Below are 72,089 nucleotides of genomic sequence, written 5' to 3'. Positions count from 1 at the left end.
AAATTGAGCTTCGGTGGATCGAAGACAAAGAAAGCGGATTTATTGGCAGAAGAAGAAGAGGAATGCATAGAGCCTACAACTGAATGTAGGGGGCTTTGAATGTTGGGACTATGACAGGAAAAGCTCAGGAGTTGATTGACATCACGATGATTAGGAGAAAGATTGATATTGTGCATTCAAGAGAGCAGGCAGAAAGGGACCAAAGCTAGAGGTTTAGGGTCAGGGTTTAAATTGTTTTACCATGGAGTATCACATTGAAATTGAGGGTGTTATGTGTAATATGATTGGCAGCTCAACCCCGCAGGTAGAATGTGACTGAGAGTCGAAAGAGAAATTCTGGAAGGAACCAGATGAAGTAGTTATGAGCATCCCAGATGCAGAGAGAGTTGTCACTGGTGGCAGTTGTACAGGAACATAGAGTGATCTACAAGAGCGTAGGTAAAGGCACACAGGTGGATTACAATTTGTGCAGAGAATGTAATCTGAAGGAGGTTACTGACTGTAAGGTAGTGGTAGGGAAGAGTGTAGCTCGACAGCATAGGATGGTGGTGTGTAGGATGACTCTGGCAGGGGGGAGGAAGATTAGGAAGACAAAGGTAGAGCAGATAATTATGTGGTGGAACCTGAGAAAGGAAGAATGTTGTGCGGCCTTTTGGAAAGAGGTGAGAGAGTCTCTCAGTGGACAGGAAGAGGTCCCGGAAAACTGGACTATTACAGCCAGGATGACCAGAGAAACAGGCAGGAGAGTACTTGCAGTGTCTTCTGGTACGAAAGGCGAGAAGGAGACTTAGTGGTGAAACCCCAAAACATAGGAAGTCATACAAGGAGAGTTACGGAAGAAGTCAGACACTGAGAGGACTGAGGACAGGGAAAAGGAATATATTGAGATGGGATGTCGGGCAAAGATAGAGGTAGCGAAGGTTGAAAAAGAGGCACATGACGACATGTACACCACGTTTGACAGGCAAACGGAAGGATAGAGACAGGAAGGATGTGCAGCAGGTACGGATGGTTAAGGCTAGAGATCGAAATGTATTGACAGGTGCCAGTAGTGTGCTAAATAAATGGAAAGAATACTTTGAGAAGTTGATAATTGAAGAAAATTAGAGATAAGGAAGAGCAGAAGGGTCTTGTGTGCTGGACCAGGAAGTGGGAATGATTATCAAAAGTTAGAAAGGCAGTAAAGGGATGAACATGTCACGTCCCATCGGAACGAGAGGTAGGACCCAAATGCAGGAACTCGGAAGACGCAAGGTAGTTCAAGAAGAGACACGTTTATTAGATGCAGAGGTCGGGGATCGAGCAGGCAGTCCGGTGCAGCAGCGGTAGTTGGGACGTCGGGCGAAGAGAGCAGGTGAGCGGACAGGCAGGAGTCGGTACACGGGGAAACAATCAACGCAGGCAGAAGTATCAAGGAGTCAGGCTTACAAGGTTGGTCGGAGAACGGACGAAGGTCGGTACACACAGGTTCAATCAGGAATACGAGAGTGCTGGAACGGGACATAAAGCTCAACGAACTGGCGGCTGACCAGTTGTCACTGGGTCCTAAATATACGGGGGATGATCAGCCCGCATGAGGCACAGGTGTGTGCCTCCCAATTAGCGCACCCGCACAGCTTGTGCTGGAGCGGCAGGATCATGACAGAACATGGAAAGGCACTTAGTCCTGATGACATACTTGTGGTGGTATGGAAGCATTTTGGAGAGGTGACTGTAGAGTTTATGACCAACTTTTTCAAAAGAATACCAGCAGGTGACAAAATGCCTAAAGAATAGAGGAAAAGTGTGGTAGTTCTCATTTTTAAAAACAAATGCCATTTGCAGAGCTGTGGGAACTATAGAGGAATGAGCCACACAAGGAATTTATGGGAAAGAGTAGTAGAGGGTTGACTCAGGACAGAAGTAAGTATTTACAAGCAACAGTATGGTTTCATCTCTTGAAAGAGTATCACAGATGAATTATTTGCCTGGAGGATGCTATTTGAAAAGTACAGAGAAGGTCAGAAGAAGCTACATTGTGCCTATGACAGAGTATCAAGAGAGAAACTTCAGTATTGCATCTTTAAGTCTGGTGTGGCAGAGAAGTATGTTAAAATAGTACAGGACATGTATGAGGGCAGCAGAACATTGGTCTGGTGTGCTAGAGGTGTGAGAATTTAAGGTGTTCCATGCATCAGGGATCGCCTCTGAGCCACTTCATGTTTGCAGTGGTAATGGATAGGCAAACAGATGAGATTAGACCAGAATCCCCTTGGACCATGATGTTCGCAGATGACGTTGTGGTCTGCCGTGAAAGCAGGGAGCAGGTGGATGAAGAATTGGAAGGCTGGAGGCTTGCACTGGAAGGGAGAGGAATGAAGATCAGCCAAAGTAAGACAGAATAAATGTGCATGAATGAGGTGGGTGGGAGAAGAGATTGTGAGGATGAATGACTTCAAATTCTTGGGGTCAACAATTTAGAGTAACAGTGAGTTTGGTAAGGATGTGAAGAAACAGATCCAAGCAGGTTGGAGCAGGTGGACGAAGGTGTCGTATGTGTTGCAGTATGTGACAGAAGAGTCTCTACTAGGATTAAGGGCAACATTTATAAAACAGCGGTGAGGCCAACCATGATGTAAGGATTACAGATGGTGGCACTGAAGAAACAACAGCATGTAGAGGTGGAGGTGTTGGAAATGAAGATGTTGATATTCTTTCTAGGAGTGAGCAGGTCGGATAGGATTAGAAATTAGCTCATTAGAGGGACAGCCAAAGGGACGCAAAAAGAAAAAAAGTTCATTCAATCATTCATTTTCTGAGACGCTTATCCTCACGAGTATCACAGGGTGCTGGAGCCTAATGCAGCTATTTTCGGGGAGGAGGCAAGGTACACTCTGAACTGGTAGACAGCCAATTGCAGGGAAAATCCAGGCAGGCACGGGGAGAACATGCAAACTACACACAGGCAAGGCTGGGATTTGAATCCCGGTCCTCAGAAATTTGAGGCCAACACTCTAGCCAGTTGAAGAACATGCAACAACTGGGACCAGGATTTGAACCCTGGTCCTTAGAGCTGTGAGGTAAATATGCTCACCTGTAGTCCACTGTGCTGCCAATACATAAGTTATATTTATATAGCTTGAATTTGCTTTTTTGCTGGTCTAACAAAATGTGTTTTTTTTTTTTTTGGTAATGAGATAACAAATACATCAATGAAATCATTGATTGAAGTCACTCAACCCCTACAAGCCACACCATCATCAACATGACAACACTTGCTTTGTCAGTCCACTTTGCAACACTTATTTTGTCTTTTCACATAAAATGAGCAATGGACATGGACAATCAGATTTGATCTTCTGGAGACAAGATTAATTAGCTAAATTCGGACAGACATCAGTGGTTAAAAAAATGTCTTTGCTGTCACCTGGGATGGAGGGGAAGGGAGTAACACATGGACGTGTGGTGCTGAAGCACTGAAAGCATTTTTTTTTCTGCAATGCTAGCATTTTGACTCCACAACATGATGGCGATTTGGGGAGGAGAGGAAGGAAGGTAGGCGACAGACTTATCCTTCAGTCTTATCAGGACAGCAAGGGTTGTCAGGTCATGTGTACAACCTTCCTGGTGCCCCACTAATGATGTCCCCCTCCTCTTCCTCTGGACTACAAGGTCAAGTCTCCCACCCGCCTCGCTTTATCATTTTTCAGCAGAGGCCTGCAGCCGTGACAGCGTGTGGCAAGACGGTGACGTCTCAGCGTGGCTTTAAAAAGTCATTTTTAGTGGTGGCTTTGACACAACACACTAGAAAGTTATCTCAGTTAAAAAAGTCAAATATCAATGACTAAGAGCTGAGATTTTTTTAAGCGATTTGCTGCTCAGAAAAGAGTTCTCCTTCAACCACTAAGGTAATTACATGTGAAAGAGCCTTGCTTAAGGGCACCTCAGCAGTAATTGCTAAACACACCTTGACCAGAGGATGCTGTTAATAGTTTGAAATGGAAAAGCCGATAAGTGTAATTGTTACTGGTGCTGTAGATTTTGATCTTCTGCAGACGCTGTCGCTGACTCAAGGCTGGCAGAAATCAGATAAAGCCCTTTTACGTCAATATGGGATGCACTGTTTGACGCTGACAAATGTCTGTATGCTAAAGCGGAAATAAAGAATATTCCATTGCTCCAGGATGCCTCCTACAGGTGTATATTGCATGTTACTTTTACCACCATGGTCAATACAAATGCAGAGTCGTCATGATGATATTGTTGTGTGATAAAGACACAGTTAGACATGAGGAAACGAAACAATAAACACATGTGTTAAACAAGAACATGTTTGCTGGGATGGGCTCCAACACTCCACTCCTGCGACCCTTGGAAGGATAAGCGACTTGGAAAATTGATGGATGGATGTTTGTATCATAAACCATTCTGACTGTATTCGGGGCTAGATTAATGCAAGGGCTCAAAATGGTCATTGACCCATCAAACTATTATTTGATTTAGATATAGATTGCCCAAAAAAGAATGTAAAATTGTGCAACTCTGCACAGTAAGATTAGCATTGTCATTATAGTTACACAACACAAGAGCTGTCCTGGCAGGTCCACCAACATTATTAGGCGCTAGGTGAGCTACGACGGCAATAACACAAATTAAAGAGTTTATTCGTACCACAAGCTAGGCTAGTGTAGAATCCAAAACATTTTGAAGCCAAAAACAATGTCTTGTTAAAATACAGTATAAAAGCATTGTCTTTACATTCAACTAAATCTTTCCTCTGCCTAAACAGACTTTTCCCCACAAAGATGCCATGTTGACATAAGTATGTTTACAATACATAAAAATAAAATACTGTGATTCTTCTAACAGGGTATGGGAGTGCTGTGATCATATTGAAATCCTTTTCTTTCTTTTTCCCCCCACCAGATGTTTCTATAATTTCCTTAGAGGCCCAAACAAATGGCGGGTGAGGAGTTGTGAGTGACATCTGCTAGGCTTTAGAAGTGCGGGGCTAAAAATAAAGTGACTTTGTAGGCCCCCTCGTCCACATTTACAGAAATCAGATGGAGGACAAATGGTAAAATTCCTGCTTGGTGGGACGTCATGAAACACCAGCCGCACATTTTACATAATAGGACGCACTCTAAGGGGCACCGAGCATGCAACAGACAGGAAGCTGAAAGCCTTAATACCCGGCTGGATTAAATAGCATCCTTCTTATCTTTGGCAGGAAAGTATGACCTCATGATAAAGGAAGCTCCTTTGTATTCATTACTGCACTTTGGAGAAATTTACTGAAAATATCAGCAATGTGTAAAATAAATGTGTTGATTGTTTGCATACAAATAGTTAGGTCAGATGCCTACCTATGACTAATAAACCATTGAAATGCTTTGCTTAAATCCCTTTAAGCATTATATTAACTAAACAAGTTCCAAAATTTCAATGTATCTTAAATGTTATTCCTTCACTTGTGTTTTTTTTAAGTTAAAAAAAAGACGGGGAGCTCTGAAGGTTAGCAGCTTCTTTCATAAAGTTAATTGAGAAGTCATATAAATGAACAGATAAAAAAAGAATGAAAACAATATTTCCTTGAAGTTAACCTAGTTTTAAAGTGTTTTCTTGCATCAAAATGCAGTATGCATGTGGCGATAATCAACATGTTCCATAAACATTCCAATACTTTTGTACTACAGTATTTCTGAAAATGTGTCTCCGAGTAGCTGCTCTTATTCGCAAATCCTTATCTCATTACGAGCCCAATTCCCACAATAACCTGTCCCACGGCGATTTTCTCCATCCATAACTTGGCAGCAAGCATGAGCAAAGAAACAATATTAGGTCATAGCAAAAGGAAGCACAGCTGCAGTGTTAGCACCGGTTAGCATAAGACAGACATGATAATAACAGCGTTAGCTTCTGTTAGTGGACAATAATCCACATTTTGGTAGACTTGTGGACGTGGGGTTGGGTGGTATTGTGTTTGGCAATTGACAAAGTGTAATTCGGAATCTTGGTAATGAAATGCTGCCTCCATGAGCGACTACTCAATCAAATCTTCATGGGCGCTGAGTTCATTGGGGTAATCTCGTTCAATTAGGCTTCAGGATCTTGCTCTGGAAGGAGTCTCAGGGTCTCCAGAAGTCTCCATGAACACCACAAAAAGTGGCTGGATTTGAAGAGTTTGTTTTCAAAACGAGACGTAGGCATTTTTTTCAGATTTACGAAACTCGCGCCAAAATTATCCAGCTCCGAATGGATAATTTTGGCGCGAGTTTCGTAAATCTGAAAAAAAATGCCTATGTCTCATTTTGAAAACAAACTCTTCATTTGTTGCTAGCTGCTCTTCAGAAAAAATAGCCACTAGAGGGGTCAGAAATAACGCTAAAGACAGAGACAAATGAGTTGGCAACAGTATAGGGTCTTCTTCTTCTTTGCATATCTTGTCATGTTAACAAAAAGTAGTATTCTGCATTTGACTGAGACGGAACCGCCCGCCTCCCAAATCATTATTTTGACAGAAGAATGTCAAACACGGTTTAAGACACCTAAACATTGTTTCAATTGTGAAGGAAAGCTTAATATGTCTCATTTCGAGGACAGGTGACACCAGCTTCTCTCTTATTTACATATTTTTGAATTGTATGATGGGAGTGACGATATCGATAGGAGGTAGTCTCTTTGGGCTTTGACTGAGAAAGATTTGCTCCTTTCGCTCCAGTTTGATGACTAATCGACTGCAAAATTATCTGAAAGTAGACACCTTTGAGGCATCGCCTGCTCTTCAGCAGCTCATACCTCAGCGCCACCGGTATAATAAAGCCATTAGTTAAGTTACAAAAGCCTGAGCAGACGTGAACTGTGTGTGTGGATCAGCATATCAGGTGATTCCAAAAGCACATTCAGATGGAATAAATGCAACCCAAATTGCTCCTGACATCAACAAAGGAACAGGAATATGATTTCAATAATGAAAACAATTCAACTGTTGAGGTCAGCCAAGTTCAGCCAATCAGAGATGAATCAAACTGGCAGAAGGTTTTCCTGGGTACGAAAAACATCTTGCCTTGGAAAAATAGAAGCAGAGCAAAGACCTCCACCAAGATTCACCTCTTTAAAAAAAAAACGTATGCTGTAAAACATCATTGTTTTTATCTATTCATCTTCATCTCTACGCTGCAATTTTGTTACCACGTTTGCAAAAAACACAAGAAGAAAAAAGAATTATGACTAAAACGTAATGATGGTATTATTATGCTCTCTTACTATTCCGTGTGCCATGCCGCAGCTTTCTATTTGAATAATGATTTATAATCATATTAGTTCTCTTCGGAGCCCTGCTCTGGAAAAGTAAAAAGCTATTATCCAGTTGTCAGGTTCTCGGGGAAGCCGAGGGAGATGGAGCGCTGATGCTGACACATACACATAGTGGAGACGCAGGCACAGGCAGCGCATGCATCCATATACGTACACACGCACACGGGTGTTTCTGCAGAAAACATTTTGTCACTTCAAGCAGGCATGCCATGCACAAATTATTGTTTGTTGAGCACACCAACAATTACTCTATCAACTTTTCATGTTACTATATGCTCAAGTACAAAGTGGGCACAATATTGGAAGGAAGCCAAAGATGTGCTCCAAAGGCCAGTAAGTGGCTTGGCAAACCAACCAGTAACATTTTTTAACACAAGAACGCTCACACTATACAGTAACATCTTTAAGGCGCAATGTTAGCACTGTTGATAAAATAAGATATCGTGCCTCAGTGATCAGTCACCTGCTCTATCTAATCCTGTAAACACACATCTAGACAGAGTGATGAGGGCGTTATCAGGGGTGTGTGTGTAGTGGGAAATGTGTTAACAAGATGAATTATGTCAAGAGTTGCCCAAAACTCTTCCATACTAAATGCGGCTGCACACCGGACATCGTGACAGAATGCTACGCGCAGATTGCTCAGTTCAGCAATTAACCGTCTGCAACGGGTTCAGCTGATTTTTGACTTCTGGAATTGCTGGTGAATGGCGTCGAGTGCGTTTTGTACTTCTGCAGTGCAATGCAACAGCAGAGATGTTTATAGTCAAATGAAACGCTAGCTTAAGTCAGATGGTCAATGAACGGGTCAACCTCTACAATATCTCTCAATGTATCCTAGGGAAATTAGTCAGAGATGTGAAATTAATGTGATGCACATTTAAGTAGCCACTCATGTTCCTGCTGTTGAAATGTCCCGCTTGTAGATGCACGAGGTTGCCATCTATAAAAATGTCGAGTATTTTCTGGTATAGCGGAACATGAATGTGGATCACTAGCTGAGTGAGATGGGTTAGGGTGAGGGGTCCTTCAATTTTATTTCAGGACACACAGATAAACACTCAACAACAAAACATACAGCACCTGTATTCCACATTGTATTGCTAATATGGAAAAGCTCATTTGCAGGTTTGATCTTTAACAATCCATTTTTGTGAGATCTAGAGCATTATTGTGCGTTCCTTATGTACGTAAATGCAAAAATTATTAATTTTGCGTCAGTGTGATGCATTGTGATTTTCCACACAAATTTGCACGCACACACATTTACACACGCACTTGCACAATTGTATCTGTTGGGATTTATATATGCAGGCTTTGGGAGCTTGTGTGAGGATATCGTGTCAGCTGAATTTGATCTTCCACATCAAAAACATTATTATGCCTGCAAGGAATTTTGTCAAGTGTTTTGTGTGTATGTTTATTAAAAATGGAACTATTTTTTTTTTTTTTTTAAAGGAAAGGCTGGTATACCCCAGAAAGCTGTTGAACAGCCCGTGGTGGCCTCCGACCTCACCCCACACCTTTTGTCGCCTCATTTCATCGGCGCACCCTTTCAACCCTTCTTTCTCTCTAGGCCCCCGGTGGCTGCGGACACAAAGCGGAGCAGCCAGAAGTAATTACGCCATGCAAATGCCATTCAGGCCTTTCAATACGGCCGGTGTCTCATCTCTTCAATTGGCCTGCCGTTTATCACCGGGTGCACACGCACATGTGTGGTGGCAACTTAGGGGATGGGGTCAAGTGGGGAGGTATCACCACTCATTCATTTTGACTTTTCTGTTTCTTCCATTCTTTCTTTTCCATGAAAAAGACTTTTTTCTATTCCTATTTACATTTTTTTCAAATTCAAAGCCCATTTTTTTAGAGTTTAAGAGAACACAACTATTCAAATAAATATTTATTATACTGTACTTACCCAGCAAAGATTCCCTGAGAGAAATTCTCTGAGAGAACACATATAAGAGGAGAAACTGTACAACTCTGTCGTGCCTCAGATTTGCAAAAATATAGAATTGCCCTCTTTCTGACATCTCAATTTCCAACTACAATACATTGGAACAGATAAACACTCCAGTGGTTGAACAACTGAGAATTTTTTGGAGAAGAAAATTGTTCCGCAATTGTGTTTTAGAGCCCAACAACACTTTATGTGATAAAATAAGAATGGAATGTGCATATAAAACGACTTGTGTGAAGTCCAACCTATAATCCTCCTTCTACACTTCTCTGTATGCTGTTGTAACTCATAAAAGCTACGGAAAATATACAATTTATTGTTTTTATTTTTTACTATTGCGAGCAGTTAATTTCTTTTTACATTGGTTTGACAGCAAGAATGGGAAAATATAACTTAAAGCAGCACTTTTAGAGTACATAGTAATAATTTCATGATAGCTAGAGTATGGACTCTGTTTTTTCTTCCTTTTCACATTCCTCCATATTCATAATCTGAACAAATGGAATGTCACTGGCATGTGCGAATGAATACAACTTCCAAAAACCTAAAAAAACTCGAAGATGTACTGTTTGAAAACGTGATACTAGGACAACTTGGGTTATTAATTTGATTGTGGTTAGTGTAAATTTGATAATTGGACTATTTACTTCAACTTGTTTTCTATGACATTGAGCTGATAACGCAGCAGTTGCGCACACACAAACACACACACACAAACACACAGATCTGAGCGTTTGCCAGTGTTTGGATGTGTGTGGTTTACATTGAGACAGGTAACATCGACCAGCTGGTTCGAACAGGTGTAGAGAATGCGTGTTCTCTCCGGACTGATCTATGCGCTTGGCTGCCGATCAGACACTGAGAGTGGGTCTCCCATCTCCTTCATGCACTAGCCCGCCTCCTTTTCTTCTTCGGCCGCCATGTTGCCCTCCTCTACGGACCGCCTCCTCTATCTCCGCATGACGTGTGTGCATGCACAGATAGTGCTATTCCATCATGAGTGGTCCACTCCTTTGTCTTGAATGTGTTGTATGCAAACACACACACACACACACACACAGTAGTGTACACAGACAGGCATGAGCAGACAAACAGTGTTAAGTGCCAGAGGCTGATAGAAGCCTAACTACGCATGAAGGAAACCTCAGTGCAGACGGAAAGAGACAAGACAGGAGCTTTGAGGTGATCCACACGCAAAACTGTCAGACAAATAGAAAGCTGTGTTTCTTGTGCAATGCTATTTTGTAACATTTCTTCACAACAGTGAGCTGGGCTGACAATAGAGATTTCCATCCTAAGTGTGGGAGGACAATGCAAAATGCCTCTTCTATGCTGTGAATGACAAAAAAAGAGAAAATGAGATGCACAGTGCTCAGTGTATTTCGTAATTTTGATTGACATATTTAATGTCTATGAGAAAAAAAAGATTATTTTCATTGATGGTGTCCTGTGAGAAAAAAAACACTGGTGTGAAGAAATATTTAACCTCCTCATAATAACTGAGAATTTTTTTACAGAAGGATGACGGAGGTCTAGCTATCTCTTTCCATGAGAATTCCGACCTGTGAGCCTCCACATCTCCCGACAGTCCCACATGTTCGATCAGGGAAGATGGGATATGACCTCATCTGTGACCCTGTGACCGGAGGGAGGGCTTCAAACATAAAGTGGCAATCATCGAGATTGCACTTGAACGAACCAAAGGATTACCACTTTGACCTCTTGCGAAATAAATAGCAATCAGAATTTGTTATTGTCCGTGAATGCGTGTCTCATAAATGAGTGAACGCATTCTTTGTTTATTCTGTGAAGCCACAGAACCTGGTGAACATTCATTCACACCCTTTGAAAGCATGTACATATCAAAACATGTTAGTGTCGAATTTATTCCTCCTCTATCACAACTGTGTACCAATATCAAGAGGAGACTCCGACTCAAGGAGCACAGAGCAAATTGAGGAAATTTAGAAATGCAAAGTATTGGGTCACTACTACCTTTGTTGCTGTAGTGACGCTTTTCACAGCTGTCAACACGGGTTGTAAAATGTTAACTAATGGGAAAAAGCAAGACAACACTAATAAATGCAAAACGATTTTTGTAGAAATGGTGTATAAATTGAGAAAATATTTGGGATGATTATCTAGACAAGGGTGATGTACCATTTGGGGTCATTATGGCACTGTCCAATCTCCAGGATCATATTGGGACTCGCCATCTATTTGTCATTCATCGTGAATCAGCCTGCTAACGAACAAACGGACGGACAAATAAACCCAAATGCAAAACCCATTGGTTGTTTTCACTTTTAATAATAATCCAGCCTTGTTGGAAATTTGTGCTCTATTCAGTGCCATTTAAGTTATAAACTAGGATGGTACTGTAAAAAAAAAAATGTAGTGCTTGCCAAAGACTTTAACACAATGCTGTAGTTGTCTTCTGGCTACTCTCACCAGGGGTCATCAAAGAAGGTCACTCATATGATTTTTTTTTTTTGGCACAGTTTAGAGGTTGAATGCCTTTCCTGATGCATCCCTACCCTTATACCAGGAGTGGAACCGATACAAAGGAACTTCATTGGGCGGATTTCGAGACACTCGCCAAGAATCAAACCAGTGCCGGCTGAATGAAAGGATGATGATGGATGCAAAAAATAGAATTTGATTCACTTTTTTTCTGCAAAGATATATCACAGAAGTCACCCAAATTCTCACAGAGTTAGGACTGCCACCATGCATGATGTCATATAGGATTTCAATATGTTATGCAAAACATCAACTGACCGAGTGCCTGCGCTCAGTTACAAAATTAATGCCAATCTGTGAGTTTCTTTGTTTTCTTCTGTAGAGGTTTGTGGCTTTTTGTGTCAGTGGAGGAACGAGAACTCACAATACACTCCAAGTACATTATACACATTGTAAGTTGTTAATCATAAGGTAGAGATCTTACAGTATTGTGGTTTTTGTTTCAGTATTGGCAGTGGCAAATTTTATCTAATTAGATTTTTTGTGACTATTGTGAATGATCGAAAGTAGGATTTGAATAGATTAAGGGTTTTATTCTTCTTTACTATTGCTTAGACGTACCGTAATGTTTAGAGTGTAATGTGTCCTGAAGTATAATGCGTACCCCCAAAGTTTACCCCAAAAATCACGAAAACCCTTCAATGTACAATGTGCACCACCAATTTGTTGCTATCCATATGCTAAAAATATTTGGAATTATCTGTATTTCTATTTTGCTAGGTTTGTACTTTTATTGTTTGTACTTGTATTGGTTTTCAAAAAATCTGTACAACAATTATTAATAATAATAATCTTTGTGCATGTACTGATGCAGCGGTAATGTATATCTTGGGACAGGCCACGATGGCATAACATTTTATTAACACTGTTAAGACATATTACAAACTTAAATCAATGAACTATTGAACACTGTTTAGCTGAAAAATTTTTTTGCATTAAATATTTGTGCATAGTGCAGTCTATTTATTACAATACACATCCTTGGCCAAGACTTTAAAAGAAGCATCTGACTCATCTCCAATAGCAAAAATATCCATCGTAGCTACCTTTGGTGCAACACTGTCAAACTCATCATTGATGACTTGGTCTAGTTCTGGTGCTTCCTGCATTCATGAACAGTGATCCTATCTCATTCTCTATGCCATCCATGGTGTTTGTGAGGAAACATTTGAATCCCAAGAGTCTTGGTTCCCTTTATTTGTCATTATTGTCAGCGCTTTGAGGGGAAGGTCCACCGTGCTAACAGCGGAGCCTCTTGCCCCCGTTAGAATGCAATCTATACCAGCTCTTCATAGCATCAGGACGCGATTAAAACGAAAGATCAAACTACGTAGAAATGAGCGTAATGGGAACTATAACAAAAACAAGCATTTCAATTGTGTGCACTATCCCTTTTTTTCGAAGTGCTTGTACAATCGTACTTCGTAGTTTCAGCTCACATTGTTTTTGCTTCCGGTCTGCCCGTGTCATCAGTTTGAGTGGTGTAACATTTCTTTTAAAAGTGGCTGCACAACTCTTCCTTGTAGTCAATATTTTTGTCTTCGTTTAAGTTAAAACAAACTCACAGGCAGTCGTTTCTGATGTTTGGCATAATAGCAAAAAATATGCTATGCTAACGATCGTTAAATGCAAAGCTTCCCCCCTTACGAGGTCAGAGTTCTGGTTGATGGCGCTCATTACTCTAATAAATACAAATGTGCAACATGAGACATCAAATATGATATCGAAATTTATATGTATACCTTTTTTTTTACCACTCTATGTAACTGTATACGACTACACAATGTGATTGTATTTTTTATTTTCATCCATACCTAAATATAATGCACACTATTAACTTTTTGAAAACATTTTTTTAAAAAATTGCGGATTATTTTCAAGAAATTATGGTATATATATATATATATATATATATATATATATATATATATATATGTGGGGTTTTTTTTTTCATTCCGGTTGACTCATCCTAAATCGGTCAAAAGTACCAGCACCCTTAACTCTACTCATCAGCTAAATATATATAAGGTTCTTTCACTGAAATCCTGGATCTACAATTGCAAAGTACTCCCAGGAAATAAGGAGCAATAAATGTCCCCCGCGATATAATAGATGAGCAGGAAGGCTTGTAGACACTTCAAATGTAATACCTGGCCACTGCTTTGTCAATAATAGTGGTGGAAGTGCTAATAGAGCATTATGGGAGCCAAGGGACCGGGGCTGACAGGTGATTTATGTCGCTCCAGACGACTTCGGCCCTTGAACAAAACCCTGATAAAGGAAGAACTAGATTGGAACAAGCAGAATGATGAATAGACTACACGATTCAGAAGCCCGTCTCATTAGAGAGGAAAAGAGAAAGACCGAGCGCTGGCCATTTAGCTAATGTAGCGAGTCATTGTGTGTGTGTCTGTGTGTGTGTTTGAGTTTATGTGCATGCGTGTGTGCGTGCACCTCTTTGTATGTGCAACCATCTGCATGTGTGCGCGTGTGCACAGGGGAAAATGTGCAGTGGCAGCTTGCTCCCGCAACAGCGCTTGCAGGTTGGAAATTAATGACACACTGAATATATGGCGAGGAAGCTTGACCTCGCATAATGGCGACATATAGGATTAACCTTGGCTGTCACTTGGGGCCTTTGTTAGCCCGCATGCTGCTACAAGAAAACACGTGGCTGTGGCGACATCAGGCTTAGAGAAAAAAAAAAAGCTGATTTATTTTCTCACTGCTTGGGGGGGTTAAGCTCTACATTTAGGATTAAAGGATTCAAAGTTTGCGTTTCATAAATAGTTAATGGCTGGGTAGTCACGCAGAGGAGAAAGGTGGATTAAAAAGGAAATTTTACAAAGGAGATGTCCTGGATCCTTAAACATGAGAGGGAACGATATCCATGGGTACAGGACAAAAATCCTATGACACAATCTGAAATAAATCTTTGTTGTTGTTATTATTATTATTTTTTTAGATTCAACTCTATGACCTATTAATTAGATGATTTATTCTGGCTGCACATTGGAAAAAAATATTTAAAATATTTCTATTTACTCTATACTAATAGTTCACAATACATATTTTTTTACTTTAAACATTAACATGGGGGATTTTTGTGCAATGCTAATGCAAGATAATGTAGATATCCATGTATATCCATTGTCCAAGCCACTTATCCTAACAAGGGTCGCACCAGAGCCGGGTTCAATCCCAGCTCATATTGGGGGGAAGGCAGAATACACCTTAAAGTGGTCACCAGTCAGTCGCACGGCACGTTGACACCATCACTGAGCAGGAATCAATCCTGCACCAGTCAGCTGTGTGTACCACTACTCCGTCAATGACCAAAGATAAAGTTCTATACAGATATTTTTTTAATCACATTGTTTAATCAAGATTAAATATAGAAACATTAGATCTACCAAAGTGTTTAAAAAGCACATCTATGAAAAATCAACATCTACAATAATTCTACCTTTGAGCTTCCCCTCTGCTTTACGGTGTTAATATATTTGTTTGAATATCTTTAGCTAACCTGATTTTTTTTTAATATCATGCCTCTGTGGTTGAATGTCATAGCGGTTAATGGTGTATGGTAGTTATCCAGAAAAGGTTGCAGGTTGTAAGTCTGAGAGTCATATCTGAAATTAGTTGACTGTATTTGTGAGGAAAGGTTCCTTTGTAAGTGGTGTATGGTAAGTTAAGCTAAGAGTTGCCGTTACCATGTGGAACAAGCGACAAGCTAAGAATGGAGCCATACAGAAAATCTGTTTTTGGTGCAGTGAGCACGTTTCATGTCTTTCTCTGTATGCACTCCGCTACTGACCGGTGACCACTCCAGGGCATCAACCGGGATATCTCCGCACGACCCTGAACAAGATCATGTAAAATGGATTCCACAATACTGTGAACTAATTGAAATAGAGCGCTGACAAATCCATCCCTTCTGTGGCCCATCGGGCAAAACGTCCTGCAATGTCTGCTCAGGCAGTTGAAAACCTCCCCAGCTGAAGCCTCCCGCTTTATTACCATGATGGATTTCCCGTTTAGCTTGACCCTATATTCATTAAAAGAGGATTTAAAGCTGTTCGAAAGAGAGAGGAGAGAGGACCCATGGGGACTGTGTTTGCTCTGCTGGGCCCCCTGCTTGCGACACGCACTTTTCTCTTACACACTGACCAATAACTCTCTGTCAGCCAGGCCTTGTTAGGTGTGGAGGGCCGAAAAGGGGAGGGGGAGAATGCTGGAGATTTTATTAGTGGTAGCAGCTGCACTACTCTCTCGCCCTATAAAGGGTAATTACTGCTGGTGGTAACAAGCTAATTGATTGCTAATTAGGTGAATGAGTCCTCTAAGTGCTGTGCCATTTATTGACAGATGGTGACAGTGTGTATGTGCGTCAATGAGAGCACGTTAAACTTTCCTTTATATTCCTTTATGTACCCGCTTTCCATCAAATGTTTCTGTACCACGTCCGAACGATACCGGGACTCATTTTGCGCTAAAAGCTGAAGGGGCCAAAATTGTCAGTTTCCTGTGCACGGTCAAGGTGATTTTGAGCAATTAAGGCACAGAATCATTCTAAGATTTGAATCCAACAAATTCACACGTGATACATGTGACGAGGGATGAAAAAGTGTCAAATTAATCGGCTCAGCAGCAGAAAGGTGCAAAGGTGATCTTACAGTCTTTGCGCTCGGATTTACCACTGATCAGTGACCGAGCAAAAATAAGAGTTATTCACTGAGGATTGACTGAATAGCAGAGCAAGCTCTGTCAGCTCACTCTGGGGACCGACAGGACATTCCCCCCAGCACACACTTTCATATGAAAATGAGAGGCCGAGCAGTGAGAGAGGGAGCAAAAAAGGATGGTGCCCAGGAGAGAGGATGCGATGCACAACAGCAGGAAAACAGAAAGGAGAGCGCTCACATGCCAAGGGGCAGTTCAAGGGACAAAGAGCCAAAACATGTCAAGTGTCTTGAACAGACGAAAACACATTTTGTGATATGAAACATGAAAGTATTCAAAAGTTTGACCCCAATTCAGCCAAGGGATGCATTGATTTATGAACTGCAAATACTCTATGTGAATCGACATTCATTTGTTTTCCAAAGAAATAATTTGACACACTTGCTGATTTTCTTCCTTGATGATTAATGACACAGTCGAAGAAGCAAATGATCAGTTGAATCACTAATGAATGTAATCGCGATCTAATCGAGACAGCATTTTCACCTCTGACCTTTGCGTGCAGTGGAGGTGCGGAATAATACACGGTAGAACCACAGCTAATCACTTCTCGTTTTGTTTTTTTATTTTATAAAGCACCATGTAAAATATTTAAAAGAGATCAGAAAATAATGTGAACAAATGAATGTTGAGAAAAAAATAATTTCACAATCTGGAGTGGCTGTAATGAAGTTCCATTAACTACATGTGTGTTATGTATGAAAATTGAAATAAAAATAAAGCTTTGGACTACAAAATGAAGATGTAAAACATTCTGACCAAGAGCTGGATACATAATAGTAATAATAATAATATAGAATAAAAATAATGCTAATATTTGAGAGAGAATGTCAGTAAGTAAGTAATTTCACACCCTGTTTAATATCGTGGTTGGCGTCTTCTGTACTGCATTATATTATGAGGCGTTTCTAATATTTTGCTGCCTCATTTAGTTAACATGGGAGTCGAAACTGTTACTATAGGAACCGCTATGGAACGCTATCATGCAGTGCATTGCATGAGCACTCCAAACAAAACACATCTTAATAACCATATTGTAAAATTAATACAAAAAAAAACTTTGACAATGTCAGTCAAAAGGGAGCATTATCATCTTCCGTTGGTATTTTTTGTAATACATCCAATTAAATTGTTGTTGCTGGGAAGGGACAATTTGCTTGATGTAACTTTCAAAATATTGCAAACACAAATGTATGGTTTTTTTATATCACTCTTAATCTGGTAATACACATACAGAACTTCTCAAAATGTGTTCCGCTTATTTGAGTAATGATACTGAAAGTAACGTGAGCAGAGAATTAGCAGATAGGTGGCCACATGGCAATTATGGTATGCTAACAGCACGTTGACATTGATCGCATTAGAGTGATTCAACAACAACAACAAAAAATGTCTTAAAAATAAAAATGTAAAAAAAAATAGGTAACAGGATTGTACCAAGATTTTAAACCCCCTCAGTCATACTTGAAAGATCATCAAATACAGTATACAGAAAAATACACAAGTGAATTTACTTTTGGTCTTCTCATGAGCTGCAGAGGACCCGAATGATGCAAATTCTTGCACACCATGTGACACCTGTGAAATATATTTAAGAAAAATCAGAGGGACAACAGCAAAGTGTGTATTTGAAATATTAAAAAAGAAGAATTTAAATGATATACATACATTCACACCCAACATACAGTATATCTAACATTTTTAAAGGATATAAATTCATTCATTCATGGTAAAGTTTAATTTTAGAATTTTAGGAAGTGGTATGGCCATCAAATGCTATTTTGCAGTCTCCAAGGCACTTCAAATCTTTTAAATTCTATGTAATAAATGTGCAATGAAAAAAATGTGTCACTTTGCTACATAAAAGAAATATTACACTTAAAAATGTGGAAATGGACTTTGAAGGTTACCAATTCAGTCTCAAAAATAACACAAGTATGAATTTGCATTGTGTAGTTAGTTAAAAGCAATTGTGTATCCAAAATGTTTTTAGGTTTCAGACTGAATCCTGACTTCCAATTCATTAGGTAGAAAAGGGTGGCTTATTTACCTGGTTTAGCAATTATTTTACATTTACTAGTTGCGATTCATGATGCTTAATTTATTCATCTGTTAGTCAGCAAGATCACTGATACGGATAGAAAACTAACTCAATTTTAGAGCAGCTGCCAATGCAAATCCAGACATAAATTTCCCAGTGAGCGATGTATAAATATTATTGGCAAAATCCAGCCCATGTGGTTTGGTTTGTGGTTAATTGTATGAACAAAGGTGTACAAATATGCTATCACAATAAGAATATTTTTTTATTCTACCATACTGACACACGTCTGTTTGACTTTCATCTTATGTGGAGAGGGGGACTTTTATTACTATCATCCCACTGGTGGGGCTAAAGTGCAAAATCCCCCAGGAGCCAACGCGCATGTTTGGCCAAAGCTTCTGTCAGAGGGCTTCTCTAGTTTCCTCTCGGATGGCATTCGACGTGGCCGCCGCGTCCCAGTGGGTGGCGAGGTCGACCACAGCAGTTGTGTGGCGATTTACAGCCATCAGGGTGAAGGGTTTATTGGAGTGGACTAGTTAGTGCGGGTCTAAAATAAGTACACGATGAAGAGATGCCCATGCTGACACTATCCAACACAATAAAAACTCCCATGTATCGGCAAAGCTCTCTTTTAATCGGGGTGTTTTTTTTTTTTTTTTAGCATCACCCTGTTTGTAGCTGAAGTGCTCTTATGTGGAACTCAAGACACTTCATATTTCTCCGATTTATAGATTATATCAATTTATTGCTCTGGTTGAAGCGATATCGTCTGCACCATCATTAGGGTATTTAATTGGAGTTTTCCACATACTGTACACATGTAGTACAACAAACCCTTGTCATCATTTATTTTAAATTTATCATGTTTTGCTATCAGTTTATTATTTGTGTAAAGAACACATATGTGGTGGATTCCAAGATGATCAACTATGGTTTTAATCATCTTTCTTGGAGGAATTCTCCAAGGGTGCGGTTCATGATTTATTCAAAATTAAGAAAAGTAGTCAAAATGTAATTAGTTATTTTAGTTTGAAAAAAAAAAGCAATTGAAGTAGTTACACTACAATTCCATTTTCCAGAGAGTAGTGTGTAATTGTAAATGACTACATTTCCAAATTAATCTTCCCAACACTGAGCACGAGCTGACCATAATATATTTTAAGAACAAAGCAGAGAATACATTTGAAATTTTAGTATAACGCATTTCATCAATTAATGGTCATATTTTCTGATGGATTTCCTGTTCTTCACGTTTATGGATTTCATTGAGGCGCGAGAGCACGTAATCACAGCTTTAATCACCATGACTTCCAAAAATAACAGACTGACCTTTTTGGCCTTTGTCAGGCCTTTCCTGTTTTCTGTCAAGGTCATCCTGAGACCACCAGAGTGATTTCCACCCCCCCACCAGCATCCCCACCCTCAAACCCGCACCACCACCGAGTGTTTTTTTTTTCCCCCTCCCATTCTTTCTTGCACTTTTCATTTGTTTCTGAGGCCCCGCATGGCGCAATCGACGTCTAGACAGGGCAGCCCAAAGGAGACCATCGACGGTTGCTTGTTCTTCATTTTGTCCGGTGCCTCACCAACCCAAACCAGCCCCCACCCCCTGCCCCCCATGACTCCCTCTGTCTGCCCTCCATTGTAAGCGGACAATACTGTGTCACTGCCTCTTCCTAAACATGTTGGGGTATTAAAATTTGCCTCAATATGAACCAAAGGGGTGTGAGTGGAGTGAGCAGGGGGTGAAAAAAGGAGGGGGTGGGGGTTGTCAAGTGAACACACCAGCACACAAATATACATACACACACTTTGACCAATGAGGGGATGGCAGGTGGGGGGCTCTGGGAGTGGTGGAGGGGTGGGGGGGTTCTATCTCAAACCCATTTGTGTCAATCAGGAGGAGTTCAAAAGGCAGGAAATGTTCCTCTACACACACACATATACAGTACACACACATACTTGTACACGCGCGAGTTAAACATGGCTGCACAGTGTCAAAAAGAAGTGTCAGTCAAAACGAACAGCAACCAGCCTGTGTATGTGGGGGGGGGGGGTGGCGAAGTTCCTATGAAACCACAGATCCCCCCTCAAAGATCGCCAGCCTCCCCCTGCCCAATATCCCTGGCACATCCACAGATGGAGCCAAATCTCTCCTCTCTCCCCACTTCATCTTCTGTGGCTAAACACATGGTTGCCATAGTAACAGTGCTTTATGCTGTGATTTCGGTTAATTGTCAAAACCATGTCCAAGCCCACCGCCAGTATGAAACACCATTCTTTCCACAGCTTTACACTCACCTTTAAAGAACGCTTCCTCTTGCCAAGCTCGACACTGTTCACACACAGAAAAAAAAATACCTACACAAGCACGTATGAATCCCTTCACCAGTGTAAGTGTCTTTTTATCATTCTTGAAGGACGACATCACGCACACATATGAGGCTGAGATTATTCATTTTGTGTCTCGCTGCCTTCTCTGCAGTGACCCAGGCAGACAATAGAGGATCTCCACAATGGAAATGTTAATTTCCTCATTATCAGCCTTCTTAATTATTTGTTGTGACAGATAATTGCATGCGGGGCGTTTGATATCAGCAATAACCTTCTGCCTACGTTGTCAAGGGGGCCTTGTCGCCTCTCTCGCCCCCGAGCGGCGCTTTTCATGGAGACAAAGAGTGGAAGACCTTTTTGAAGAGATGCACCTCCTCTTCCTTCACCACAATAGGAATAAATATTATAGATTAATTAATCCGTGCTGATTATAGTTTAATCACATTGCCTCCTGGGTCACTGTATTATTATCCCACTTAGTGCGTGGCTTGTACATGCATGCAAAAAAATGGCATTATTCCAGAGTCATTTTTTTCTTTAGTTTTATTGATTTGTTAATTACCAGACGCTGCGTGCTACAAGTCTTTAGGCCTTATTTTTCCCCAGCACATGCTGCTGCACCTGATTGTTCATTTCAGTCCAGATTAATAAAATCTGAACGATAACAAAGAATGGCTGCCAATCAAAAAATATTCATTGTCTCTCCACTGAGTTACACGCTCAAGGTATCATGTTCTAGTTTCCTTAATTACAAATATTTTCACATGAGATTTTTTTTTCCTTCTTCTTATGCAGTATTTGATCCACAGTCTTGTTCAAAGCAATGCAGACCGGCTTTCCAATGCAACAGGCAGCATTCAGCGCTCCTGGTTAGCTTGGAAATAAAAAATCACAATCAGTGACATTTTTGAGTGTACAGCTGGAAAACTGGTGCAATGGCCCTTCAAAACACTTGGCCATGTGGAAAAGGTAGTCATTATAATTGTAAATATTCTTCTTTGGAGACGCACAAGAGCTGAAGACACTCTCCAACATGAAATCTGGCTCTTCTCAATGCAAACCTCCATGTAATACAGAAGGATCTTGAACTCTTTTCATTGCAGAGGACTTGGCAGTATGACATCGGAGCCGCTTCCAAGAAAATTTGGAAAGTCAGACACTGAGGAGAGGATCCACACGCAGAAAACAGAAGCTTTCTGAAAATGCTCACAACAAACACGCCATTCAAGCCAAGCATCAAATCAAAATCCCGTCCACTGCAAAATGCAGCAGATCAAAGTACAAGGAAGAGTCGAAGAGTAGTGGTGAGAATGGAAGCGAGCTATTTTTTACCATCCAGCACTTAAGTTCCAAACAATGCTGCTGTTTTTGTGTTGTTGTTGCGGTTAGAATTCATATTTCTATGCAGGCCTGTGGTTGACATTTTTGGCTGAAAAGGGTAATCTGTATCTAATTCTATACATGGAGCACATATTTTACAAAGCGTGTTTTTCTACACACGGCTCTATTTTAACCAGTAGTACACATGAACACACACAGACACATCGAGTATATGCAAACCCCAAAAATGTAATCCAAGTAAATAAGAGTCAGTATATTTATGAAGAAATGAGAAAATTGTGATTCACTATTTTTTCCCTGATAGAAATAATGATGAAAGTTCCTCATTAGATATAAAATCTCTGGTAGAATGTTTTTGCATCCTGACAATTTACTAATTACAGAAACATAAAATGATTAATGGCAACTACCAAAGTTCCTAATTTGTGGCAAGAAGCTTACTTTGTGCGATGGTCTCATATATTTGTGAAGCACTGCTACAGGAGCCACTCTTGTACGGCGGTAAATGAGCGTTTGATAAGCAATAATGACGCAATAACAAGGAGAGTCTGCAAAAACTCCCTATGGTCGCTCAAAATATGGAATTTGACAATGTATTTAAAAAAAAAGAGAGAAACATACTTGCAGTCTGCTTCCTTAACTCTACCGAGGTGGCCCTTGAGCAAGACACTGAAATGCCCGCATGTAAGTGCAGGGTTGCAGCAATCTTGCATCGCCCGATTAATCTGATATGACATGTTGTCTACCTCTGCATGTGAAACGGTTCTACGGCAAAGTGAAAAAAAAGTTTACTCCTAGAATAAAACCATAAAATACATTTGAACGAAATGTCTTTTCATTGGAGTTTGCTCTCAACAAAAATGTTCACGCTAACACATCCGATGTCTGAGCTGCTCAATTGCATCCTTTCTTCTCGTGACTACAAGTCAGAAACCATATGTTTAAGTTCAAAATAGCAAATATGTTTTCTTGAAATTTTCCAATAATCTCCCTTTAAAAAATGTGCATGAAAGATTGTAGGTTAAAGCATGAGCATGACGCAGTAACATTGTCTACATTTAGATGAATACTGGCAGTCACACAAAGCCTTCAAATGTCCTTCTCAGGCCCCTTGAAGACTGCATACAGGTGTAGCGTGCAAGGTGTTTTGTCTCTGTGTAAACAAACACCCGTGCATGTGCAACACAATTTGAACCCATCACATTCTACACATTTTTCTATCCCACGAGGCAATGCGGGTGTCATCTTCACAGACACACGTACGATGCACACAGGCTGTCAGCTTATCCTACCTCCCACATTTGTGACAGGTGTCTTGCCCAGTGGGAGCATTTACAGACCCTAAACCCTTGACATTTGACCGCTGACCTCATGTGCTCTTTTGAACCCAAAGCACCTGCAGTGGCTGCTGGAAGGTGACACAGGCATTCAAAGGCAGAAGAAAAATGACACCATCATTAATTGACAAACAATTGTAAAATTCCAATTTCAACACAATAATCACGATTAGCGTTATGGTTTAGAAGGTTTTCTTTGGAATTCTTTGGAAGGAATAAAAATAAAATCACTTTTGACTGATATTGATGATTGACTGACTCGATCACTTATTACTAAAGATAAAAAGTTCACATTTTTCAAATTATTTCAGATCATCATGAATGGAAATATCACTATAATTCCCTCACCCTCCCGACGTAATTAATTTTTTTGAAATCAAACCTGGATGTATGAAAACATTTACATTGCAAGATCTGCGATGTAGATTTAATAAGAGGACAAAAGTGGTGAAACGTGATTAAGAAAAGCACAAAGACAGACATAAACACTCGGCGGGCTTTAACTCGGAAGGAGAATAATACAGGCAGCCCCCACCCTGTTTCCTCACTTGGAGCCTCCACAGTGTGCCAGGCTGTGAAGTGAGTTTAAAGAGGATAAACATCACTGTTTAACTCTAAGATCATTTCCTCCGCAGCCCCCTTGGGTTAATCCCAACTCTCTCTCTCTCTCTCTCTCTCTCTCTCTCTCTCTCTCTCTCTCTCTCACACACACACACACACACACACACACACACATGTGTATTCAGGTGCAATGTCCTCATAAACCACATAAACAAACACACACACATGCGCGCAAGATACACAAGAGCGGTTGGAAATTGACCCCTGACCTGGAGAGATTTCACACATTATCCCTTTTTTTTGTCAGAGCTTTGGCTCTCTGATCTCTCTGATCCACGACTTTGCCTTCAAGTTAAAGAATACAGAGCCTCACCCCTCCTTCACTTCATAAGGAATTTACCTGAAATCTCTCAGGGGTTTGCAAACCATTCCAATGAGTTTTATAAAGACAGTAAGTCACAAAGGAAAGGGAGAGATGACAGATTTTTTTGCAATCTTACGTTGTGCTTAAATTGGAAGGACTTATTCTTCTTCTTTTTCTTTCGGCTTGTCCCGTTAGGTGTCGCCACAGCGTGTCATCTTTTTCCATCGAAGCCTATCTCCTGCATCTTCCTCTCTAACACCCACTGCCCTCATGTCTTCCCTGACAACATTCATCAACCTTCTCTTTGGTCTTCCTCTCACTCTTTTGCCTGTCAGCTCCATCTTCAGCACCCTTCAACCAATACACTCACTGTCTCGCTTCTGGACATGTTAAAAACCATCGAAGTCTGCTCTCTCACCTTCTCTCCAAAGCATCCAACTTTGGCCGTCCCTCTAATGAGCTCATTTCTAATCCTATCCAACCTGATCACACCGAGCCAGAACCTCAACATCTTTATTTCTGCCACCTCCAGTTCTGCTTCCTGTTGTTTGTTCAGGCCCCCATCTCTAATCCGTACATCATGGCTTGCCTCACTACTGTTTTATAAATTTTGCCCTTCATCCTGGCGGATAATCTTCTGTCACATAGAACACCAGACACCTTCCACCAACTGTTCCACCCAGTTTGGACCCGTTTCTTCACTTCTTTACTACACTCAGAAGGTCAAGAAAACACAGGATGGTCCTATCTCTTCAGTATCACTCCTGTGCTTGTGTTGTGTTTCTCTCCAGGTTTTGACTTTATGGGCCTGATTAACCAAATGCAAAAGGGCCCAAACTTGAATGCGCTTGCAAACAGATGTGGAAGCTGATATACTAAATGGGTGCACCCAAGATTGCCAAAATTGCAGTTCATATTCACATTCTCGAAGGGGTCAATGCCAATTACATATTTGAATTGATGAAACCTAGGCCAAATTATGAAACTGATTTTGCATCTTTAAATACGACATTTCAAAGCCTGGTACAAACCAGGCGCAAAGTGATTCCAGCGCCAAGCAGGGAAAATGAGAGGAGGCAAAGAGAAGTTTTCCATTCGGGGACACACTTTTGCAAGGCCAGAAAAAAAAATTATTGTCATGTAGCCTCAATTCAGCAATGCAACTGGAACTTCTGAATGTCAAAAACTGCTAACTTCTGAATGGCCTTGGTGCTAATTTGGAACGAGTCACAAGAAAGAGTCATACCATGTCACTTATGGCAAAACATCTGTCAACTCTGCATTTCTTGCATCACAGTCACTTCAATGCACGGGAACAATTGATGCGTTTTCCCAGGTCTGCTGTCCCATGTTTGTTTATCTAATGCAGGATGGGCACATACTGCACCTGTAGATCTAATTGGCACAAATCAATTAAAACATGACTTTATTTCCTGTTGGCTCCCTCAAAATAATCAGTGCCGTCAATTTCTTTTCTATAACTCAGTCATATGTTTGTTTGCCTCTTCAGCTAACACTTTCAATTCTTTAACTTCAAACTTCATTTTGTGTTGCTCTCTTAAATCTTCCATTATGAAAACTATGAAAGCCAGCGACAATACAAAGCCCTCTTTTAGATCCAACCGTTAGTGTATTAGAGTGCGTTAACATATTTTATCACCCACTAATGTAAATCTGAGATTGAAATCTTTGCAGATCACCTGCAGCATGCCCACCAACAATGAGTGTCATCTGTTAGAATGAACAACATTTTTGTGAAAGCCGTCGCTAAAGTTTACAGGGACAGGCTCCAGTCCCTAATGTGATTCTTTACAGGATAAGAGGTATAGAAAACAGATTGATAGGCTGATTTAGGAAAAAGTGAAAGGGGTTTACAATAAGTGTAGATTCTCCCCCCGAACCTTTGAAGTGAACAGATTCCTTCCCGGGCGGAGGGAAAAGCCATTAACCAAGCATATATTCATGTCCCTGGTTAAACAGCTGATTCATGCAGAAGAATGGGGATTTGCTCCACTCTCAGCATCTCATTACATCCTAAAGGATCTCATTCAAGAGGGCTTTGGCAGCACTTTTGCGCCATTTCCCTTTGAGAGTGAAACAACAGTCACACAAATGGGTGTTGCTGTTGCTATGTAACAGCGTCAAAGTGATATTTCAGCCAGACAAACAACAACAACCTGTGAGTGACAGAGGAGCTAATGGGAGCGTGTTACTCATCAATCACTGGTGTAAAAATGACATTGTGTCCCTGTTTGACCCTCCCTTCTTACTGTGACTGACACTTTGATTGGACATGGCACTTTGAAAATCAAATCTAATGGGGCCTTGTAACCTGTCAGTCATAGGAACAGAGGCCATCTTCACAGGCTCCTCGCACACAAGCACACAGACATGCCATTGGGTACCCATTCTCTGTAAAGCTTGCCATGGCAGCTAACACGTCTCCAAAGTAATGACATATTCTAAACAGTCATTCATTAATCTTCTGTTCTGCTTATGCTCACAAGGGTTATGGGAGTGCTTGAGCAATCTTTGGGTGAGAGGCGGGGTAAACCCTGAACCAAACAATCACAAGGCCCACATAGGCAGCCATTCATACATTCATACCTTAGGGCAATTTAGAGGTTTCAATTAACCAATCATGTATATTTTGGGTGATATTGGAGGAATACCTGGTGAAACTCACCCAGGCACAGAGAGAACACGCAAACTCCACATAGGCGAGGCTGGATGTGAACCTGTGTTGTCACAACTGTAAGCCGAATGTGCTAAACAGTTGATCACCGTGTTGCCATATTCTCAGCAGAAAGTGATTATTTGCAACACCTATTGTACAAAAAAGGGTTATGATAATAATAATAATAATGATAACCTTGATCAATAAAGTGTTGAAGAAAGAAAATGGTGTTTGTTTTTGGCTATAAACCCCATTACTGGAAATAGAGCAGTAAAAAGCCATAAAGCACACAAATGGTTAATTTGCACCAAGAACCATTATTGTCTTCATCTTACTTATTGAGAGAGTAATGACATTTGTTGTTTTAGAAAATGGCCGGGTGGTTTGGGAGGGGTTCTCGGTCACATTCTTGATTCCATCAAGATTCATTTGTAACTCACTCTTGTCATTGGAATCGCTGCTCTCCATTGTCAAACAATATTGAGGCGCTCGATGGGAGACATTAAATGTTTCGTTTTTCGCAATCATAAACTGCTGATGGAAAGCAAATCGAGCCAATAAGCGAACATTTTTGTCAAAATGAATATGGTGATGATGAACAGATGTTGCTGCGAGTCTGTGTTTGTCCCTGCACACGTTTTCAGATAAAACATGAAACAGACTGGAATGTTTCACTAGTGGATAGTAGTAAAAAGATGAGTGTGTTCTTTGTTTCTAAAGCGAACTCAATGCATTGTGTGTGCGTGCGTGTGTGTGTCCAGGAGTGGGTGTGTCCAAACATCCATGCACTATTTTAAACATTGAGCGCAACACTGAGTGAATCTTTTCCCTGATTCTCACATCAAAATAATGAAAGATGATCGTCTTTCACTGCGCTGTGCCAGCAAGCGTCTGGGGTTCACAACTATCAAGGCCAACTTCAAAGATACGTGCACTTCGCATGCTCTCGTCTCACTCACAGGCTGCAAGACATTCTTGGGTTATTTCGACTGCTTTTGTTTGTCCCTTTTGTGCCCTGACATACGGCCCCAGGGCTCTCAGATCAAAATTAGAGCAGATAAATAAACAGTTAAAATTTTGGGGAAAATGCGCGGTACATTCTACATGCGAATGACGAGTCATAATGAACCTTTCCGACTGGCAATCTTCAGCTCCGCCCCCCTTAGCTACAGTTGCCATGCCCCCCAATCATCCAAAATGGTGACGGAACATAATAGGTTTGAACTGGATCCTCTATCACGTATTCCAGATAATATTGGGTTATGTTCTTTGCCAAATGCGTCTGGCTTGTACAAGAGTTTTACAGAGAGGTCTCAACTATTTCACGCAAGGATATGGTCACGGAATTAAGATTTTGGACGGAGCAAGATGCAATATCAGAACTACAACGAAACGTTGGTGATCGATGCAAAAAAGATTGATGCCTCACAAACTTCATATTGAAATCCAACAGTATAAAATAGTGGAATTTTACTCTGTGTGTAAGGCAGGGTGAATACTTTTTACTTGGAAAGACCACGAGTAATATCGTTGTAGTCTTTATAAGTGAGTGGGTGTATTCATTTGACTTGGCTTGTAATCGAACCCAGTGCTATGTCTTCAAAAGTTCAGATGTGTTAGAAATAGGCAAATAGACATTTCTCTTGCATGACATCGCACTTTTACGTATTACGAACCCGACTCTTGGGCATAAAACATTACACACTTCATTCAGCAGGTCAGTGATACACTAACAAAGTGAAAGTTGTTCCCCTGCAATGTATAAAGCACTAATAATAATGAAATCAAACTCAGAGAAGATACTTCTCCCTCACTTACCTACGAACATACAGCCTTGTGTTTGTTGTTCTCCACACATAAGTTGGACGCGTGCCCTTCCTAGGCTTTGGAAAATGAATCAACCGTGCCCCTTGTAACCTCGCAGGATATCTTTCATCAGAGTTTCACGTTCCCCAAGCGCATCTGAGGACCATTTTATTCGTTACATTACCTTTTCCAACTGCACCCGACCGATAACCAGCATTGGTTGTGAGACATGGTGACAAGAGGTGTGGGTCAAACCAGGGGTTAAGACAATGCAGCTATCTTATTGGCTATGATTGTACGAGTGATTGACAGGTCAGAAAGGACCATTGAAAAGAAGATGAAATGAGAAATGATTTTTTTTTTCAGGAAAGCTAACCTTGTTGCAATTAGTGACACTTGGTGAAACCACACGAAAGTAGCTTCAAACATAATAATGTGAAATAATGTTGATGAGTCAGTGCTTGAGGTGGCTCGTGACACCCACTACCAGGTCAAACGCAAGACAATGACTCTAGAGGTTTATCTATAGTCATAACTTAATTGTGAGAAGAAATTTGTAACAAAAGTCCAAAATGTGTGTGTGGATATAGGCAACTATTTCCACAGAAGCCTCAAGTTTTCCACTCAGATGCATCTATCCCCGTTTCGCACATTCGAATCCCCTGAGCAAACGACAAATAATCATGCACTGTTGCATCTGGCCTTGAATGGAGAAAACAAATCTAGTAAAGACTTTATACGCAACCATAAAAAACGAACAACACCAGAAGCTTGGTGAGCTTTGAGGCAAGACAGATGAAGTGTGTGCACAGTTGGGAGGCCCCGTTCCCCTTACGTCCCACCCATAGTCAACATGGTGGTCGTGCACGCCAGCCAGTATGCGTTTCTCAGTGTGTGCAAAGGTCGAAAGAAAAAAAAATCACTATAATCCGAGTCGACACATTGAGATGCATACACAGAAAAGTTTCTGTGAGATAGAGGACAAAGACGGCGATCTGGTCTTGATTGTCAGCATCTTTCACTCACTCTCGTGCTTTACTAAGACAGAGAACCCGACCAACTGACTGACTGGCGTGCACGCAAAAATGCCAAAGACAAGACGTCTATTGGATGTGAGCGCACACTTGGTTATACTTATCATTTTACATTCTTTAGGTCATCGATTGCAGCAGTCTGCAATCACATGAATGCGTCGCTGCCAAACTACTGCGTAAGGAGGTCGGTGAAATGACCATGTGGTTAGAGACAGGTATTTCCTACGCTGGAATAACATTAAAACAAGTTCACTGTCAGTCAAAATTAGTCACAACTTGCAGGCAATAAAACATATAACGACATGCCCTTCGACCCTGACTGAGTCACCCAACTTGATTCAGAAATCATTCTTAATCAAAGGATGTCTTGCTCAAACTTTCTGAAAGTTGGAAGACTGTTTGTGAGGGGACGAGGAATGTGCACAGATGGGATTTTGACCCCTACCGCATGCCCCACCGTAAATATCCATCAAAACCAGTAGAGTGCTTTCTGTGGGATACAGTAGATAAATAAGAATCTTCAAAGTTGAAGATGCTGTGGGAATTGTCAAGAATCCCCCATAGACAATATAGATTTACTTGTCGTCTTCTTTTGTGTATAAAAGTGATTGAGAGAATGTACATTGCTGGAAGAAAAGTGAGATTAAAATGCTTTCATGCTAATACAATATAGAAGCAATTTGTTTGATGCTATGAAAACATCCTATTTGATTTGAGAAGTAAAGTCTGAGGGTTCAATCATGTTTGGCCAGCCAACGAATGCAGCGTTTAGCAGGTGAGGCAGCGCAGGTGTCATCGGAGGTCAGCACTTCTCTACTCATCAGGATCCTGCTCTACAATTTGTACGAACCAGACAGGGAATGTAAGGGGACAGCCATCCCCTTTGAGGCGAGGGGAATGGGAATCTCAAATAGGTATGCTGGGAAATCTGAGATATGTCAATGGATTTTTGAGCAATGCTTATGTCAGCCGTTATGGCTTCTAAGGATCATAAAATCTACATTATGTTAAGGTTGTGTTGCAAGACTGTAGGAAGGAGGGAGGACAAGCAAACTCTCACTCCCAAAACTTAGAAACCCAATCCTGATGCATGGCCACCAAAACTGTGGCTTGAAAATGTTTTCTATGTGTAGCAGGCAATGTACAAAGAAGACTTTTGAAAAGGACTATAACGCTCGATTAGACTATCGTCAATTTCCTCTTAGAGAACGATACTGCAAAAATCATTTGACATATTTCTGTATTTTTTGTCAGATTTAGCTTTTGTATTATTAGAAATGTTTCAATAGTTTATTTGAAATGATCTGACAACTTTGAATGTAATAAAAGTGGTCAGCAGAAGGCAAGCATGGTATTATATTTTGTTGAATGATTGCACCCGTTATGTAAGATTGGGGAACCCAAGCTGTTCCAAACTCTCAAATAATTGGAATACTTACAGTTACTACACTTTAGGAGGTAAACTTTAGTTAAAAAACAAAAAAACAAAACAATGGCATACGTACAGGGAGAACACGCAAACTTCACACAGGCAGGGCCGGCATTGAACCACAGTCCTCAGAACTGTGAGTCCAACGCTCCAAATCTGTGCCACCATGCCGTCCTAATTCGTTTTTACGTAGCCCATATTTCATTTGGTCTCCATCCACCCTGCCAATATGTTGAATTCCAATCTTGTGAAAAAAGCAAATTCTCAATTGAAACCAGGAGCAAAGAGCTCCACGTCCGTCAACGGAGGATCAGAATGGAAAAGACAAATCAGCCATTTGTTTAGTGGAATTTATGATTTGCAAAAAAACATTCTTTCCAGCACTCATTACTCTACAATTACGGTTTTATTTATTCTTTTATGGGAATGTTGGCTTCTTCGGTTGTTTATAAGATGTGATGACAACTCAGGGAAGGCAAGGAAGCTCCATTCAATTTCTCCACTCAATTCATATAATGTACTTATATTTAAGGAGTACATAGCACATCCACATCTGCTTCCTAAAGTGTTTTGCCTTAAGTAATTGGTCAAAAGGCTCCAGTGCTAACTAGAGGGCTCGGCAGGGGGGCTAGGAACTTCCTTGGTGAAAGCCTAACCTGATATCCTAAATGTGCTCAGGATGTGAAGACAGCGTCATAAAAACCGCTGCATGTGGTCACAGTTCGAAATTCAGAGGGATGGGCGCAAATAAATCAACTCCTTCCTGCGGTTACTCTATATGCCTTGCGTGTAAAATATGTAACTCGTTTCAATTTCTTTCTTTCTTTTTATTAAGGAAATGTAGTAAAGCTTAGAGACAGCTCGAGTTTCTGCTGAGGGATTTTAAATTCCATAAGGTGTACCTTACATTCTATTTGATCAAACGAAACGTCAACTGATGACATAAACACACAGACTAACTAGCTGGCAGAAAACTTTTTATTGTAATACTACAAGAATAAAAACGCGACTCCAGAGTAGTACATTTGGTTATATACTCGCACATGCTCCACATTGGATCATACAGCGACTGTAAACAAAGTATGAAAGGGTTTAGTACGACATAAGTATGCTTTGACATCTAATTACACAGACTACTGTTGCAGGACCACCGGTTCACTCAACGGCCTTTGTCCAAATGGCTGTGGCTTTTCTTCAAATGCCACATTTTTGTTTTCATATCACTGTGAACAAGACTGCAGCGGGAACAAACACGTCAGCCACACCTCATAAGTGCTCCACTGCCGTATTTCCACTGATGTCAAAAAGTTATTCCTGCCAACATCTGGTTCCGCTTCCTTTGAAACGGCGAATGATATTTTGATAGCGCATCCCAGACTGAGACATAACTCGCATGTCTCAAATACAAACACACGTGCAATGTGTAGCGCGGCAGACTGATGACTACATCAGTTGCGAGGCAAGCAGAGATGTTAAAAAGGGAGACTTAATTCAAGGAGGAATTAAATTTAGCAGTATGCTTGAAGGAGCCTGACAGGCATGCGTTTGACAAAATACACACACACACACTGTAAAATTAATGAGGGAGCCATGGGCAGGAGAGTAAAATTATGCTTGTAATGTCTAAGACACTCTGGCCCACATGGTTCCGATAGGTCCTTGAGACTTGCTGTGTGTCTATGACCCTGTGAACATCGCACAAGTGTTTGTTACACGTGTGACACAACTCCAGCTCATGGCTGAGGATGGGAGGTCGAGTACGGTCCTGACATGTACTTCCCGAAGTCCAACATACGTTACATACGTCTTGATCGCGCTGTCAGTGAGCAGAACCAGCACCCTTGTCTCGTGTATATTTCACTCACACTTTGTTCAAAAAAACGCATTTGAATGTGTGCGTTTGTGGACAAACATGCTCCATGTCTGGAATACTGATGATCTGTGTTGTCAGGATCCTCGCTTGCACACGCGTATCACTGTCAATACATCAATAAAAACCTTGTTGTTGTCATTTATCACAACTAAATGTTTGCAAATCTCTCCTTGCCATACCTTGGAAGTCTGGATTGAAATATTTTATAACCATCGGGCAGATTTTCTCTGTCATACACTTTGGACATTAATTTCTCTCTCAGAACAAACAATCGTCTCTCTGCAACTTCTCTCCAGCAAGCATTCATCCATCCATTTTCTTAGCCGCTTATCCTCATAATGGTCGCAGGGAGTACTGGAGCCTATCCCAGCTGTCAACGGGCAGGAGGTGGGGTTCACCGTGAACTCGTTGCCAGCCAATCGCAGGGCACTCACAATCACACCGAGGGGCAATTTAGAGTGTCCAATTAATGTACCATGTTTTTGGGATGTGGGAGGAAACGCACAAAGGCACGGGGAGCACATACAAACTTCACACAGCAAGGTGCAGTATTGAACCTAGGACCTGAGAACTGTGAGGTCAACGCTTTACCAGCTGATCCACCATGCCGCTCCAACAAAAATTTCCATGTTTTTTTTTTTTTAGGTTTGCCTTTTAGTTTATGACAAGATAGCTAATACAGTGGTGGCTCGAGTGTTTTTTTTTTGTGTTGACTTACATTCCAAAACACGAGGCATGAGTACCGAATAGTGGCAGGTTGCTCCACTCACTTCAGCAGTTTTCCTGACATATAATGGAACTTAAGTTTACGAATGATCTGGTTCACAAGCGACTCAGTTTTTGAACAATTTTTTCAAAAGAAGAAGGACCTTGGGTTACACGCTATTTTTAGTTTACAGATTCTTGCTGTGACCACAGAAGACTCAGAATTTAGCCTTTTCTCATGCCACAAACAAATTGCTCAGCGTTTCAGATATCTTTGTTTTTTTCCTTCAAAATGGCAACCACATCTTACAATGCAACGCAAGAGCTGTGCTGCATTGTGAGAAGTGAAGGCCAATCAGAGCTAGGGGGAAAACTCAATTAATGTGAAAATTAGTGTCCTATAAAGGGGAAAGAGGCTGCACAATGATTTTTATAAGTGAACACTGTTTTTTCATCATAACAACTTTGTTTTCACCTCGTTCAATATACCACAGTGTTTATTTATAACCACACAACAAACACAATAAGGTCAATATTAACATTGATTAGTGGCTTGAACACATTAATGCAGCCCTATGGGGGCACAAACCAGTGCAATCTGTAGGCCGGTCCCAAGCCCGGATAAATGCAGAGGGTTGCGTCAGGAAGGGCATCCGGCGTAAAAACTGTGCCAAACAAATATGAGCGTTCATCTAAAGAATCCCATACCGGATCGGTCGTGGCCCGGGTTAACAACGCCCGCCCCCGGCACTGCTAACCTGCAGGGCGTCGGTGGAAATTCAGCTACTGTGGGTCGAAGACAAAGAAGAGGAGGAAACCGGATCCAGCGTCAGAAGAAAAAGAGGAATGCACAGAGCCGACAACTGAGTGTAGGGACTTTGAATGCTGGGACTATGACAGGAAAAGCTCAAGAGTTGGTTGACATGATGATTAGGAGAAAGGTTGATGTAATGTGCATCCAAGAGAGCAGGTGGAAAGGTAGTAAGGCTAGAAGTTTGGGAGCAGGGTTTAAATTATTCTACCACGGAGTAGATGGGAAGAGAAATGGAGTAGGGGTTATTTTAAAGGAAGAGCTGGCTAAGAATGTCTTGGAGGTGAAAAGAGTATCAGATCGAGTGATGAGACTAAAATTTGAAATTGAGGGTGTTATGTATAATGTGGTTAGCGGCTATGCACCACAGGTAGGATGTGACCTAGAGTTGAAAGAGAAATTCTGGAAGGAACTAGATGAAGTAGTTCTGAGCATCCCAGACAGCGAGAGAGTTGTGATTGGTGCAGATTGTAATGGACATATTGGTAAAGGAAACAGGGGCGATGAAGAAGTGATGGGTAAGTACGGCATCCATGAAAGGAACTTTGAAGGGCAGATGGTGGTGGACTTTGCAAAAAGGATGGAGATGGCTGTAGTGAACACTTATTTCCAGAAGAGGGAGGAACATATAGTGACCTACAAGAGCGGAGGTAGAACCACGCAGGTAGATTATATTTTGTGCAGACGATGTAATCTGAAGGAGGTTACTGACTGTAAAGTAGTGGTAGGGGAGAGTTTAGCTCGACAGCATAGGATGGTAGTGTGTAGGATGACTCTGGTGGTGGGTAGGAAGATTAAGAAGACAAAGGTAGAGCAGAGAACCATGTGGTGGAAGCTGAGAAAGGAAGAATGTTGTGCGGCCTTCCGGAAAGAGGTGAGACAGGCTCTCGATGGACAACCGAAGCTCCCGGAAGACTGGACGACGACAGCCAAGGTGATCAGAGAGACAGGCAGGAGAGTACTTGGTGTGTCATCTGGTAGGAAAGGGGAGAAGGAGACTTGGTGGTGGAACCCCAAAATACAGGGAGTCATACAAGGAAAGAGATTAGCGAAGAAGAAGTGGGATACTGAGAGGACTGAGGAGAGGCGAAAGGAGTACATCGAGATGCGACGTAGGGCAAAGGTAGAGGTGGCAAAGGCTAAACAAGAGGCATATGAAGACATGTACACCAGGTTGGACACGAAAGAAGGAGAAAAGGATCTCTACAGGTTGGCCAGACAGAGGGATAGAGATGGGAAGGATGTGCAGCAGGTAAGGGTGATTAAGGATAGAGATGGAAATGTGTTGACTGGTGCCGGTAGTGTACTAAATAGATGGAAAGAATACTTTGAGAAGTTGATGAATGAAGAAAATGAGAGAGAAGGAAGAGTTGAAGAGGCAAGAGTGAAGGACCAGGAAGTGGAAATGATTACTAAGGGGGAAGTCAGAAAGGCACTACAAAGGATGAAAAATGGAAAGGCAGTTGGTCCTGATGACATACCGGTAGAGGTATGGAAGGAATTTGGAGAGATGGCTGTGGAGTTTTTGACCAACTTATTCAACAGAATACTAGCGGGCGAAAAGATGCCTGAAGAATGGAGGAAAAGTGTTCTAGTTCCCATTTTTAAGAACAAAGGGGATGTTCAGAGCTGTGGGAACTATAGAGGAATAAAGTTGATGAGCCACACAATGAAGTTATGGGAAAGAGTAGTGGAGGCTAGACTCAGGACAGAAGTAAGTATCTGCGAGCAACAGTATGGTTTCATGCCTAGAAAGAGTACCACAGATGCATTATTTGCCTTGAGGATGCTCGTGGAAAAGTACAGAGAAGGTCAGAAGGAGCTACATTGTGTCTTTGTGGATCTAGAGAAAGCCTATGACAGAGTACCAAGAGAGGAACTGTGGTACTGCATGCGTAAGTCTGGTGTGGCAGAGAAATATGTTAGAATAGTACAGGACATGTATGAGGGCAGCGGAACAACAATGAGATGTGTCGTAGGTGTGTCAGAGGAATTTAAGGTGGAGGTGGGACTGCATCAGGGATCAGCTCTGAGCCCCTTCCTGTTTGCAGTGGTAATGGATAGGCTGACAGATGAGGTTAGACTGGAATCCCCTTGGACCATGATGTTCGCAGATGATATTGTCATATGCAGTGAAAGCAGGGAGCATGCAGAGGAACAATTGGAAAGATGGAGACATGCACTGGAAAGGAGAGGAATGAAGATTAGCCGAAGTAAAACAGAATATATGTGCGTGAATGAGAAAAGTAGAGGGGGAAGAGTGAGGCTACAGGGAGAAGAGATAGCGAGGGTGGACGACTTCAAATACTTGGGGTCAACAATACAGAGCAATGGAGAGGGTGGTCAGGAAGTGAAGAAACGGGTCCAAGCAGGTTGGAACAGCTGGCGAAAGGTTTCTGGTGTGTTATGTGACAGAAGAGTGTCTGCTAGGATGAAGGGCAAAGTTTACAAAACAGTGGTGAGGCCGGCCATGATGTACGGATTAGAGACCGTGGCACTGAAGAAACAACAGGAAGCAGAACTGGAGGTGGCAGAAATGAAGATGTTGAGGTTCTCGCTCGGAGTGACCAGGTTGGATAGGATTAGAAATGAGCTCATTCGAGGGACAGCCAAAGCTGGATGTTTTGGAGACAAGATTCGAGAGAGCAGACTTCGATGGTTTGGACATGTTCAGAGGCGAGAGAGTGAGTATATTGGTAGAAGGATGCTGAGGATGGCGCTCCCAGGCAAAAGAGCGAGAGGAAGACCAAAGAGAAGGTTTATGGATGTGGTGAGGGAAGACATGAGGGCAGTTGGGGTTAGAGAGGAACATGCAGGAGATAGGCTAAGATGGCAAAAGATGACACGCTGTGGCGACCCCTAACGGGACAAGCCGAAAGGAAAAGAAGAAGAAGAAGAAGAAGAGTGGCTTGAACACATTATTTGTGTTTCTATTCCTTTCCAAGGGAAACATTACCTCAGTGTGTGAATGGTTCCATTTGAGAATGGGTACAAATTCAATTCTTAGCCTGTAGCTCCACTGCAATTTGTAAATATTCCCCATGAAAGAGGCTTTAAACGGTTTATTGCCACTATCAGATAATTGACTGTCCAACTATTCACAAAACAAAGATAATTAAGTTGTGTATTTCAAACAACCACAAAGCCTCCAACAAGCACACAATGCAAAACACCAGAGCTACACCGGCTAACAATTAGGAGTACACACACAAAACACGTGGGTGTTTGCGTGTGCGCCAGAGGTAGGAAGTAAATGCGTTTTTTTACTTTGTAACTGTACTCAAGTACATTTTTCAGGTAGCTTTATTTGAGTATTTTCTGCTGACATTTCTTGTCTTTATATTTTTTTAAAAGAGCTTGTTAGTTTTAAAACCTAAAGTGAGCAACGACGTGAAATAAAAAGGACAACGGCAAAAAAACTGGTAACTGAGCGGATTTGACCTTAGACATTTTAGAACCACGGTGATGCAAAGCTAGCGGGGGCAACGTTTTGGTGCATTTCATGTTTGTGGACTGCATGGTGTGAGTTCTCTAAACTGAAAATGACCTTTCATTTTAGGAAGAATATTCAAAAAAGAAGTGGATGACCCATGTCAGGTTTTTTTTTTTTTGAAAGCGAGCTTTTTGACGTCTGGCTTACTAACAGGAAATTATGTCACTTTTTTGCATTGACATACAGTAGAACAGTTCAAACACATAATTTGCCCAATGCCCAAACAAAGCGATAGAAAAAAACCTTCAACCAAGAATGGCCATAATTATATCATTGACAACTTGTTTCAGTCAACACCACCTCCCCTCCTCCCTCCTGTGTTGCAGTGGGCCACAAAATGTGTTAGAATTAAGTGTATTTGATTGAATTTTGACCAATTTAATGCAGCTCTATGGGGGCACAAACCAGTGCAGTCTGTAGGCCGGTCCCGACGCCGGATAAATGCAGAGGGTTGCGTCAGGAAGGACATCCGGTGTAAAATTGTGCCAAACAAATATGATCGTTTATCATAGAATCCCATACCGGATCGGTCGTGGCCCGGATTAACAATGCCCACCCCTGCGACCACTAACCTGCAGGGAGTCAGTGGAAATTCAGTTACTCTGAGTCGAAGACAAAGAAGGGGAGGAAATAGGATTCATCGGCAGAAGAAGAAGAGGAATGTGAAGAGCCGAACACTGAATGTATGGACTTTGAATGTTGGGACGATGACAGGAAAAGGTCAGGAGTTGGTTGACATGATTATTAGGAGAAAGGTTGATATAATGCATCCAAGAGAGCAGGTAGAACGGTAGTAAGGCTGGAAGCTTAGGAGCCGGATTTATATTATTTTACCATGGAGTAAATGGGAAGAGAAATGGAGTAGGGCTCATTTTAAAGGAAGAGCTGGCTAAGAACGTCTTGGAAGTGAAAAGAGTATCAGACAGAGTAATGAGGCTGAAATATGAAATTCAGGGTGTTTTGTATAATGTGATTGACGGCAATGCCCCACAGGTAGGATGTGACCTAGAGTTGAAAGAGAAATTCTGGAAGGAACTAGATGAAGTAGTTCTGAGCATCACAGACAGAGAGAGAATTGTGATTGGTGCAGATTGTAATGGACATGTCGGTGAAGGAAACAGGGATGATGAAGAAGTGATGGGTAAACACAGCAGGAAAGGAACTTTGAGGGACAGATGGTGGTGGACTAGGCAAAAAGGATGGAGATGGCTGTAGTGAACACTTTTTTCCAGAAGAGGGAGGAACATAGAGTGACCTACAAGAGCGGAGGTAAAAGCACCCAGGTGGATTATATGTAATCTGAAGGAGGTTACTGACTGTAAGGTATTGGTATGGGAGAGTGTAGCTTACCATAGGATGTTGGTGTATCGGATGACTCTGGTGGTGGGTAGAAAAATTAAGAAGGCAAAGGTAAAGCAGAGAACCATGTGGTGGAAGCTAAGAAAGGAAGTATGTTGTGATGCCTTTGGGAAAGAGGTGAGACAGGCTCTCTGTGAACAGGAGGAGCTCCCGGAAAACTGGACTACTACAGCCAAGGTGATCAGAGAGACAGGCAGGAGAGTACTTGGTGTGTCTTTTAGTAGGAAAGGCGAGAAGGAGACTTGGTGGTGGAACCCCAAAATACGGGAAGTCATACAAGGAAAGCGATTAGCAAAGAAGATGTGGGACACTGAGAGGACTGAGGAGAGGCAAAAGAAATACATTGAGATGCGATGTAGGGCAAAGGTAGAGGTGGTGAAGGCTAAACAAGAGACATGTGATGACATGTACACCAGGTTGGACATGAAAGAAGGAGAAAAGGATATCTACAGGTTGGCTAGACAGAGGGATCGAGATAGAAAGGGTGTGCAGCAGGTAAAAGTGATTAAGGATAGAGATGGAAACGTGTTGACTGGTGCCAGTTGTGTTCTGAATAGATGGAAAGAATACTTTGAGAAGTTGATGAATGAAGAAAATGAGGAGGTGTGGAGGAGGCAATTGTGAAGGACCAGGAAGTGGCAATGATTAGTAAGGGGGAAGTCAGAAAGGCACTACAAAGAATGAAAAATGGAAAGGCAGTTGGTCCTGATGACATACCGGTGGAGGTATGGAAGCAATTTGGAGGGAGAGCTGTGGAGTTTTTGACTTATTCAACAGAATAGCGAAAAGATGCCTGAAGAATGGAGGAAAAGTGTTCTCGTTCCCATTTTTAAGAACACAGGTGATGTTCAGAGCTGTGGAAACTATAGAGGAATCAAGATGATGAGCCACATAATGAAGTTATGGTCAAGAGTAGTGGAGGGCAGACAGAAGTGAGGATCTGTGAGCAACAGTATGGTTTCATGCCTAGAAAGAGTATCACAGATGCATTATTTGCCTTGACAATATTTCTTTCGGCTTGTACCGTTAGGGGTCGCCACAGCGTGCCTTGAGAATCCTAGTGGAGAAGTACAGAGAAGGTCAGAAGGAGCTACATTATGTCTTTGTGGATCTAGAGAAAGCCTATGACAGAGAACCAAGAGAGGAACTGTGGTACTGCATGTGTAAGTCCGGTGTGGCAGAGAAATATGTTAGAATAGTACAGGACATGTATGACGGCAGCAGAACAATGGTGAGGTGTGCCGGAGGCGTAACAGAAGAATTTAAGGTGAAGCTGGGATTGCATCAGGGATCAGCTCTGAGCCACTTCCTGTTTGCTGTGGTAATGGATAGGCTGACAGATAAGGTTAGACTGGAATCCCCTTAGGCCCTGATGTTCGCAGATGATGTTGTGATATGTAGTGAAAGGAGGGAGCAGGTGGCTGAACAATTAGAAAGATGGAGGCCTGCACTGGAAACGAGAGGAATGAAGATTAGCCAAAGTAAAACAGAATATATGTGTGTGAATGAGGGGGGTTGGCGGGGGAAGAGTGAGGTTCCAGGGAGAAGAGATAGCGAAGGTGGATGACTTCAAATAATTGGGGTCAACAATACAGAGCAATGGAGAGTGTGGTAAGGAAGTGAAGAAACGGGTCCAAGCGGGGTGGAAGGTGTCTGGTGTTCTATGTGACAGAAGAGTATCCGCCAGGATGAAGGGCAAAATTTATAAAACAGTAGTGAGGCCAGCCATGATGTACGGATTAGAGATGGTGGCACTGAACAAACAAAAGGAAGCAGAACTGAAGGTGGCAGAAATGAAGATGTTGAGGTTCTGGCTCGGTGTGATCAGGTTGGATAGGATTAGAAATGAGCTCATTAGAGGGATGGCCAAAGTTGGATGTTTTGGAGACAAGATTCAAGAGAGCAGACTTCGATGGTTTGGACATGTTCAGAGGCGAGAGAGTGAGTATATTGGTAGAACGGTACCGAGAATGGAGCTCCCAGGCAAAAGAGCGAGAGGAAGACCAAAGAGAAAATTCATGGATGTGGTGAGGAAAGACATGAGGGCAGTTGGGGTTAGAGAGGAAGATGCAGGAGATAGGCTAAGATGGCAAAAGATGACACGCTGTGGCGACCCCTAACGGGACAAGTCGAAAGGAAAAGAAGAAGATTTATGCTGTAATGTTATTATGATTGTGTGCGTGTGTGTGTGTGTGTTGTGTGTGTGTGTGTGTGTGTGTGTGTGTGTGTGTGTGTGTGTGTGAGAGAGAGAGAGAGAGAGAGAGAGAGAGAGAGAGAAAGACAGAAAGAGAGAGAGAGAGAGATTTGGTTTGATTACAGAAGAAGAATGTATAAGTTGTTTTCCATCAGATTTTAATGACAATATTTTGCAATGTAACTGCTACTTTTCTGAATAATATTTTTCAAAATGGCAGCGTTTTTTGGACCCAGGACTGGAATGGATTAACTGGTTTTCCCTTCATTTTTTTGTGGAAATATGTTTTGAGATATGAGTTTTTGGAAATAGAAGCATCATCCCGGAATCAATAAAATTCCTATCTCAATTTTAACACCATCATGAACATTCGGAAGATTACAGATGCTCAGAGAAATTGGTGGATGAGAATAGATTTACTTGGTTGTTTACTTTTACAATTAATGGGTGAGCAGGGCTTCCAGAGAACCAACGAACTTTCTGTCACACATCTTAAAGTGTCATAACGGGATACTATATAAAGATAAGAACCCCCCCCCCCATTGCTTCTGTGTATTTAGCTGGCTACCAAACGCTTACTCCAAGGGGCTCCCGCTGGAGCCAACAGCGACCTCTGACCTAACAGATCAAGTGGAGCATCAGATACAAGTCAGTTAATTAGAAAGCTAATCGTTCCTCAGATGGGAAAAAAATTGTCGTCTCCCTGCAGATAGGCGAGTCCGTGTGAGCCCTGCACTAAGCTCTGTGTCAGTTTGCGGTGACCTATTCCTGCTGCGGGATACTTCTACCCCATAATTAAGTGAATTATCTGCCAGAGGACAGTGTGACGGCTGGAGTGGCTGCCCTGACAAAACACTCTCCCTGTATATAGATAATGAGACAGAGGCCTGACAGGTGGGCTTTGATTAGGAAGGAAGGTCCTGTTCTGGGTTGGGACATGCACGCGCGCACACACACACACACACCACACACACACACATGCAGCCTATCCCACTGCGGCAAACACTCTTTCGAGCAGCGGCAGTCCTCGGAGAGCGAGAGCATGTTTGACATTATTAATTGGCTTTTTCAGTGCACTGAGTCGGGCAGATGAAAAGCTTTATCAAGCTGAAATAATTAATTTTGCCTTCGCCCCTTCTAATTCGCTGACACTTCACTTCTCTTAGAAAATGAAGGGGGGGGGGGTTGCTCCAGTATTTTTAGGCTTTTTTTCTCTTGCGCCATTCAAACTCTCTGTGAAAGGTTTTTTCAGAGACATTTGGGGGCAGTAATATGTTTTTTGTGTGAAAATACAATTAAAATGAGATTTAATTAACTTGAATTTGCAGGAGAAAGGTTAGCTTTATCTGTGCCATGTACAAAAGCCATGTGCCCAGAGCACCGTATATATAATTTCCAATTAATCTAAATCACTGTGAAAATTAGAGAATAGTGATAATACACTATTAAACACAACCATTTTGAATATCTAAGATACTCTTGGATGGATAATTACTTTAATTAAGCTCATTTGAATAGGTCCAGCATACTGACATGGTAGATGATTAAACAAAGTGATATCTGAATATGAGGCATACAGGTAGGGTTCCCGAGTAAGTAAAAAAATTGAACACAGGTCCCAATTATATTTTTGCTACAGTAGGTTGGAATAAGAGCAATCAGTCGAGCGTTGTGACTTGCTGGAAAAATATTTGCAGTGAGAGAACAGCACCAACTTGGTCTTATTTTAATGAAGTAAAGTTTGAATTTTGAACAGTAAATAACTGACAAATCAATAAATCAATCAATCCATCAATTATATACGATTTTTTATGCATGGGAAATGAAGATCAAATTGTTCTTCTCCAGTCGCTTAGATAGTGTGACTCCTACAGTGTACCAAGATGAATTTCTATTTCTGAAATTCCATTAAGAATTTATATATTCTTCTTCTTTTCCTTTTGGCTTGTCCCATTGGGGATCGCCACAGCGTGTCATCTTTTTCCATCTTAGTCTATCTTCTGCATCTTCCTCTCTAACCCCAACTGCCCTCATGTCTTCCCTCACCACATCCATAAACCTTCTCTTTGGTCTTCCTCTCGCTCTTTTGCCTGGCAGCTCTATCCTCAGCACCCTTCCACCAATATACTCACTCTGTCGCATCTGAACATGTCCAAACCATCGAAGTCTGCTCTCTCACCTTGTCTCCGAAGCATCCAACTTTGGCCGTCCCTCTAATGAGCTCATTTCTAATCCTATCCAACCTGATCACACCAAACCAGAACCTCAAAATCTTCATTTCGGCTACCTCCAGTTCTGCTTCCTGTTGTTTCTTCAGTGCCACCGTCTCTAATCAGTACATCATGGCCGGCCTCACCACTGTTTTGTAAACTTTGCCCTTCATCCGAGCAGACACTCTTCTGTCACATAACACACCAGACACCTTCCGCCAGCTATTCCAACCTCCTTGGACCCGTTTCTTCACTTCACAGCCTATCCATTACCATTGCAAACAGGAAGTGGCTCAGAGCTCCCCTCCACCCCTCTCATTCATACACATATATTCTCTTTTAGTTCAGCTCATCTTCATTATTCTCCTTTCCAGTGCATTCCTCTATCTTTCTAACTCTTCCTCCACGTGCTCCCTGCTTTCAATGCAGATCACAATGTCATCTGCAAGCATCATGGTTCAAGGGGATTCCAGTCTAACCTCATCTGTCAGCCTATCCAGTACCACAGCAAACAGGAAGGGGCTCGGAGTTGATCCCTGATGCAATCCCACCTCCACCTTAAATTCTTCTGTCACACCTAAGGCACACCTCACCATTGTTCTGCTGCCATCATACATGTCCTGTACTATTTTAACCGAGTTCTCTGCCACACCAGACTTACGCATGCAGTACCACAGTTCCTCTCTTGGTACTCTGCCATAGGCTTTCTCTAGATCCACAAAGACACAATGTAGCTCCTTCCGACCTTCTCTGTACTTTTCCACTAGCATCCTCAAGGCAAATGCATCTGTGGTACTCTTTCTAGGCATGAAACCATACTGTTGCTCACAGATACTTACTTCTGCCCTGAGTCTTGCCTCCACTACTCTTTCCCATAACTTCATTGAGTGGCTCATCAACTTTATTCCTCTATAATTCCCACAGCTCTGAACATCACCTTTGTTCTTAAAAATGGGAACTAGAACACTTCCTCCAATCTTCAGGCATCTTTTCGCTATTCTGTTGAATAAGTTGGTCAAAAACTCCACAGCTCTCCCTCCAAATTGCTTCCATAGCTCCACCGGTATGTCATCAGGACCAACTGCCTTTCCATTTTTCATTCTTTGCAGTGCCTTTCTGACTTCCCCCTTACTAATCATTGCCACTTCCTGGTCCTTCACACTTGCCTCTTCAACTCTTCCTTCTCTCTCATTTTCTTCATTCATCAACTTCTCAAAGTATTCTTTCCATCTATTTAGCACACTACTGGCACCAGTCAACACATTTCCATCTCTATCGTTAATCACCCTTACCTGCTGCACATCCTTCCCATCTCTATCCCTCTGTCTGGCCAACCTGTAGAGATCCTTTTCTCCTTCTTTCGTGTCCAACCTTGTGTACATGTCTTCATATGCCTCTTGTTTAGCCTTGGGCACCTCTACCTTCGCCCTACGTCGCATCTCGATGTCCTCCTTTTGCCTCTCTTCAGTCCTCTCAGTGTCCCATTTCTTCTTCGCTAATCTCTTTCCTTGTATGACTCCTTGTATTTTGGGGTTCCACCACCAAGTTTCCTTGTCCCCTTTCCTACCAGAAGACACACCAGGTACTCTCCTGCGTGTCTCTCTGATCACCTTTGCTGTCGTAGTCCAGTTTTTCGGGAGCTTTTGCTGTCCATCGAGAGCCTGTCTCACCTCTTTCCGAAAAGCCACACAATATTCTTCCTTCCTCAACTTCCACCACATGGTTCTCTACCTTTGTCTTCTTAATCTTCCTACCCACCACCAGAGTCATCCTACACACCACCATCCTATGCTGTTGAGCTACACTCTCCCCTACCACTACTTTAGAGTCAGTAATCTCCTTCAGATTACGTCGTCTGCACAAAATATAATCCACCTGCGTGCTTCTACCTCCGCTCTTGTAGGTCACTATATGTTCCTCACTCTTCTGGAAATAAGTGTTCACTACAGCCATCTCCATCCTTTTTGCAAAGTCCACCACCATCCCTCAAAGTCCCTTTCCTGGATGCCGTACTTACCCATCACTTCTTCATCGCCCCTGTTTCCTTTACCAATATGTCCATTACAATCTGCACCAATCACAACTCTCTCGCTGTCTGGGATGCTCAGAACTACTTCATCTAGTTCCTTCCAGAATTTCTCTTTCAACTCTAGGTCACATCCTACCTGTGGTGCATAGCCGCTAACCACATTATACATAACACCCTCAATTTCAAATTTTAGTCTCATCACTCGATCTGATACTCTTCACCTCCAAGACATTCTTAGGCAGCTCTTCCTTTAAAATAACCCCTCCTCCATTTCTCTTCCCATCTACTCCGTGGTAGAATAATTTAAACCCTGCTCCTAAACTTCTAGCCTTACTACCTTTCCACCTGCTCTCTTGGATGCACAGTACATCAACCTTTCTCCGAATCATCATGTCAACCAACTCCTGAGCTTTTCCTGTCATAGTCCCAACATTCAAAGTCCCTACACTCAGTCGTAGGCTCTGTGCATTCCTCTTTTTCTTCTGACGACGGATCCAGTTTCCTCCTCTTCTTTGTCTACGACCCACAGTGGCTGAATTTCCACGACGCCCTGCAGGTTAGCAGGAAGGGCGTTACTAACCCGGGCCACGACCGATCCGGTATGGGATACTTTAGATGAACGCTCATATTTGTTTGGCACAGTTTTTACGCCGGATGCACTTCCTGACGCAACCCTCTGCATTTATCTTGGCTTGGGACCGGCCTACAGATTGCAATGGTTTGTGCACCCATAGGGCTGCATTGGCTGTCCCTCTAATGAGCTCATTCCGACTCCTATCCAACCTGCTCCCTCCTATAGAGAATCTCAACATCTTCATATCTGCCACCTCCAGTTCTCCTTCCCGTTATCTCTTGAGTGCCGCCGTCTCTAATCCGTACATCATCACCAATGTTTTATAAATGTTGCCCTTCATCCTAGCAGAGATTCTTCTGTCACTTAACACAACAGACACCTTTCACTAGCTGTTCCAACCTGCTTAGACCCGTTTCTTCACTTCTTTACCACACTCACCTTTACTCTGGATTGTTGACCCGAAGTATTTGAAGTTCTCCACCCTCGCTAGCTCTTCCCCTCCACCCCTCTCATTCATACACATATATTCTCTTTTAGTTCAGCTCATCTTCATTATTCTCCTTTCCAGTGCATTCCTCTATCTTTCTAACTTTTCCTCCACGTGCTCCCTGCTTTCAATGCAGATCACAATGTCATCTGCAAGCATCATGGTTCAAGGGGATTCCAGTCTAACCTCATCTGTCAGCCTATCCAGTACCACAGCAAACAGGAAGGGGCTCGGAGTTGATCCCTGATGCAATCCCACCTCCACCGTAAATTCTTCTGTCACAACTACGGCACATCTCACCTCACCATTCTTCTGCTGCCGTCATACATGTCCTGTGCTATTCTAACATATTTCTCAGCCACACCAGACTTACGCATGCAGTGCCATAGTTTCTCTCTTGGTAGTCTGCCATAGGCTTTCTCTAGAGTCACAAAGACACAATGTAGCTCCTCCTGGCCTTCTCTGTACTTTTCCACTAAGATCCTCAAGGCAAATAATGCATCTGTGTCACTCCTTCAAAGCATGAAACCATACTGTTGCTCGCAGATTGGCTAATAATATATAATATATATATATTATGTATTATATATATAATAGAATAATAAAAAACATATTATATTATCCTATTTATGTGATTTGAGAAAAATGAAATTGGGCCAGTAATTTAAAAATATTAAATGGAATGCTCTTTCTTCACACATACAAACTACCAGTTCAATCAAGTTTTGTATGTCATAACTCTCAACACTAAAATACTAACATGAATGGTCGTCTGAGTGCAACTGTGAATCAATAGACGTGCTAATGTCCAATATTCTAAGTTCACTGTGGTGGGACAGTTGAAGGTCTGATAAGATTTTTGCTTTCAGTACACAAGATTTCAGTGATGTTACTGAAGCATTTTTTAAAATCATAAATTTCACTTCATTCTATGGCTTTTTGGCCATTCTAATGTTCCAAGCCAGTTGACACGATGCAAGCTTTATTATTATGATAATTTTTTTAAAGTGCATCTGCTTTTCTACCTTATTTTTCAAAGTGCTGACACTAACTTGTTAATGCGAAGTTCAGTCCCTTTTGGAAATTCCAGGTCGATGTTAGTATTGAGTGAGCTGAAGGGAAGATTTGAAATTGTGAAACATGACCAAGACATTTGACTCAAAAAGCAGAGTGGCTGGCCATTGCACTCAACAATAAAAAGATGTGAGCTCACACTCTGGTGAAAACGTTCTGTGTCCATCCACATGTTTTGGTTTAGCTGGACATTTTTCCTTCCATTTTAAGAGAAAAACTGACAAATTATTTTCTCCAAAGATCAGGATCCGACTGGGAAACTTATGGCTATTTTCATTCAATGCAAAAGCCAGTTTTACCAAAATACCGTGTCAACCGTTCCTGCTAAGGTCACCTCACGGTGGTCGGGAAACGCAGGCGAGATGTCTTCTCTGGGGCCGAGGTTGTACTTCTTAGTGTTAACTCCATTCTCCCATTGCACAAGTGAGCTGTGCAGTGGGAACAATGAAGGTACTATTCCCTGGTTGCTGTTGTGCTTTTTTTCCCTTCTCACACTCCCACTCCATATGTCTCCGCAGTCCCATCTCTCTCAGCCATCGACGCAGTTTTTTGTCACAATACCTGTAACAACCGTAATAAACGCAAAGTAAGCTCGCAGCTACCATAATGAATTAAACCAAAACGTGCGCATGCATATAAAAAAAAAAAATGAGAACTCCAATATGCTTTCGTGCCTTCATAAGAGCCGCATGAAAGGAGGCAAAGAGCCGCATGCGGATTGAGAGCCGCGGGTTGGCCACCACTGCAGGAGTAACAATTATAGGTGGGAATCGAAAACCAGTTCCGACTTCGCAGCGGGTCCAATTGAACAATTCCATCAGATTTTTGCACCTTCAACAATGCTGGTTATCCTTAATGAAGGTGTCATTTTACAGCGTAACGCCCCACTCAGGCCAACCGCACAAATTTGTAAGTCCATCTGAAAATGGCCTAAAGTGCATTTTCAGATTGAAATCATTGGAATATCCTGGCCGAAATAGAATGTACAGATGATGAAAGGAAAAACCTTGACCTGCGTTTGACAGAAAATGAGTGTTGGCCTCAAGTCGATAGCCAAAGCTAATGTAAGTAAACACATGCACCGAGACCTTAGAATGTCGGCTCGGAACAAGGGCAGTGACATAAAACTAAGCTGAATTGTCGGATAATCATGTCAAATAATTTGTAGACAGAAAATGTGTGCCAATGAGACCTTTATTCATCTTAAAACCATGAAAGCATGCAGCAACACATGACACTTTATGGTTGTTTGTAATTGTCAACATGTCGTAAAACTTTCCGGAATATGGCATGCGGCTGGCATGCGTGAATAATAGCTATCACATACAGTGAAGAACAGACGTATTTGAACACCCTGCTATATTGCAAGTTCTCCCACTTAGAAATCATGGAGGGGTCTGAAATTTTCATCATAGGTGCATGTCCACTGTGAGACAGATAATCATCCGGAATCCAGAAATCACAATGTATGATTTATTTATTTAACAATTTATTTGTGTGATACAGCTGCAAACTAGTATTTGAACACCTGTCTATCAGCTAGAATTCTGACCCTCAAAGACCTGTTAGTCCGCCTTTAAGAGTCCACCTCCACTCCATGTATTATCCTGAATCAGATGCACCTGTGTGAGGTCATTAGCTGTATAAAGACACCTGTTCACCCCATACAATCAGTAAGACTCAAACTTGTAACATGGCCAAGACCAAAGAGCTGTCCAAAGACACTAGAGACAAAATTGTACAACTTCACATGGCTGGAAAGGGCTACGGAGAAAATGCCAAGCAGCTTGGTGAAAAAAGGTCCACTGTTGGAGCAATCATTAGAAAATGGAAGAAGCTAAACATGACGGTCAATCTCAATCTGAGTGGAGCCCCATGCATCATCTTGTGGGGTTTCAATGATCCTTAGAAAGGTGACGAATCAGCCCAGGACTACATAACAGGACTTGGTCAATGACCTGAAAAGAGCTGGGACCACCGTTTCCAAGGTTACTCTTGGTAATACACTAAGACGTCATGGTTCGAAATCATGCATGGTACTTAGTGTTCCACTGCTTAAACTAGTAGATGTCAAGGCCCGGCTCAAGTTTGCCAATGACCATTTGGATGATACAGAGGAGTCATGGGAGAAAGTTTTTTGTCAGATAAGACCAAAATTGAACTTTTTGGTCATAATTCCACTAACCGTGTTTGGAGGACGACGAATGATGAGCTCTATCACAAGCACACCATCCCTACTGTGAAGCATGGTGGTAGTAGCATCATGCTTTGGGGGTGATTTTCTTCACATGGGACAGGACGACTGCACTGTATTAAGCAGAGGATGACCGTGGCCATATATTGTGAGATTTTGGGGAGCAACCTCTTTCCCTCAGTCAGAGCATTGAAGACAGGTCATGGCTGGGACTTTCAACATGATAATGACCCGAAGCACACAGCCAGGAAAACCAAGGAGTGGTTCTGAAAGAAGCATATCAAGGTTCTGGCGTGGCCTAGCCAGTCTCCAGACCTAAACCCAATAGAAAGTCTTTAGAAGGAGCTGAAACTCCGTGTTTCTCAGCGACAGCCCAGAAACCTGTCTGATCTAAAGAAGATCTGCATGGAGGAGTAGGCCAAAATGTGTGCAAACCTGGTGAACAACTACAGGAAACGTTTCACCTCTATAATTGCAATCAAAGGTTACTGTATGAAATATTAATATTGGTTTTCTCAGGTGTTCAAATACTTATTTGCAGTTGTATCACACAAATAAATTGTTAAAAAAATTATACATTGTGATTAATGGATTTTTCTTTTTAGATTATCTCTCTCACAGTGGACATGCACCTACGATGAAAATTTCAGACCCCTCCATGATTTCTAAGTAGGAGAACTTCCAATATAACAGGGTGTTCAAATACTTATTTTCTTCAGTGTGTGGATACAATAATGTTTATTTCTTTCTGTGGTGTAAAAAAGCAAAAATCTATTCACATGAAAACAGTCAGTGGTGCTGAAACATTTTGGGCATTATGTAATATTTATAATGGGACACACCTTCCAAAAAGTTAAACTTTTGTCCCGTGAGACCACAGCGTATGTTTCCAAAGTTGTTAGGGATTGTAAAGTATGATCAGGCAAAATGGAGGCAAGCCTTTGTTTTTTTTTCTCCGCAGTGGCTTTTGTCTTGGAGCTATGCTGTGCATGCGATTTTTGACCAGTCTTTTTATAGTCATGAACCTTAACTGATGCAAAGTGAGACCTGCGGTTCTTGGGATGTTGTTGTAGGGTCTTTTGTGACCTCTTGGATGAGCCTCCGCTGCACTCTTGGGTTAGTTTCGGTGGGCCGGCTACTCCTGGGAAGAATCACCACTGAGCTATGTTTTAGCATTTACTGTATGTATAATTGCTCTCACTATGATTCACTGGAGTCCCAAAGATTTATAAATGGCTTTATAACCTTTTCTACACTCAGAACTCATTTACCTTCATTTCCATATGTTCCTAAATTTATTTAGATCTTGGCATGATGTCAAGCTTTTGAGGATCTTTTGGTCTACTTCACTTTGTCAGGAAGATTCCATTTAAGTTATTTTGGGGAAGAATAAGAAGTGTGGCATCATCAGGCCTGGATGTGTGTGTGTGTGTGTGGTGGGGGAGCAATCCCCTTCTCACACAGAGCCATGTAGGTTTTTATTTTTTTATCTTCCATAATAAAAAAAACATTTGACAAACGCAAAAAAAAAAAAAAAATCAGGAAGGGGGCAAACTTTTTTTTTATATATACTGTAAGCCCTCAAATGAATTTGAAGCGCTGAAGCTTCTAGTGTGAGGTTTTTGTTTGTTTATGATAGGTGAGCATTTGCCTTCTTAGTTCTGCTACATATGCATGTTGTGACATAAATACGAGCCAAATAAGCATCCATATCAGGGGAAGCAATGATTGCTCAGTTACATGCCGATTTTAAGATATTTCCCCTGTTGCTAGCTTCTAATGTTCAATAACAATAATAATAATGATCACCAGCTCCCATCGTCCTCCAGGGTCTCCACATGTTTTTCATTCTGAAGCAATAATGTGAATATGAAGAGGCTGAATAATGGAGTCAACTGTGGTCTCACACAGACACACACACACACACACACACATCTGCAAATATACACAAGCCTTCTGTTGGGAGAACAGTAAGGGTTCTGCTTCACTTCCCATTTGGAAAAGCTACATATTAAAACTGAATTTGTGTGTGCTTGTGTCCTCAAAAGAGCATCTTTAGGCTACTGGCTCGCCTCAGCACCTCTCAAATGTACGCAATATTTACCCTTCTCCTTCCTCAAAGCCACTTGTGCAATTGTTGTGCATGTTGTTCCGCACCCCAAGACTCCCATGCTAAAAACAAACAGCAAACAAACAAACAAAAAAACACATTTTCTTCTCGGCAACATAATGACTGTCCTACTTCAAAGTGTCATCATGACAAAAAACAAGAGTAATTTACAGTTACTATCTAACGTGATGATAGAAAATTGAAGTAACTGTCACATTTGATCACCATTTGGTCAAGAAACATTCTGACATATTTCCATGTCCTTGATATTTATAGCATTGTTTTTCAATCACTCAAGTGACTCCAATAGAGTAACTTATTTCCATATGGGCAATGTGACAATTAAGTAGCTATCTGAAGGTAATAAATGCAATTCTAGTACAAGAGCTATCTTTGTTTTTTTTTTAATTAAATGCACAAACATATAAACATATTCAGTTTTTACTAACCAGTGAGAATCACTAGGGCTTTTCCCCCACTGCAGTAAATGATCGTAAATGGATGTAATGTATGTTCATTATGCATGTAGTGGTGCTATGGGTTTATTGCTATGAATCCACTCCACGGCATGAGGAAATTTTAATTAAGACCGATTGTTTTCTTCATTGACGCTCAACAAAAAAGCTAATTAAACATGAAGCCAGCGACGTTTCCCGTAAGAGCGCGTACGTATTCACAGAGGACGGATCTCCCCAGGTTGTGTCAATCCTTTGTAGAATGTGTTGTCTTTTCAGACCTCAGCTAACTTGCATTGAGTCGTAAAGTTGTGCATACTGCACATGGAGCATTAAAACGATTGTCCTATTGAAGACTATGTATTTTATGTGCTGAGTGAGGCCTCCTGTTGATGTACCCCATATAGCTGGTGCACATGGGACCTCAATCAAATCATTTTGTCTCCAATAAATGCAATCTGACATTTGGTCCCGTTTTTGATCAACTACATTAGCGGTGAATTCATGCATGCTTGACAGATAGATGGTCTGATCTGGATGAGATGGTACTCAAAATAGCCTCTCAATGAAATGTTTTGCATGTAGTAACACCAGAAAAAATATATATTTTCATTTTATCTTCCTTCCACTCACAGCTTTCAATGGAGATACATGCATATTTGCTTTATAAGACCAATACTGCTATTTGTGGGTTTTTGTGTTGTAAATTATCGAGTAACTTGAAGTGCCGTTGTCTTTCTTTGCATGCGGTGTGCTTGCCAACTCCCAAGTCTTTGTTTCTATTTATGCAAAATGAGCTGAAAAACAACATCTAAATTTGGCTGCAACTAAACACTGCACAAATTCCCAGTTAAGAAGAAACAGAAGGGCTGTCATTTTTATACCATTTGTCCATTCAAAGTCTGAGGCAGCGGTTCCTGTACCTCGCTTTGTCTATTGCTTTCAACTAGATGACAATATCTTCTCAAGATAATTTACACTCGAGTTCTTCCTGCTGCAAAGTGTCCCAAAGCTGTTTTTTGTTTCTTACCATGCGGTTGGGGAAACAACAGCAACAAATCATATCCTGTAAATAACAAAAGCTGTGATTAAAGGAATATATTGATCTTATTATTGGATTTATCAGGAGAGTGAATCTGACAAATCCCCAATAATGTTGGCGCCTAACAAAAGAAAATGTTCATGAAAGAGACAAACTACTTATGTCAAGAAACAGCCACATCCTATTTGGACCCATGGTTATGGCAGCAAACTAAAAATGAAGAAATAATTACTTACTAGGCTTAAGAGTGATTGAGGACACGCTGGAGACTCCAGGAAAGCCCTGTGGGACTATGAAGACCAATGGGAGTCCCTCTATTGTAGTGGCTTTAGAACACACTGAGATCAACATTCATGGGCATGTTTATGGAGTTGTGTTTTAGCTCCATGAAGAGATATGAGGATATAAACCTTTTGCCTATGTACTGTACAGTATGTACAAATCTGATATATAGCCAGCGCTTCTGGCCTGTGAATCCCAAGATGCTGCCATGTGTATTAGTGGAATTATCACAGTCATTTGCAGCCTGACGAACACTTGTACGTGAGGGAATTTTATTCACGATTGTAAATTATTTTTTTACATAGATCACACCACAAATGAGTGCAGAATTCCCCGACATGATATCTACTTTGAGTTCTGACTGACCCTGACTGGCGTTGTAATGAAATGGCGAGCGGCTGATGAATTGTGGAAAAAGAAGAGAGACAGATTTTGTGAGAATGGAATTGATGAAAGCCCTCCCTCCTTCCTTCCATCCATCCAGACGTCCCACACAACCCTTTACGCTTACTGTATCTGCTGCATCCAACAAATCTGTGCTTCACTGACAAATCATATCAATACCGCTTGACAAGGTGCTTTTAATCGGATTGTATTGGTCGTCATTTTAAACGGTATGTGCTCCTCACTGACTGGCCACAAATTATGACCACTTGTGCATTCGAATTATATCACAAACAGGTCTTGCAACAAATATTATGCCTTCAAAAAGACAATTAAGTTTTGTTTTGATTGACAGTCAGTTTGTAATGTTTTGGTGTCCTCATTTTGCAATGTGAAATAAGACAAATGTGACACAGCTCTGTACACCCCAGGAGCACAGTTGTCAAATTGATGTTCCTCTAAGTGTCAATAAAAACTGACCATTTTAAATGCCAGAACATTTTTGATATAATTTTCTATTGGGTCTTAGCAGATAAAATTGCCAGTAGCTGTAATGCTGCGATAGCTCTGTATACTGTACATGTGTTAAATTTTTTTTTAAATATTATTGCATTTAAGGAACCCTAGTGAGGATAAGTGGCACGGAAAAACGATGGATAGGTCTGGATTTTCTTCAATGTATTTGCTGGGAATAGGAGTGTGCATGTAAGGAAAATAAATAATTTGTAAATATTGAATTAAAATAAATCAAGTGACTGATTGATCCCATGAAGCAGTTATTATTTTTTAAATAGAAATGAGAGGCTTTGAATGGAAAGCATGCTAACACGATGTGTTGGCTGTGTGTGAAATTCAAGTGTAGCTAGCACAAGTCAGGAATCTGTACGAGGACACGTTCTGGTGGTGCGTTGTGAGCACAGCAGCGCAGCGGCGGCGGGAGAAGAGCGCCTCTCAGTCTGTTGTCTGTTGCCGCTTCAAACAGCAACAAAGCAAAACACACACAAACAAATATCTGTCTTTGAGAGCTGGCTAGCTCTTCACGGCAGTACACGCTCTTCTTGCAACATGCCACTACACAAATAGCTGCTTGGTTTTGAAGAAAACATTTTTTGATGTGGAGACGTTGTCACGACATTTGTGCGTGTTCTAGCATAAGACTAACCAAAGCATACATGGCTTCTTCTTAAGGTTTTCACCATAAACAATACCATTATACAGTATATCTTTACTTTCAAGATGTCTCCCTATTTGCAAAATGTGTTGATTAGATGAGAAAACATAGCAGGCGGCTCTATTTTCAACTCTTTAAATAGTCATTTTGTAGTGTTGGAAGACGCTTTTTTCTCCACGTGTTCATTTAATTTCAGGTAGTGAGAATATTGGTTATCCAAATACAGGCTGGAGACGATGAACAGTTTTTACTTAAAGAATATTCCGGGCACAAATGAGTGACAGACAATGGCTGTAGCAGATCACAAGTGCAAAGATACAGAGGACTTGCAGCATTCTTATACTATCAGAAGGATCTGCATCACAAAAGTATGAAAGGAAAATAAAGAGCATCACAAGAGAATCGCATCATAAAATAAAGAGCATCACAAAATATCTCCATCATAATGACTAAATCAAATCTATCTGGTAATAACAGGCACATTCCTACGTCCTGGCCTCTAGTAAACATTTCAGCAAGATTCACTTAAGGTTAGATGATGTGTTGGCATGCTTCAAACATGAGTTATACATGCTTCAAACATTACAGTCATGACTAAATATGAGCAGAAGACAGACTTCAGTAGCCATTACAACGTCATCAAAGCTCATTGACCTTAGGCAAAGAGCCAGGGTTCTTGCTTCAATAGCCCTCCTTAACAAAGGCTAACAATAGGACCAAATGGGCCGGCTGTTCGCATCCACAACAACAGACCACCAGCATCCACCATTCATCACAGTCAAAGCGCTGCTGGTGCCCTGAATGATCTGGACGACACAACTCACTATTTTGAGCGGCGCGTTTCGCCACCATGCATTATGTAGTCAATCACGCCGCTTGGTCTGGTATTGTAGCAGCTTTTTCCCCCCTCTTGTATTGTCTGCCTTCGTCTTTAAGAGTATTGCTCCTACTGGGATTCCAACTGTAAAACAGATTACGACGTGGATCCAAAAGTCAGCTCCAGGTGGGTTCGCACCGTAATTATCGAACAAACCTTATTTTCACCAATTTATTCCATCATAAGAAGCCAGTGGATTCACGGGCCACCAGTAAAGCGACCAAGTAGCTTACTCACAAACAATTAGAGGCTTTTGTTTCACACAGAGTGCTCTTTTGTGCTGGGATGTCGTTGCACACTGGAGGGAAAGTCATCAGTCAGCTGGCTGAATGGTCTAAATTGGAGGAACATCTCATACCCATGCACACACGCGTGCACACACACATACAAATTAGGTTACTGTGCCTCAATGGGTAACTCAACAGCCACCAGGATTCCATCAATACACCGTATGTACACATGGAACGTTGTCACTTTCTAGGCTAGCACATAATAAAGATCAAACGTCATAGAAGAAACAGTAACATTCAGGGAAAAAAACAAAAAAAACAAATGCCCTCGAGCCTCACCAAAATTGAGCAGGTTAATCCTTGGAAGCAGGTCTGCAACAATGAATTCATTTTGGTAGTTGCTGTACAACCCTGCTCACTCGTAAACAAACAAATCTGAATGACTTTCTTACACGTGAGCTCTTATTAAAAGGGATTGGGTTTGTAGTCTGTCGGCATTTTTAAGTGGTTTGGTGCCGAGTATTTTGGCTGTTTGCTTTCCAGTTATTTCACCAAGCATGGTCATGCTTTTCAGTTCAGACCCCTGACCCTCTTCTCTCACTCTCTCTCTTTCTCTCTCTCTCTCTCTCTCTCTCTCTCTCTCTCCTCTCTCTCTCTCTCTCTCTCCTCTCTCTCTCTCTCTCTCTCTCTCTCTCTCCTCTCTCTCTCGCTCTCTCTCTCTCTCTCTCTCTCTCTCTCTCTCTCTCTATCTCTCTCTCTCTCTCTCTCTCTCTCTCTCTCTCTCTCTCTCACCCTCACTCTGTCTCTCTCTCTCATACGTTTTAGTGTCTTTCGCAAGGCTAGGACTGAATTATGACATGCCTGACAGCATTTGATTCCCCTCCCAGGAGCCTTGAAAGTGCTCCATTAGAGTTATTGCTGTCGGGATGTCGCGCCAATGCTTGCAGCCTGTCACTATTACCCACAGATTCACCTGCTGGGGGCATAATCCCGTCCTGTAAAATTAAGCCAAGTTGAATTTACATGCGCACAGAGGTCTCAATTCTTCAAAATGATGACTGGCTCACTGATAACACTGCTGCTTCTTCAACAAGTCGTTCTGAGGAAATACTTTTTTTTTTTTTGTAACCTGGAATCTATCTTGGTAAGGAAAATGGTCACCCCCCTTCCTTTTTAAATATATTTGGGATAACAAGTTACAATAATACACTGTCAAGAATCAAACACCACTATCCAAAATAACCAATCACTCCCTGTATCTATTTACTTTTATTCATCCGGAGTATTCCTGCTGTTCTGACTCAGTGTGCAGTAGGTAGGCATACCACAAGTGGCTAAATACAGACCTCTAATCTTAAAATAGTGTCTAGTATTATGTCCTCAGTCAAAACATGCCATTCTGAAACATGCAAAACTGACAAATCATAAACCAAAACAAGAGTCTTCACGAATATTCATGAAAGCAGGCGGTTGCGGTAAGTCAAAAGCGAATCCTGTTATTCTCTTTCCATTTTGCTTTTCATGTTATTTTTTGAAGTTGAAAGAAGGACGAGAGCCATGTGTGTTAGGCAAAGCACGACAGTGACATTCACGCGTTGCAACATGGTGACACTGGCAAGGTGTCCTTCCCACTGTGAGGCCAAGCTGCTATCTCTGATGGACCCCGTTTCCAGGTCGCAACCCTCACAGACACCAGCATTATTGTGTCTCGGCTTGGTGCTACGACCCGATCCCGGCTTGGACCAGAGAGGCCATTGTCCGACAGTGAACTGTGGCTTTGAGATTACACGCACGGGTGTAATGATCTGCCCTGGCAACCTCCGTAACAACCATCTGTTCTGCTTTGCCATGGCTCTGGCTCAGGGACAGCGAGCAAAAGACATGCCTTGACACGTCTGAGTAAATGGGACCAATTGGAAAACTGGAAGACAAAGGATTCCCAAATGTAGGTGTCATCTTCAAAGAGAAAAATTAGCAAACTTTAAATCAAAATCACTCTTATGATCTTGAACAAACAAAAAAAAAGATAGCTGATGGATTTTTTTTTTGGGTGGGGGGGCTTTTAATATGCATGAATAAGTCCATCAACTATTGTTTTGATCAATATCCATCCACTTATCCACACAAGATGACCCAGGAGTGCTGGAGCCTATCCCAGCGATCTTTGGGCAGGAGGCGGGGTACATAGAAACAAATAACCAATCGCACTCACAAGCACACCTAAGGGCAATTTAGAGACTCCAATTAATGCTTGTTTTTTGGGATGTAGGAGTGCCCAGAGAAAACCGATGCAGGCACGGTGAGGACATGCTAATGCCACATGGACGGGGCTGGCATTTTAACCCCAGTCTTCAGAACTGTCAGGCAGATGTTCTTACTAGTTGTGTCACTGCGCCGCTGTTTTGATCAATGTGTAAGCAGAAAATATTATTCACTTAACTTGAGCTTTGACAAAATGAATGCTTTATTTTAATCAATGAAATCCTAAAACTGCTTGTGTGGTACTTGCTGCAGCTTCCTTTTGTCTAGATGCTGTGGGTTCATTTTCCGGTCACTGCTCCAATGCCCAGCCAGTACCTAGCCCATGTCCAGATTTGAATAAAAAGGTGGGTACCGTCAGGAAAGACAGCTGGTATAAAAAAAACCTGCCAAACAAAACAAACAAGTGTGAGTGGCTCGCTGTCGGGGGCAAGTCAAAAGTCGCAAGACTATAAGTGAATGTGATCCAATCCTGATGCAGCGTCCTTTGTGATGCTATCGATTTGAGGTTGATGGGGGCGGAGTCAGCATGTGTGGCTGGAACAGGCTTGACACGCTATCACAAGTAGATACATCACCCCCTGTCGAACGTCCTCGCTTAGGTTGGCTTATCAAGGCCCCCCAAAAACTCCAAATGTGACCTTGACGCTTTCTGATTACCTAAAGGAATATTCTTTAGCATGCAAACACTCAACCTTTGTTATTCTGAACGGCTGAATCAATTCCGTGCTCTGGGAGCGCCCAAAAGTCTAGGCCTTTCCAAGATGCCGAGGGGAACCTCAGACAGCGTGTGATGGAGCCTCTTTTGATTAGAGTATTCATCCCAGATCGTCTGCTATCTATCTAAACCAGATTTGCCATTTTTTTTCAGTACATCGATAAATCCCAATAGTTTCCAAAAGATATGGCAGCACACAGATTACTCTGAAATGCAGCTCCTCAACCGGGCTACGATGATTTCATTGATAGAGGTTCTGCAAGAGGTTTCGCACATTATATTATTTAAATATATTTCAGTTAACAACAGGGAAACACAAAGGACATACTTTTTATTTGTGTGATGTGTCAAGACGTAACGGCCTCCCCCTTAGTCCGCCTTTGCTTTATCAGAGTAGTTTTTGTTCACTTGTGCTGACAGACAGACAAGCAAACTTTGGCAAAGACATAATTTCCCTGGCAACAGCAACAAGGACTTAAGGACGGCGTGTGCATGTGAACGTGCTATTTTTTTCCTCTGTCTAGACCACAGAAATCCCTCAGAGTGGCTTGCGTTTTACACCATATAAATTCCCAGGAAACGAGCAGTAAGAATGAGCGCAGAAAGAGCAGCGCAGCATTCCCCTGACTTGCTCATGCTGGAAGATGACACAACTTTCTTGACTTTGGTGTCGCTTCCTTTTTTTTATTGACTTCACCAGGGGGAGATCTTCAAAAAATCACAGGCTTGGTGGGTTACGGAAAGAGTGAACGTCATCATTCCCTTGGGTAAAAGAGGAAACTAGGACTTTTTCTTTACCAGCTTTCAGCCCCGTGTTGTCCTTTTCCCTTCCTTTGCATTCTGAAAGCACTTCGAAGCCTTTGCAAAAGTGAGTGAACCATGACTGCAGGCAGATGCTCCCCAAATCTCTCCCTCTCATCACGCCCTTCCCACTTTCCGCCCTCCATTTCAGCGACAAAGTTAACACTCCTGCTCCAACAGAACGTCAACACGTTCTTGGAAAGACTTCTTTTAGCGCTTAGACAATTATAATTTGATCAGGACTTGATTCCAGGGCTTGAGAGGTAAAATTTTTTATCCTATTTTCAATATTTGGCACCTGCGTTCTGTGTGGTTTATGTTTTTGAGTGAATGCCATTTGTTAATTTTTCCAAATTCCCTCTGGCAATTGGTGGCCCAATTAGCACAGATGGGACATTTTCATCTTTTTGGAAAAATTCTTGTGACAAATATAGATCGAAAATATTCCACACTGTGCAGACCTCATGACTTTTCTCCATTCAGTATTACAATTCTGCATATGCTGAAACACAACACATTTATTTCTGTTATGCTTATCTCATTTCAATTTTGAGGTAAACATCATACAGGTTGAATGTTGGATGAGTAGACAGTATATGTACAATATTACATACAATAAACAAAAAATTAACCCACAACAAATGGACTGTTTTCCCAATGTTTCTGAGGCTTACAGCAATACACGGCACATTTAATCAATGAAACCGTTAAAGAATTAATCAAAGTGTACAGTCAAGTAAATTTGGGATGTGTTTCCATGCTGTTAATGGACATATTATTGTTCATGATTGTAAGAAATTATTTTGGTGAAATTGACCTGACTGGCCTATGCAACGCGACAGAAGCAAATGACTCAATTCATAAATATGACTTTGAGAAAATCAAGTGGGCTTGACTCCAGCTCACCTGTGAATATACCGGACAGAAAAGCCATAATGCAAAAGTTAATATAATATTGGAAACATTTGATCGTCACATAAACACATGTATGAATTCGGCGGGGAGAGTCGTGAAAAATCTGTGAGTTTGCCAGTTTTGTTCTTAAGATTCACACACTTAACACCAAGTTTGCAAAATCCCTATACATTTTTTTTTAATAAAGGCAGTGGCTTCTTTACATTCATTTCCCATGTGGGAAAAAAACAAAAGGGCACAGTTATTGCTAAGATAAACATCTATGTGTCATCTTTCTTCAAATACTGAATTTACAGTATATGCTGTCCCGAGGAACAAACATTTGTTGTCTTACCACCTTCACTTTTCTCTGACACATTTTAAACATCACGTCACCTGATCAATGAATATGACAGGACTACTTTCTGACTGGGACGCTTGGACTTCCACCAAAATAAATTTCCCTCATGTATGCTCTTAAATTGTTCTTAAGGTCAAAAGAGTTTTGGGAGGGAGAGCTGTACAATGAATTGATGGTCTCATTTGATGTGCATCAGACACAGTGGTGTGTGACAGACATGATATGGTATAATCCTTTTTCCAGAAAAGAAAAAAAAAAATAAAATCCTCTACGCTGCACCACATAACACTGTAAATTGAAACTGCACTGTTGGTGTGTGTATCATCATAATGCGTCTTATTGCTGGAGAGAACTTCTCTGTTTGGAGAGGTGGCTCTGTATGCTCTCACTATGGGATATCCTGATAAAAAGGTAGTGCAGACATGGGGGAGGGGGTGTAGGATGAGAGGAGATATGGCATAGAGAAATTTCATTTCCTGCCCTGTACGCAAAAAAAAAAAAAATAGTATCAGCTGAGAAAACCTGGCTCCGAGATGGGATGTTTCCCCTTCAAACATTGATAACCATTTGTTCATTTCCTGACAACAACGGTGCGAAAAGTGCAAAAGGCTCAGTTGAAATGGAATGATGCCCAGTTTTGACCTTCTTGTTTTGTTCTGAGGAGGGCAGGCGGGCCTCATAGGCAGCTTGGAGCAGTGGTCATAATCACAGAATCAGTTATTAGTTGAGGGTGCACTGCTGTGTGGTGAAAAGAGGGGTCAAATTCTCTTGCTTTTCTGTCGCTTAGTTTTCTCCACCGGGTCGCATTTGCATTTTAATGGAAGGCTTTTATAGACTTCTCGGCGGTGTTCGCCGCGCCACAAGTGGCATCATTAAATCAACTAAGCTGGATTAGTGGCGATATTGTGGTTAGATATCTATACGCCATAACGGAAACCAGTCTCTCTCTCTCTGTCTTTGGATTAGACAGAGACCTAAAACTCAAAGAGGGCGCGACAGCAAGTTGATATTTTGCTTAAAGTGGGTCATCTTCAGCTTCAGGGGGCCTCTCAAGTCCCTAGTTGGGCTCCAAGACCAGCAAGTGACAAAATCATTTCAAACTCAAACCTGAGAAGACAAGTGTTTTCTAACAATTCGGAAGGCTCCTCGAGGTCACAAGGACGACAAAAATCGTCACTGCCCATAACTATTTTTTGCATCAACCGTAACGATTCACGTCATTCTGGCGACTCTTTTCAAAGCAAATGAAATGTACAAATTTAGTACTTAAGCTTGACAAAGAGTCTTTCTATCATTTGGTGTTCCAATTAACCTTTAAAAGGGTCCAGCCTTTGCACGGAAGGACATGGATCAATGCCCACAATGATACACATCTGCACAACACCTATAATGGCTCGAAAATGTGGCTTTGCAAATGCTGCGTAAATATCAACTAATGAGTATTTGCCTTCGGTCCACAGGTCCACCGTGTGCCAGGGGCAGATAGAATAGAGAGCATAGAGTTACTGAAGCATTTGAAAGCTGTGCAGTTTGGAATAGTAGGTCAGCCTGACCCTCAACTACCCAAAGCAGAACACGTGCTGTGAACGGGGAGATCGAGAGTGCCCTTTAGCAGATGCTGAAACAAAAGTTCACTTCACCTTTAATTAGCTTCTCCAAAACTCTCACTCTCAAGATGGAAAACAGAACGTTCTTTCGAATCTGTCGAAAGTGCAAAAGGAGCAAACCCAGGGCAGAAAACGGCCCTGATGTTGCCACAGAAACAACCAAAACCCTATTTTTGTAGCAAAATGAGTCAAATGCAACGTCATATTTTTTAGCATGTATTGTGAAACTTTTACAGTTAAATACAATTTGTTCCAGGATGCTGCCTCACCGCCCATTAGCTTGGATTTTCAATTCATTTTTCAGTTTGGAGATACAAAACCTTTTTTTCCAGGGTCAAACAGAAAATCATTGACTGTTCTCAGAAATTTTAAACAATTATTTAAACCCAAGAACAACATCACCACTGTCTCATTTACTATTGTATTAATGTTAATTCAATGAGAAAATAATGAGCCAAAAATAGAATACAGATCAAGTAAAATACAATGCACATGGGCCTCAAGCTTCTATATTTTCTACATTTCATGTATAATAAGAATTTCGACTTTGCTTTAACCTCAAGACAAACAATAAAGAAATGGTGACATTTTAATCCATGTGACATTCATTTTCTCCATTTACATTTGGCAGTCAAGGGAGTGACAATGTTTTTTTTCTATGAAAGAAAACTAGAATAATAATTCAATACTTTGAAAATACGGTCACAGGAAAGATGTACAAGCTTTTTAGCTGCCACAATCAGTCAACAGAAACAGACAATACACATTGGAAATATCTGTTGTTTATGTGATTTACACAAAAGTCTCCTAATCCAGGTGGTCTTCCCAAAATTTAAATATGAATAATCAAACAATCTTTTGATTTTTGCTTTCAAATAAAAGACTATGCTTTCATTATTCAATGCCAATTGAATATTGCAAGGGGAAAAAAATGAAATTCAACTTACTTCAAGTGGCTTCTGCTGCATTAATTTACTCCTCTTAACAACCAATGAGAGCTTTCGATCATTTGGAATAAGTGTTGTCAAAAAGCCAAATAAGACAAAACAAGCACAGAGGTAATCATTTGACACTCGCTGAACTGAGCTGATGTAACAGATGCAACAGAAAGACACCTTCCATAGGAAGTGTTGCAAAAGGCCGAATAAAGAAATCAAATGTGCTCAGAATTCATCCTTTGAAGTTTGGTGAAATGAGGCCCAGGGAGGTCTTGTACCACTGGTGAAATGCACAACGTCAACAGGAAGCCTATTTTTCCCCCAAAACATGGCCACATTTTGTCGGACATTAGGTTATAAGAAGTACAAGTCATTATAGGACAAGGACAGAATGTTTGCATCATGGTAAGCAGGTGCCACATCAGGTAGGGACTGATAAGCGTTAGTGAGGCTTTAATCTGACAGGCAAGGTCATGTTTTACAGCTAAAATGTATACTTTGTGCTTTGGATGCACTCTGACCAAACACACTATCTAAAAAAAAAAAAAACAGATTTCACTTGTGCATGTGCAAATACGTGTAGATGTGTGTGTTGCTCCTGTGCAGAGATGAGCTGCCCGTCACTCAGTAGGGAGCCATCCATGGAGGTCACACCCCGATAGTTGCCGGAAGAAGAGATTATGGCAATATGTGTTTGTACCTGTGTGTGTGTGAGTGTGTCATTTACAAAAAAATAATAATAATAAATAAAAGGGCAGCAAAAGCAGATTGTGCATTGTGATATCAGACTGGGTTAACATAGCCGACTGTGTTTGCATACAGAGGTGTCACGGCCTTGCAGGTTGAGCTTTAATCCCCACGCACCGAGAATTCTTGCCAGCTGATTTGGCACTTTTGCAGAGTATTAGGCCACCAGGCAAGGAGGCTTTGTTTACTTAACAGGAAAGTCATCATGTTCTTACGGGAAAAAAACAAACAAACATCCTAACTCCATGTTCCTTGCTTTCCTCCATCTCGTCTCTTGTGTGAGAAGTACTTTTTTTTTTTTTTACCTTGGTTTACTTGAGTGCCATTGAAGCTCCATTAATCCCTACGAGTCGCACCTTGACAGGAATGTGATACCGTATAATAAAGTTCTTCATGATGAGACATAAAGTTTACCTGTAAAAAAAAGAACCTTGAATTTAATGTGATATGATGGAAAGAAAATGCCCAAACCATAACTGCTTTGACATAATGAAAACAAAATGCCAGAAATAGAATAAAATACTCTGTTTTTAGTCCTATGTTGGGTGTTTTGAACTGTGTCATTTTGTGGTTTTCACATGCACACAGAGCCAAATTGTCACATTTTCGTACAAAAAACATTTGCAACTGTGTGCTGTAGAATGTCTTAAACATGTAGACTGTCACAGTGCACAATCTAATCGAATCATGCTGGCAGTAAATTAATGAGTGCAGAAAAGCAGATGAACAACAAAGGAAATCAACACAATGGAATATATATTTAAAATCATTGGAAAAGCTTGCTTTGATCAATGGTGTCTCAAATAATAATAAATTAACACTGAAAACGTTTGGTACACGTTATTAACCCCACATTTGAAAATCTGCAGGGTTTATTTTCCATTACATTGACAACACCAGTATGGTTTGTCAAAACCCTTTGTGCTAATTGTTCATTATTTGCAAAAAAAGCCATTTTCTGTTAGAGTGCACAAATCCATTACAGAGCCCCTCTTTACCTCATATAATGGAGATTGAATTCACGCAAAGGCTAAAACATGTGGCCCACGACTGCGAAAGATATGATTGATCATCTTATTGGTGGGTATCAATCCAGTTTGATGCTGTTAATTGATACCATTACTTCTTCTACATCACACACCAGCTCCCCCAAAAAAAGTGAAATGAGGGAGAGGTTTTGCATACCTTAAATCAAATTAAAGCCAAATTTCAATTTCAGCAAAGAAAAGATAAACATCATTCTTGTGATAACTTGGTGTTAAGTGACAAGCCTACGAACTCCTCACCTTAACCTCGATACTCGCTAGTATGTGCAACAATGTCAGGGTTTCCACTTATTCACTGTGCAACTCGCTCTGTCTTTATCTTTCTCCCTCTTGGTCTTATCTCCTCCTACATTAGACCTTATCTGTGCTTCCACATCCACTATTTCTTTTCCAGCTTATTAATTATGCTGCTACTCACCTACATAGAGGGATTGCAAGAGGCCCGCCGCCCGTGCAACACTGGCGGGACCGTTTTCTTCTCTGCTCCTCTCATGTCCTGCCCTATTGACATTGACACCTATTCAACGTCAACGGGGGCTCTTTGAGCACAATTCCCCCGTCCCCCGGACAGCCCGACTCAGTGATAAAACTCCCCAGACGCTGCTCCTTTATGCTGCCTGGACTAATGCCTCCTCTACCCGATACATACAAATACAGAAAAAGGAAATATGCAGCATAGAAATAATTCACACTCGTGCTTCCCCTGCTGCCTTATCAGACTGCTGCATGAGCTGCATGCCCTCGTCGAACCCCCCCACCCCCCTCGCTTGTTTCCTTCATCTCTACCTTCGCCGCTTCCATGCAACACGCTGACAAAATGGGATATGAGTCTCCAACTCCAAGTCTCTTAGTCTTAAATTACAATCCTCACCATTGAAGGTGCTACAAAATACCCCCAAAAAATGTTCACACTGTGCAGTCCAAACACAGACAGTGTTGGGGATTGACCATACCAAATTCTTAGGTAGTATTTTTTGCGCTCCTTATTGCCACATATGCCGTACGCGTGCATGTCGATGGAAAATGTGAAAATGACATACATTAGTACATAAAATGTATTTGTACATTTATGACTGCAAACACTCACCAGATCAGAACATATGAAAATGATACATATACAGTATAATTTACATTTTATATTGTAATTATTTGCAAAAGTACCTCACAATTGGTAGTGGTGGTATTTTATGTGGGAACAGCTTACATATGCATGTCTCTTTTTATAATTTATATTGATGTTTACCACATATTTCCATTTTGAAATTCAAACCTGTTCATCTAAAATTGTTAAGTCAGAAATATTAGAAATGGCTGTCACTTGAAATTCTAGAACTGTATTTATTTGATCACGTGATTTCTAGAAAGTAGAGTGGCTTCAACAATGCACAAACCAGTGCAATCTGTAGGCCGGTCCCAAGCCCGGATAAATGCAGAGGGTTGCGTCAGGAAGGGCATCCGGCGTAAAAACTGTGCCAAACAAATATGAGCGTTCATCTAAAGAATCCCATACCGGATCGGTCGTGGCCCGGGTTAACAACGCCCGCCCGCGGCACTGCTAACCTACAGGGCGTCGGTGGAAATTCAGCTACTGTGGGTCGAAGACAAAGAAGAGGAGGAAACCGGATCCAGCGTGAGAAGAAAAAGAGGAATGCACAGAGCCTACAACTGAGTGTAGGGACTTTGAATGTTGGGACTATAACAGGAAAAGCTCAGGAGTTGGTTGACATGATGATTAGGAGAAAGGTTGATATTCTGTGCATCCAAGAGAGCAGGTGGAAAGGTAGTAAGGCTAGAAGTTTAGGAGCATGGTTTAAATTATTCTACCACGGAGTAGATGGGAAGAGAAATGGAGGAGGGGTTATTTTAAAGGAAGAGCTGCCTAAGAATGTCTTGGAGGTGGAAAGAGTATCAGATCGAGTGATGAGACTAAAATTTGAAATTGAGGGTGTTATGTATAATGTGGTTAGCGGCTATGCACCACAGATAGGATGTGACCTAGAGTTGAAAGAGAAATTCTGGAAGGAACTAGATGAAGTAGTTCTGAGCATCCCAGACAGCGAGAGAGTTGTGATTGGTGCAGATTGTAATGGACATATTGGTAAAGGAAACAGGGGCCATGAAGAAGTGATGGGTAAGTATGGCATCCAGGAAAGGAACTTTGAAGGGCAGATGGTGGTGGACTTTGCAAAAAGGATGGAGATGGCTGTAGTGAACACTTATTTCCAGAAGAGTGAGGAACATATAGTGACCTACAAGAGCGGAGGTAGAAGCACGCAGGTGGATTATATTTTGTGCAGACGACGTAATCTGAAGGAGATTACTGACTCTAAAGTAGTGGTAGGGGAGAGTGTAGCTCAACAGCATAGGATGGTGGTGTGTAGGATGACTCTGGTGGTGGGTAGGAAGATTAAGAAGACAAAGGTAGAGAACCATGTGGTGGAAGCTGAGGAAGGAAGAATATTGTGTGGCTTTTCGGAAAGAGGTGAGACAGGCTCTCGATGGACAGCAAAAGCTCCCGAAAAACTGGACTACGACAGCCAAGGTGATCAGAGAGACAGGCAGGAGAGTACTTGGTGTGTCATCTGGTAGGAAAGGGGAGAAGGAGACTTGGTGGTGGAACCCCAAAATACAGGGAGTCATACAAGGAAAGAGATTAGCGAAGAAGAAGTGGCTAGTGAGAGGACTGAGGAGAGGCAAAGGAGTACATCGAGATGCGACGTAGGGCAAAGGTAGAGGTGGCAAAGGCTAAACAAGAGGCATATGAAGACATGTACACCAGGTTGGACACGAAAGAAGGAGAAAAGGATCTCTACAGGTTGGCCAGACAGAGTGATAGAGATGGGAAGGATGTGCAGAAGGTTAGGGTGATTAAGGATAGAGATGGAAATGTGTTGACTGGTGCCGGTAGTATGCTAAATAGATGGAAAGAATACTTTGAGAAGTTGATGAATGAAGAAAATGAAAGAGAAGGAAGAGTTGAAGAGGGAAGAGTGAAGGACCAGGAAGTGGCAATGATTACTAAGGGGGAAGTCAGAAAGGCACTACAAAGGATGAAAAATGGAAAGCTAGTTGGTCCTGATGACATACCGGTAGAGGTATGGAAGCAATTTGGAGAGATGGCTGTGGAGTTTTTGACCAACTTATTCAACAGAATACTAGCGGGCGAAAAGATGCCTGAAGAATGGAGGAAAAGTGTTCTAGTTTCCATTTTTAAGAACAAAGGGGATGTTCAGAGCTTTGGGAACTACCGAGGAATAAAGTTGATGGGCCACACAATGAAGTTATGGGAAAGAGTAGTGGAGGCTAGACTCAGGACAGAAGTAAGTATCTGCGAGCAACAGTATGGTTTCATGCCTAGAAAGAGTACCACAGATGCATTATTTGCCTTGAGGATGCTCGTGGAAAAGTACAGAGAAGGTCAGAAGGAGCTACATTGTGTCTTTGTGGATCTAGAGAAAGCCTATGACAGAGTACCAAGAGAGGAACTGTGGTACTGCATGCGTAAGTCTGGTGTGGCAGAGAAGTATGTTAAAATAGTACAGGACATGTATGATGGCAGCAGAACAATGGTGAGGTGTGCCTTAGGTGTGACAGAGGAATTTAAGGTGGAGGTGGGACTGCATCAGGGATCAGCTCTGAGCCCCTTCCTGTTTGCAGTGGTAATGGATAGGCTGACAGATGAGGTTAGACTGGAATCCCCTTGGACCATGATGTTCGCGGATGATATTGTGATATGCAGTGAAAGCAGGGAGCATGCAGAGGAACAATTAGAAAGATGGAGACATGCACTGGAAAGGAGAGGAATGAAGATTAGCCGAAGTAAAACAGAGTATATGTGCGTGAATGAGAAAAGTGGAGGGGGAAGAGTGAGGCTCCAGGGAGAAGAGATAGCGAGGGTGGACGACTTCAAATACTTGGGGTCAACAATACAGAGCAATGGAGAGTGTGGTCAGGAAGTGAAGAAACGGGTCCAAGCAGGTTGGAACAGCTGCCGAAAGGTGTCTGGTGTGTTATGTGACAGAAGAGTCTCTGGTAGGATGAAGGGCAAAGTTTACAAAACAGTGGTGAGGCCAGCCATGATGTACGGATTAGAGATGGTGGCCCTGAAGAAACAACAGGAAGCTGAACTGGAGGTGGCAGAAATGAAGATGTTGAGGTTCTCGCTCGGAGTGACCAGGTTGGATAGGATTAGAAATGAGCTCATTAGAGGGACAGCCAAAGCTGGATGTTTCGGAGACAAGATTCGAGAGAGCAGACTTCGATGGTTTGGACATGTTCAGAGGCGAGAGAGTGAGTATATTGGTGGAAGGGTGCTGAGGATGGAGCTCCCAGGCAAAAGAGCGAGAGGAAGACCAAAGAGAAGGTTTATGGATGTGGTGAGGGAAGACATGAGGGCAGTTGGGGTTCGAGAGGAAGATGCAGAAGACAGGCTAAGATGGCAAAAGATGACACGCTGTAGCGACCCCTAACGGGACAAGCCGAAAGGAAAAGAAGAAGAAGAAGAGTGGCTTCAACAAATGAAAAAGCTTTGCTCCTGAAGGAAAGGTTTTAGTTATGGGTGGAAAGTTCTTGGAGGTCACTGTTGCACTTGTCACAGCGGGTTGTTTCACAGGGGTCAAGCATAAAGCATACAGTGGGCGCTCAAGGCTCCAAGTGTGTGTGTGTGCGTGCGTGGGTGCGTGTGTGTGTGTGTGTGTGGTAGATGTGTGAGAGCCTCAGTATGATAACCCCAAAACCCTTTGCCTCTCCCTATCTGCTCATTGATCCCAACACAAACACACACACACCCGTAGACGCGCATACGCACGCACAATAAGTGATGTTAATGAACCTAATCTCCAGAATCACCAGGTCTATGGGCCGGGAAATTAACGAGAGTAGGTTAAACACACACACACAGTTCATTCACTGACACCCCTTTCAAATAGTCGGTGTGTGTGTTTGTGTGTGTTGGGATGAAATTGGTTTTCCTCGGGATTAAAGGATTAAAAAGGCTGTTAGTTGCTGAAAGTGCTCCAAATACCCTCTCAATATTCATTACAACAGATACAAAAGGCAGAGAGGAGCTCATAATGGTCCCAACATTCTAATCATTTCAAACAGGGTCACTCCAGATCTCACACAAACCGCTACCTGCGCTCTTTTATTATCATTAGCTGCACTATTAGCATGTGATAAGCACTGTCTGGAAATCACAACAGGGCAGATTCCTTGTTAAGAGAGTATTGTGGAACCGGAGTCCGAAAATGGCTGTCATACAATTTTGCCGTCAACTCCCGTCTTCTGTTTTGGTCAAAGTCAATTGCATCCTGATGGCGACGGGACTGGTGGCCGTAAATATTCTTGGCTGGTGGTAATAAATCCATGTCTCTGTGTGCTATCATAACCAGGAGGCGTTTTAAGTTTCATGAAAAAGAGAGGGGTGGGGGTATTAATTGAAAGTGATTGAGCATTTCTCACTATGTGCCCTTTTCCACCCAGCAGGTTGCCACTTGTTCCCTGACGGTATTAGAGGGATTGGTTTACATTGTGTGGTGTGTGTGTGTGTGTGTGTGTGTGTGTGTGTGTGTGTGTGTGTGTGTGTGTGTTGTGTGTGTGTGTGTGTGTGTGCGTGCGTGGGTGCGTGTGTGTGTGTGTGTGTGTGGTAGATGTGTGAGAGCCTCAGTATGATAACCCCAAAACCCTTTGCCTCTCCCTATCTGCTCATTGATCCCA

General features: G+C 41.7%; 1 long non-coding RNA gene across 1 annotated transcript; it reads right to left on the bottom strand.

Moving 5' to 3' along the window:
* Positions 1–17,108: 17,108 nt before the first annotated feature.
* Positions 17,109–66,976, bottom strand: LOC133495660 (uncharacterized). The gene is made up of 3 exons (XR_009793632.1): positions 66,793–66,976; positions 65,634–65,742; positions 17,109–18,100 (listed from the first exon to the last, which is right to left on the bottom strand). It is a non-coding gene; the product is annotated as an uncharacterized LOC133495660 (long non-coding RNA).
* Positions 66,977–72,089: the final 5,113 nt, after the last annotated feature.

The sequence above is a fragment of the Syngnathoides biaculeatus genome, chromosome 2, assembly GCF_019802595.1.
Source record: "Syngnathoides biaculeatus isolate LvHL_M chromosome 2, ASM1980259v1, whole genome shotgun sequence".
In the NCBI taxonomy this organism is placed as follows: domain Eukaryota; kingdom Metazoa; phylum Chordata; class Actinopteri; order Syngnathiformes; family Syngnathidae; genus Syngnathoides; species Syngnathoides biaculeatus.
Note: the sequence above shows the minus strand (reverse complement) of the source record. Positions and strands in the feature narration are given on the sequence as shown.